Source organism: Benincasa hispida, chromosome 5 (assembly GCF_027475165.1).
Source record: "Benincasa hispida cultivar pf3 chromosome 5, pf3_genome.v1.1, whole genome shotgun sequence".
NCBI classification, from domain to species: Eukaryota; Viridiplantae; Streptophyta; class Magnoliopsida; order Cucurbitales; family Cucurbitaceae; genus Benincasa; species Benincasa hispida.
Genome location: NC_143482.1, coordinates 17642209 through 17714297, shown reverse-complemented (window position 1 = coordinate 17714297; position 72089 = coordinate 17642209). Strand labels below are relative to the sequence as shown.

Sequence of the window (72089 nt, the reverse complement as noted above, 5' to 3'; positions counted from 1 at the left end):
AATTTTGTGTTGTCGCCCGCATTGTGTATTGACACATCCATCTTTACGGTGACCTATCTTCTTTGGATTGCGGTGATGGAGTAAGATAAGTGCTCCTTCATGTAACATCTCCGCAATCCTGTGCCTCAATCGTTGTAAACAAACAAAGAAAGGGTCAAATGATTTAAAACAAAACAACAATTTTTTTTAGAAGGAAATATGAGTAAGATGCAGATAACTAATTGATAATAAAAGTGACGAAGGAATAAGAGTTCAAGAATCAAACAAGGGGTATTCCAGGGTTTTTAGCTTCACAGAGGCCTTTTCTGGTTGGAAATCACCTCCGCAATATGCCTTAACTCACTGTCCATTAACCTTAAATGTCTAGTTGCCGTCCTCAGTAATCAGCTCCACCGCACCATGTGGAAATATTTCTTTAATGATAAAGGGTCCAAACCAGCGTGATTTTAATTTTCCCGGGAAGAGCCGCAATCGTGAGTTGAAGAGTAAGACCTTTTGCCCGACTTGGAGGTTTTTACTACATATGCGTTTGTCATGCCAGCGCTTGGTGCGCTCCTTATAAATCTTCGCATTTTCATATGCGTTAATCCTCCATTCTTCTAGCCCAACCAATTACATTTTTCGCGCTTCTCCTGCTTTCTTCAAATCAACGTTCAGCATCTTTACCGCCCACAGTGCCTTATATTCCAGCTCCAAAGGCAAATGACATGCCTTACCAAATACCAACGCATATGGGGACATACCTATGGGTGTTTTAAATGCAGTCTGGTATGCCCATAACGCATCATCAAGCTTTGTTGCCCAATTTGTTTGGGAAGGCCTCACTACCTTCTCAAGTACCAGCTTAATTTCTCGGTTGGACACCTCGGCTTGACCATTCGTCTGTGGATGGTATGCGGTGGCCACTTTGTGGAGAATGTTGTATTTGCGCAGCAACTCCTTGATATTATGGTTGACAAAGTGGGATCCTTCATCACTTATGATGGTAAACGAGTGAAAATATGTTTCTTCAGGAACTGGGAGACTACTGCCGCATCACTTGCTGCACATGCTACTGCCTCTACACACTTGGAGACATAATCGATGGCTAATAAAATGCAATGTTTATCATTTGAAGGAGGGAATGATCCCATGAAATCAATCCCCCATACGTCGAACAATTCAAGCTGTAAGATAGTGTTCATTGGCATTGCATTTTTCCATGAAATGTTATCTGTGCGTTGGCACTGATCACATTTCATTGCATAGTCAGTCGCATCCTTGAACAATGTAGGCCAAAAGAATCCACGCTACAAAACTTTGGCTGCGGTGCGCTGCCCTCCAAAATGGCCACCATATGATGAGTCGGGACATTGCAATAGTATGCGTTGTTGAGCAGCATTTGGTATGCATAATCGAAAAATCTAGTTTACACCTCTTTTATACAGATTCAGCTCATCCCAATAATAATGTTTGCATTCATGCTTGAGATTCTTTTGTTGGTGATAGGCCAGATAATTGACTATGTCTGCATACCAGGGAAATTCTTCTATATGGAACAGCTGCTCATCCGGGAATACGACACTCACCTTAGACTCATTACGGTCAACCTCGGGATTTTCCAGTCTAGACAAGTGACCCGCAACTTGATTCTCTGTCCCCTTCCGGTCAATTATTTTTATATCAAATTCTTGAAGGAGGAAAACCCATCTGATCAACCTCGGCTTTGTATCCTTCTTTGTCATTAAGTATTTGATCGTCAAGTGATCGATGTGGATGAATACCTTTGTTCCCAACAGATATGCTCGAAATTTTTCCAACACAAAAATTACCACTAGGAGCTCTTTCTCTGTGGTGGTATAATTTGTCTGAGCAGGATTTAATGTTTTACTTACGTATGCGATGGGGTGCAAGATTATTTTTCTCTTTTGCGCTAAAGCTGCCCCTATTGCATACTTGCTTGCGTTACACATTATTTCAAATGGAAGTGTCTAGTCTAGCGCAATTAATACGGGTGCGGTAGTCAGCGCATTCTTTAAAACTCGAAATGCGTTGAGGAAATTGTTGTCAAACTCAAATTTTTTTGTCAGCCTCTAACAACGCACTTAGTGGTCGTTCTATTTTAGAAAACTTTGACAAATCGTCTGTAGAATCCAGCGTGCCCCAAGAAGCTTCGTACAGCCTTCACGTTAGTTGAAGGTGGATGTTTTTCAATTGCTTCGATCTTTTCTTTGTCCACCTCCAACCCATCCCGGGAGATCTTATGTCCCAACACTATGCCCTCCTTCACCATGAAATGGCATTTTTCCCAATTGAGCACCAGATTCGTCTCTTCGCATCTCTTCAGTATCTTCTCTAGATTGGCTAGACAGACTTCAATGTGTTCCCATAAATAGAGAAGTCGTCCATAAAGATTTCCACGGAGTCCTCGAGATAATCTGGGAAGATAGCCATCATGCACCTTTGGAACATGCTTGGCGCATTGCAGAGGCCAAACGGCATGCAGCGGAAAGCAAATGTCCCATATGGGCAGGTGAATGTGGTCTTGTCTTGATCTTCTAGAGCTATCATGATTTGGTTGTATCCGACATAACCATCCAGGAAGTAGTAAAAATCATTTCCAGCTAGACAGTCTAGCATTTGGTCGATGAATGGCAGAGGGAAATGATCTTTCTTTGTGGCCACATTCAGCTTGCGATAGTCCATGCATATGCGCCATCCAGTGATGGTCCTTTGCAGTATTAATTCATTGTTCTCATTTGGGACTACCGTCATTCCTCCCTTCTTCGGCACACATTGAACGGGGTTGACCCACATGCTATCTGCTATAGGATAGATAATGCCCGCATCTACCCATTTGATGATCTCCTTCTTGACGACCTCTTTCATCACAGGGTTGAGTCTGCATTGATGTTCAATTGTTGCTTTGTGGTCATCTTCAAGACAAATGCGGTGCATGTAGTACACAGGGCTAATTCCTATAATTTTAGCGTGCGTCCAGCCAATTGCTCGCACATGCTTCCTTAGAATGCTCATCAACGTATTCTCCTAGTCTTCGTTTAGCGCAGAGGAAATGATAACTGGCAGCTTCTCATTCTACCCCAAAAATGCATACTTTAAATGGGTTAGTAGGGTTTTTAATTCAAGTGTTGGTGGTTCTACTAAGGAAGGTTGCGTTGTTTTTCTTTCCTCTTTTTCTGTTGGCTCCACTTCTTACTTTGCGGTCATTTCTTCTTCCTTGTTTGTTTTTGTTATGATCGCATTACAGGCAGAAACGGATGCGCTGTCATCCTCTTCTTCAATCTCTTCATCAAACTTTTCTTCTTCAATTGAATTCTGGTCATCATCAGAGTCATGTAGGTCTTCTTCATCTGGAAACTTCATGGCACGAATTATATTAAATTTGAGCTTCTATCCATTGATACTCAAAGTGATTTCCCCTTTATGCACATCAATTTGGGCCCAACCCGTTGATAGAAAAGGTCACCCAAGAATGATGGGCACATCTTTGTCGGCCTTATAGTCCAAAATGTTGAAGTCGGCTGGTAGAATAAATTTGTCGACGGAGATCAGCACATCCTTCACCTTTCCCTCTAGATGAACCAGAGATTTATCGGCCAGTTGGAGAGTCACTGTTGTGGGCATAAGTTGCCCCACGTTCAGCTGTTTAAAGATTGACAGAGACATCAAATTTATGTTGGCTCCCAGGTCACATAGGGCTTGCCCGATGTATAGTTCTCCTATGGAGCATGGTATAGTTAAGCTCCCAGGATCGCTCATCTTCGGTGGAATTATTGATTTTGAACTTTGCGTTAATGCCACCGTGGCAAATTTTTCAGCTCCCTTCTTCTTAGTTACCATATCCTTCAGAAACTTTGCATAAGCAGGCATTTTCTCAATCGCTTCACTGAAAAGAATGTTAACATGTAATTGCTTTAACATAGATAAGAAGCATTGGTACTATACCTCTTCGTTCTTTTTCTTCCTTAGTCTCTGTGGGAAAAGGGGTAACTGAACTTTCACGGTTCCCATTTCAGTTGGCTTTGAGATCGATGCAACCTCCGATTCTACTACTTCTTTTTCTTTTTCTTCTTCTTGCGTCACCGCAATCTCAGGTTCAGCAACCGTGGAAGTTGTTCGACTAAGCTCTTTCTTTTCTCCCTCCACAGTCTCCCCACTTCGCAATGTCACAACCTGACATTACTCTTTACTTGATCCCCCCGAGTTGCGTGGAAGTTCAGTTGAACTAGGTAAAGCCCCTTGCGGTCTACTCTTCAGCTCACTCACAATCTAGCCCATCTGTAATTTGAGATTGTGGATAGACGTAGCCTGGCTTTGAAGCACGGTTTCGTTTTTCTCTATGTATTGCTTCAACAGGCTCTCCAAAGAAGAGGATTGCGGTGGTTGTAAGCTACTTTCTTGGTTGCTCGGTTGACCGTTGTTGTGTGGGAAGAATCCTGGTGGCCCTTCTTTTTGTGCCACAAGTTGGAAATTCTGTTGCTAATTCTTCCAAAAAAAATTGGGGTGGTTTCTCCATCCGGGGTTGTAGGTATTCGAAAAAGGGTTGTTCTTTACAAAATAGACAAATTGTGGATTTTGCGGGCAATCTTCCATCGCATGCCCATCACCGTAAGTCGCACACCTTGCGGTGTTTTGACTGATTGTGTTGATTTGCCCAGTTTGCGGTGTTGGACTGCTGATCGTAATTCCTTAGATTAAATTCATCATTGCGGTCATCTGGTTTTGTAGTGAAGCAATAGCACCATTATTTGCGTTAGTGTCTTTGAGTCTCAATCACTGGTCACTCTCTCTCCAATCTTCATGGTTCTTAGAGATGCAATCCAAGATATTCTTCGCCTCGTCATATGTTTTATCAAGCAAACCACCAGCGGCTGCCGCATTGGCAACGGTCTACGAAGCGGGATTCAAACCATGATAGAAAATATCCATTTGAAGGCAGTTTGGCTACCCATTGTGTGGATAGTCCCAGACCAACCTCTTAAATCTCGCCCAAGCATTGCTAAGCGATTTGTCCATGTCTTGTTCAAAATTTGTGATAAGTTTCCTTCGTCTAGCGTTCTCAGTCGGTGGAAAATACTTCTTCATAAACTTTTCCACGACCTGTTCCCAAGAAGTGATCTCTTCCGGTTCAAGAGAATACGCCCATTTCCTAGCCTGATCACAGAGAGAAAATGGGAACAACGTTAGTTGAACTTCTTTGATAAAGATGTTCGGGAGCACAAAAGTATTGCAGATTTCAATAAAGCTTCGGAGGTGGGCGTGCGGGTCCTCGCCACGCCTTCCTTCGAATTTTTCTGTAGTTTGGATCATCTGCACCATCACCAGCTTCATTTTGAATCGGCTTCCATCGAGGGCAGGCCTCATGATTCCTGGGGAGAAATCATAGAGATTTTGCGATGCATAGTCCCTAATGGGTCTATTGCGATCGTTTGCCAACAGAATTGGATTCGCCATGACATTGTTATCATTTGGTGTTCCATTTCTAGGTTGCTCCGCCATCTCTTCTTTATCTGATTGTGGTTACTGTTGGCGGTCTCTCAATCTTAGTCTAAACGTTCTCTCAATCTCTGGGTCGTAATTCACCAGAGATTGAGAGTCTGTAAAGAAATCAGAAAAATTACCATTAGTAAACTATTTTGCAGAAGCCCCCGACAACGACGCCAAAAACTTGATACTTGATTTTATGAAGTGGAAATGTGGATGCTATGCGTTGAGAAATTGCGTTGTGCACTCAAGTTTCCCCAGCGGAATTCAAGTGTAAATTCCTCTAAGTTTCTTGGTAAGTCGAGGGTCGAACACAGGTACTTGTGAAAACAGATTGCGTTGGTAATTTCTATGAAAACTTTGCGGTAACAGAGTAAATAATTTTTTGGTTTGTTGTTGATTGCGTTCATGAGAAAATAAACGAATGCGGCGGATTTGAGAAAAGTCAGTTATGTGAGAGATGCAATGAACGGGTTGAAAATATCTTTAGCTAGCGTTACTTGGGAATGCGTGAGACTATGCGATCATGTTACAACCATGCACAACAAGTCATTTTCCAATGCAAATGTGATGCTCCTAAGTCTAGGACGCATGTGTCGAATGCAAAAGTGTCTATATAGCTTATCCCTAAGTCTCTACTCTTGTCCTATGCGATGATGCAAAATGCATAAAAGCAAGGTGACCGCATACAATCATATCCTATGCATGTGATGCGTTAATAACAAATAGTGCTCATTCCTAAGCTCCTATCTCTTGATTATGAGTTCTAACGTGCCTCTTCCGAGCCTAGATTCTAACCTGACCTTCCCAAGTCTAGATCCTGCCCTTAGACTACCCTTCCGAGTATCTCTAATGGACGAATGAAGCATATATAATACAAGATAATAGCAAAGAATGAAGATTCCCTAGTTGTGCTAGCTAAATGCTTCTCAACCCATTCAACTAGTTTAGCTACTCATGCGTAAATAACAGAGAGTGAATAGATATAGAGAAGAAAATTTCATTTTTATAAATGAGTTTGAGTGCAAAATAACAATGGAAGTTAAAGGTAGAGAGCCTGGTAGCAATTCCTTGTTGATTGAGGCTTTTACACTGAAATCTCTATTCAGTTCTAAAGATGTTCTCGCTTTCGCAGGTGTCGGCCCTCTCTCTGTCCTTGAAGCTTTCGGCGCTCTCCCAAGCTTACCGGAACGATCTGTTGGCACAACTTCCTCCCTTGCGTCCGCCTTAAAATACAAGAAAACTATGAACAAAGGCGTGCATATGAACTTCGAGCTAAAGAATGGTGAACTGATCAACAACTTTTCTGAAGGCTGCCCTTGGTATTTATAGACGTCCAAGGTGAACGGTGGCTTCTCTCTCATGATTGTATAGATGGGACGGCTTTAATTCCTGATTGATGTGTCGAATATTTGTCACCGAAAAACTGAATGTACTTGTGATCATTATTGGCTGTTAACTTAATTCGGATTCGACTGTCATCAGCTTTCTATCTCATCGCGATTAATTAGCCTTTCACCTAGATGTGCCCACCATGTTGTGCTGACCAAGTTGCGGCGATCCTTCTCGGTCGAATGTTTGCGAACACAATCATCGCAAAGCCTTGCAGTGAAGTTTCGCTAGACCAAAGATTTCCTATGATCGCAATTCTTGCATTGCATCAATGCATATTCTACACAAAAATACAAAAATCAACTGTTCTAATGCGATGAACGCATGCAACCGCAATATTATAAAATTGATGCTTAATGAACGAAAATTAACATATTTCATCAATGCAATCCATCATTGTTTAAAAACTTAGCATTATGATAACGTGCATTTCTACTCGTTATCAGAGAACAGTCTTTTGATTTTCATGGGTGAGAGTGTCCAGAATCGTCGACTCAATATGTCTACCATTTTAGGATTCATCTAATTGAGGAGTTGGAAACATAGGTGCACAAGAAGAAATTCACTTCTTTCCGTTGTTAGGGTAAGTAAATAAATTGCTCCTTTAAGGGCTGATTCCGGATCTTGAACAATGTGATGCCACACTCTCTCTTAGCCTGAGAGGGGTTCACTTATAGTTGAACTATTACTAATTGTTCATTAGAGGAATCAGTGGTACTTAAGAAATTAGATGTAACTATAGGGGTAAAATGGTAATTTTGACTAGCTGGACTTACGAGCAATTTGTGAAAGGTCAACAGGTTGTTGATTCGTTATATCCAATGAACACAAAAATATATCTATAGTGTGAAGAGTACAACTATCGGTCTTTAATGGAATGATCGACATTTAATGAAAGTTGATTAATTTAATTAAAGAGTTTAATTAATTAATCTCCTATTATTGAAGCTTCAATTTGTAGGTCCATAAGATTCTCTTGTTAGTTTTATAAGGGATTAAAATTTATAGAGAAAAAAGGGGCTTGCCTTCGAAGACCGTTCTTCAAATTCTTCTCCAGATCTTGAACATAAACTTTCCCTTTCACGTTTTGCGCTTTTTCTTCTGGTTTTCTCAATTATCAGTGGCTATCAATGATAGTTGCAATGCCATTCTTTTATCAAAGGCTATCAAGATATACCTTTGGTTTTTGAATGCCATTCTTTGACGTCGTAATCATGTTATGTACTTATGTACATTGTAATCATGTCAATAAGTACATTAGTTCAATTCCATCTTTTTCTTGTCATAACATAGTTTATTGGAATATCATTATTATGTTTAGGTATTTCACTTTTGTCACTAGTCATGTCGATGATTTCTTCATAGGTATTTACATCATCAACTAAGCCTTTTTTACTATTAATTATTTTTCGTTTTTGAGGATTTTTATCTTTGGAATCCACTGGTCTACCACGCTTCTGGCATGTTCCAGACTCATTAGTGACAACTTGTTATGTTGAGATATCAAATTTTGATCGAACATTTGCAGCTGGTATATGTGACTTAGTTACCTTCTTTGCATCTATAAATGCATTTGGTAATTTATTTGCTAAATTTTACAAATGAATTATTTTCTGAACTTCAAGTTCACATTGATCTGTACGGAGATCTAAATGAGATAATAACAATGCATTCCATGTAATTTCTTTTTTCAATTTCTTAATTCCTCCCCCTAATGTTGGAAACTTTGTCTCATTAAAATGACTATCAACAAATCAGTAAATATATCACCCGTCAGTGGTTCAAGATATTTAATAATTGATGGGATATCATATCCAACATATATTTCTAACCTCCTTTGAGGACCCATCTTAGTGCATTGTGGTGGAGCAATTAGAACATATACTGCATATCCAAAAATTCTCAAATGGGAATTATTTAGCTCATGACCATAAGCTAATTGTAATGACGAGTATTTATGATAAGTTATTGGCCTAGTGCGTATAAATGACACTACATGCAAAATAGCATGTCCCCATACAAATGAAGGAAGCTTAGCTCTCATAAGTAATGGTCTTGCAATTAATTGCAAACGTTTTATAAATGATTATGCAAACCATTTTATGTATGAACATGAGCTACAGGATGTTCAACACTTATCCCAATTGACATACAATAATTATCAAAAGTTTGGGATGTAAATTCACTAACAATATCAAGATGAATGGTCTTAATTGTATAATAAAAAATTTGTGCTCTTAACTTAATTATTTAAGCAAGTAATCTTGCCAAGATTTTGACTTGATAATAAGCACACGTGTGACCATCTATTGGATGCATCTATTAATACCATAAAATATCTAAATGGTCTATTTGGTTGGTTAATAGGTCAACATATATCAACATGAATTAGTTCTAAAAATACAAGTGATTCAATTCCCACTTTAGCTAGTGATGGTCTAATTATTAATTTTCCTTGAGAGCAAGTATCACATGATAATTCATTAGATTGAAGAATCTTTTAGCTCTTCAATGGGTGTCCACTTGAACCCTCAATAATTCTTCTCATCATTATAGACCCTAGATGACCCAATCTATCATGCCTAATAGCAAATATATATGGATTCATGAACTTTAGGTTTATTGTTGTATATGTTTCAATTACTCGTATATGAATATAATACAATCCAGCAAATAAAGCAGACAACTTTTCCAACATAAGTTTTTCATTTGAGACAGTAGAGATAATATATAGATATTCCACATTATTTTTACTATCAGTCTCAATATGGTAACCATTGCAACGTATACCTTTAAAAATTAGAAGATTTCTCTTTGATTGACTAGAGAACAATGCAATGTAATTGTAAATTTTGTTCCTCTAGGCAAAATATTACTTGCTTTTTAAAAACTTTCGATCAAGTTTGCAAAATCTGATATTGTATTTACTTTTGTTTTTCAGCATTGTCAATTTGGAAAAGTATTTTTTTTTTTTTTTGTAAGTAGTGTGTATGTAGTTGCACTGTTTGCTAGACATAAATATTTTTGCTTATTTTTTAATCACCCAACATATGAAAATGATTAAAAGAAAATAATTGCAATAAGAAAAACAACACTTAAAATATACAAAAGTTACTAAAAAGAACATGAAGATAAAAGAAAAACAACAACATTAAGTCTAGAAATTCTCAAAGTCAAAAGAAATACTTTATGTTCCATCAAGTGTCCCAATCTTCTCTTCGTGCGATTGGAAGAAATCTGTCACATCCAAATTTGTCATACAGGATGAGTTAAATATGTCATTATCATAATATGCAAAATTTGCTTCTACATTTTTCTCTTTTTCCTTCAGGGAGGCGTGATGTGTTATGGTGTGAGTTTGCGGTGATGTGTATTATGCGATGATCATGCAATTTTTCCTAACAAGGCCCAAGTATAAGCCTTCTTAGGTTTCCTAGTAAGTCTAGGGTTGAACACAGGGACTACTAAGTAGATATGTGACAAACTCTTCGATTCTATTGCAGTGGTAAATAAATGAAGTGGATAGTGTTTTGAGTGAGATTTTTCCTATGCGGCGAAGTTGAACACAGAGTGATGAGAGCGTAGAGTTACAATAGGTATGCAATGAAGGGGTTGAGAAGGGGTTTAGCTAACATTTCCTAAGATTGTGCACAAGTTATGCGATCATGCTACACACAAATAACAACACTTCATTTCTCAATGCAGAATGTCATAATTCCTATTTCTAAGACCATGTGATGTGTATGAGAAACAATTGATAGGATTTATTTCTAAGCCTCTACTCTTGCCTATGCGATGATGAATGATGCACACATAAAACAAGGTGACTGCATACAATCATTCCTATTTCTAGGGCGCATGCGATGTGTAAATAGCAATAGAACTTATGTCTAAGTTTCTATTTCTTGCTTATGCGATTCTAATCCGAATCTCTCAAACCTAGATTCTAATCTGGCTCTCTCAAGCCTAGATTCTATCTTTAGACTACTCTCTCAAGTATGTCCAAATGATGAATAATGCATACATAAGACAAGATGATCGCATAAAATATAAATCCTAAGTCATGCTAGCTAAGTTCCTCTCAATCCATTCAGAAATTTAGCTACTCATGCGTGGTATGGAGAGATTGAACATAGACTGAAATGAGATTTCTATTTTCTGCAATTAAAATGCTAAGTACAAAATAACAAATGGATTTGAGAGATAACAAGCTCGACAAGTAATGTCTTGCTTCTCGTGGCCTTTTACACTACTCTTTTATCACTTCAACTCTGTTCTCAATGTGATTCTTGCTCTCGCAAGGGTTGACCCTCTCTCCTATGTGTTGCTTTCCGGAAGTCTCTCGATCTGCCCGGAGTGATTTCTCCTGGCTTTGCTCGTCTCCTTGCTCTCTCCGTCCTCTATGTATATATATGAGTATGTGCATGAATAGACTAACTGACTAATTTACTAACTCCCTAACTCTCTGGTGGCCTTGGGTATTTATAGATTTCAAGGTGAAGCAGCCTTTCTTGCTAATGATTGCAATGATGGGCGGCATTAATTCCCCTACTATGTTGCGCCGTTTAATGGTCACCGAAAGTTGAGTATATTTGCTACAGTGTGGTTTTTAACGGCTTGTCAACTAAATTCGGATTCGACTGTTATCAGCTTTCCGTCCCATCATGATTTATTATGTTGTCGCCTTGATCAAAGGTTTTTATGCGGCCATCTTTTTAAGAAACTTCTCACGATCGTATGACTTGCGATCGCAATCTTCAAGCGCGCTGACGCATTGTGCCTTTGGATCGCAATTTCATATGCGCCATCGCATTGTGCCTGCACAAAATAGGTAAATTAACTGCTTTTATACGATGAGCGCTTGCGATCGCAATTCCTTTTAGTTTAGCGCTTTCAGACATGATATTGCCTATTTTACCATCGCATACTCTCATTGTTTTACTTATTTGAGCTGTAATAACTTGTATTTCTACAAGTTGTCAAAGGTCAACTAAGTGTTTTGACGTATGACTGGTACATGTCCAATGGCTAGTCATTCTGCATCGGAAGCCTTTATTTTCATCACACTTTTAACTCTTATCTTGTGGAGCTTTTCCTTTATGATAATCATTTTATGTGGTTCTTTTGAAATTTGAATGATTAGAACAACCACCACGAAAATAATAATTATTTCTTCCTCTGCCACGATCATGACCGACCATGACCACGATTATTAACATTCACAACATTTACTTCAGGGAATGGTGTTGTTCCAGTTGGTCGATATTTGTGGTTTCATTAATAACTCGTTATTTTGTTCGGCCACGAGAAGATATGAAATTAGTTCAGCATATTGTTTAAAACCTTTATCTCGATATTGCTGCTGCAAGAGCATATTCGAGACATGAAATGTAGAAAATGTTTTCTCTAACATATCAGCATAAGTAATTTTCTCTCGCATAATAACAATTTTGAATTGATTTTAAATAATGCGGAATTATAATCACTTACTGATTTAAAATTTTGTAGCCTTAAATGCATCCACTCATAACAAGCTTTAGGAAGAATAACTGTTTTCTTTATGATAATACCTTTCTTTCAATTTTTTCCACAAGATACAGGGATCTTTTATTGTAAGATACCCCATTTTTAATCCCTCGTGGAGATGATGACGAAGGAAAATCATAGTTTTTTCTTTGTCCTAAGATGTCGTATTTCCTTCTTTAATTGTTTATCCCAAGTTCATCGCATCCAGGTGAATTTCGGCATCTAGCACTCATGACAAATAATTATTGTCATTAATGTCAAGGGTTGCAAATTCTAATTTTGTAAGGTTTGTCATGGAAACACTATCACAAAATATTATATTTATATTAGAAATTTACTATGTACTAAATATGCAAAATAACATTTAATTTTGTAATTATAATAAAGAGGAAAAAACTAACCTACCTTTAGGACCTACTTTCAGCAATGGAAGCAACAGGAGCTCGTGCTGATAACGTATTGTGAAATTGAGAAGCACAACGGAGCACAACATATATGGAGAAAATATAATATAATAATATATATTTAAATATAATAAATAAATAAATATAATATGATATAATAATAAACTGAAATTATAAAAAAAAAAAAAAAAAAATGGGCAATATGGAAATTTAAGTAAAATTTTGAAGTGGATTAACCAACCAATGTATATGATTTTAAGATTACCAAATGTCACTATTTATAGACAAAGTGACAAGTTCCTATATGGACACAGACACTAAGCATAATAACTATAATGCATGTGGAAAACATGAAGATTGACACTAAGCAATAAACATCTATTTATTATTATAATATTTATAATAGGTTAAATTTTTTCTAAAATATTTATCCGTGTGAGCTTATGTGCCTTTTATTTGACGAAAATTCAAATTATTAATCTTTTGTGCACCATAATAAATCAACTTCAAACCGTAAGGCTTGATTTTAGGATCGATTTTAAGATATGTGTTGGTCGTATAAATTAAATCTGGGTATTTTGAAAGTATATAGATTAAAATATTCAAATAATATGTATTTTTATCCAAACTTTTCTCTAAAAATTAACCATCAAATAGTTGTCAATAGGCCGTACATTTGATACCCCTGATTTCATAGTAAGAAAAAAAAAATAGTAGTTAGTAAACTTAGGAATTTTTGTTAAATAATATTATTTAATTTGCAAGCTTGTTCAACAAGTTTCTCGAGGCTATGAAAATTGTGTGACTATTAGATTTTACACTTTGTTCAATATTAATTTGTTGTCATGAAATTCATTCATATTGTACAAGGTCAATTTGTAACCACTAGATCGTTCATTTTGTTCAACGTCAAATTGCAGCCATTGGATTTGTTTGATGATCAATTCTATTTGGACTCCATATTACACACAAACCAAGTGATAAAAATATGAGGTAATAGAAAGAGTTAACTATAAAGCTTGTTTTTCCTCTATTAGAAAGAAAGTTTGTAACTTCTATTTTATGCAGTGGAATTCTTCTATTTCCCATGATTTTCACCTTAATTTGTTTAAGAGTTTTTCATGTAAATTTACTGTCTACTACTTTTTCCTCTTCTCAATCTATTGTAACAATGATCTTACTCTATTCGGTAGAGGTGGAAACGGTTTGGTTTGATTCGATTTGGTGGTCAAACTGAATTTTCTAATATGTGAAACGGAATCGAACCGAACCACATATATGCAGTTCGATTCGGTTTCAAATTTGGTTTTAGTATTTTTGAAAAATCTATGTTATATATATTTTTAATTAAAAACGGTTCGGTTTAGTCTAGTTTTCAATTCGATTTTTTCTTTACATTAAAAACGGTTTAGTTTTAAATTAGGTTTCACTCTTTTTATATATATATATAAATATATAGATAAATAAATAAATAAATATATATATATATTAGTTAAAAATGATTCACTTCGATTTCAAATTGGTTTTCGAAATTGAAATAGAACGGAACCGAATTAATTCGGTTTCAAAAAATTTTCAAACCGATCCCAACCGTATTTTTCGGTTTCATAAATTTTGGGTTCGATTTTTGCGATCTGAATGGTCATTCCTACTATTCGGTCACAATCATTCTCACTCATTTTCACATAGAATAAGGCATAATTAGAGAGGAAAAACAACCCTATCCACTTCTCCCATTACATTTTAAACAAAACTAATAATAGTAAAAGAAGGGTGTAAACCAAGGCAATATCTTAAAACAACCGTTGTGTATTAATAAATAAATGTAAGGCGTCATAGAAAGCTTGGTCTATACTCTATGCATACTTCTATAAGTTTCATTATCTAATAAAATCTACTTTGGCTAAATCTACCTCTCAAATCAAAATCTAGACCACTACGTTGACTCCACAAACTTCTAGGCAACTACTCATTCATATCTTTTCTGCATTCACTTTATAATTCTATACCAAAGTTGTGATGAAAGCAAAAATAAAAAGAGACATGACTTTCCTTTTTACCATTTCTCTCAAATTCATAATATAGATGTTGGATTGGATAATGATTTCATTTTTAGTTTGATGTATTTTTAATTTTTGTTTATTTACTTTTATATTTTAATTATGATTTTTAATGTTCTTAATGAAACACCTAAATTCTTAATAAAAATTTAAAAACAAGTACAACTTTTTTTTTAATTCTCAAAACTTAATTTAGTTTTTGAAGTATTAATAAAATGTGATAAAAGGGTATAACCAAAAACTCAATACTCAAAAATGGACCTTAAATACGTATTCTCTCCAACTGTAAAAATTATAATAGAAGTAGTTACAATTTACAACTCAATTTTTATTATTTTTACAAGGGTGGAGATATTTAAACCTTCCATCTTCAAAGATGTAACTGATTTTAATTAGTTAGTTGAGTTTAGGTTCATGTCTATATTACAATTAAAACTTTCAACTATGATTAATATGAGAAAAAAATACCAAATTTTGACTCTTAATGTATCGATTTTCATCTTAAAATTTCATCTCAATTTTAATACCTTAATAAGTTCCTATTCCAAATATCATTAAACAAAATTATTGTATGCATTCAAATATTCATGAGACATATGAACGATATGACATTGATAAAACTTGTGTATTTTAAAATTCAAACTCAATTTTTTGTTGCTATTATTGAATTTTGACAAGGTTACTCAAAGGTTAATTTGAACATTTAAATAAACTTATTTTTGTACTTTCATCTCAAATTAACAAGTTTACAAATTTTATAATATTTTATTTTATAAAAATTAATAAGTGAATAAACAAAAATTAAATCGAAGGTAAAATTTGCAACACTTAAAAAATTTATCGATAAAATTAAAAGTTTAAAAATCTAAATTGATATATTCTCACTCCATCATTTTCACAACTCAACTTATTAACATATGTACACACTTAAAAAAGAGTTGGACGTTGTAATTGCATTTATTTTATTATAACAATTATAATTCAAAGCTTTTTTTTTCTGCCATGTATCATTTTTTTAGATAAGAAGTAAAAAGTTTGAGGAGCTTACGTGGTTGAATAATTGCTTGGAGTGGGGACTTTAAATGGGAGAATGAAGAAGAACGGAATCTCTACGAGAAAACCAGCTGGAACCTATATTCAATGTCCAACACAACACCATCCATTAATATATATATATTTGTAGTGGAAATGGCACATGACCCCACGTGTTTCGTCTCATTTACAGATATATTTTTCCTTAACAAACCAATAATGCCACCTCTTAATTAATGAGGATATTATTGTAGATATGATATTATTTACTTTATTTTTCATTTCATCTAAAAGTTCTCATATTAAAAAAAATAGTTATTCTCACTTTTATATCCATAATCATCTTCCTATCTAATCAATGTGATATACGTTCGATTTCTTTGACTTTTGTCATATTCTAAAATCCATTTTTACTAATTATACAACTTTTTTATTTTATTTTATTTTGTGGACAAGAAATTATGCACCGTTATCATTCTACAAATAGTCTCAATACCATAATGTTCGGTCGTTCATTGATTCAAAATCAAATGGTCTCTTTTTTTTTTTTTTTATGAAAATTTTCTTTAATTTACCGAAAATATTCTTTTGCCTTTTGACTGTTGACTATTGAGCCAACCTCAACTTTATCTCCTCAATTAACTCCAGTCACTAGGGTTTGTTTACGGGGGAAAAGAAAAACTCCCATCGTTTTAATTCAAAGTAATATATGCATAGTTTCGAGGGAAAAAAAAGAAGTAATATATGTTTAAAAGCTTTTCCCCCTTTTTTTTTTTTTCTTTTTTGAGAAAAAATAGTTGTTCTTCTCCAAATCTTGAGTGTTGTAAAATGGTCATGTTGATTATTTTATTTTATTTTATTTGTTATTTTTTTTAATTGGTCATGTCGATTATTAATTTCAAGTGATGGTTTCTTTTTTTAACATTAATCTCTATCTACGTTTTATTAAAGCCAAATGCTTCATATACATTAATTACACATAATGGTAATCTACGGAAAAAAAATCAACTATATCATTTTGAAAGTTATTTTTTCTAACTTAACTTTTAATTATAGTAATCGCAATAAAGTTGTGAATCAGGAAGGTACCTTTCAATGGTTTTTCGATGCGAGTGTTCTGGCTTTCATGGAAATAAGAAACTAATATTATTGGATATAGGGGTTTGTTGCTTGATAATAAAGAAGGATTTTGAAAGCCACGTATGGGTTTCAAAAGTTCTGTTACTCCCCTATTTATGCAGAAGCATATGCAGTTTTGGAAGGTCTAAATTTTGCAGTGCTTGCTGGGACTGATCGGCCTTACAAATCTTTTCTGATTGTAAGATGCTTATTGATAGATCTACTTATTATTATTATCTAAAAGGAAAAAAAAAATTCCCTAATTTCAAATCTAAAAAAAAAAAAAGAAAAAAATTGCTCAAATTTTAATTTGAGATAAACAAAAAATGACGGATTCAAAACAAAATTCAAAATAAAGTTTTAAAAAAGAAAAATAATCAATTAGATCCGAAACCAAAGATCGAACCAACATGGAACCAATCCAATCTAAATCTAAATCATTAGTTTTGTCTTTTATTAGGCATCGGCTTGGTTCCCTATTTTACAAAACCAATATATATGTTTGAATTTTGATTGATCCCAAAATCAAAAAAAACGAATCGATTATCACCCCTAAATGCTATTTTTTCTTATAAAAAATAAATTATAGTGTGTGAATTTGAAATTGATTGTAACTTGTACAACAAAAATAGAACAGAATTTAAAGAATCAAATGTAACATGATAAGCTTTGAAGAATTACGATTATATAACCTTTATATTAAACTATGTACCCAAATATCCTCTTAAACTAAATAAATAAATAAAATATCTTCCCAATTCTGAGTGGAAAAAAAAAATGAAAGCATACTTTATTCTTCTCTATCCAAATCCCTTTAGTGATATAAATATAATATTCATAATGTAACCTTTATGTCATGAGTAATTAAATACAAAATAGTTTTCAAAAAATTCAAACAGACACTTAAGTGTAAAATTTCAAAATCACTAATGTGCGACCAATTAAATTATATTCATAAATACAAATATTAGCAATAATAAGCAATAAAATCAAATGTCATTTTTAGAATTAATTTCTAATTGAAAATTTCAGTATAATGGCCGAATTTGAAATCTACTACTACCCGAACAATTAAAATAGAAGATTTTTAATTTTAAGAATCAATTATAAAATGCCAACCTTGAGAATTAAAACTTTATGACTTTTACATAAAACTACCACAAAATAATAATAATAATAATAATAATAAATAATAAAAAACGAAGAGAAAAAATTATACAAAATATCCCTAAACTTTGTACTTTGTGTCAAAAGTACCCTTGAACCTTCAACATTTTAAAAAAATACCTTAAAACTTCAAAACAAGAGTTAAAAAATATTATTACCATTAGTTTTGTATGAAAACTATCAAATTTAGTGTAAAAATATCCTTAAACTTTTGAAAGTTTAAAAAATACTCTTACATTAAAAAAAAAAAAAGAAGAAATACTCTAAATATTAGCATATGAACAAAAACCGTTAATATTTTGCAACAAATAATTATTAGTTTCTCTTTTTTTTATTATTATTTTTTTTAGTACTATAATAGTAGGAGGAGAGATCGAACCTTTAACTTCTAAGAAGGAAAGTCATGACAATTACCGTTAAACTAAGCTCATTTTGGCAATGAGGTATTAATGGTTTTTGTTCATATATTAACCCTAAGAGTATTTTTTATTTTTTTACTTTTTAAATTTTAAGGATATTTTTAATATTTTAGACAATTTAAAAGTATTTTTAAAACAAAAATTTTAACAAATTCAAAACTAATGAAATGAGTATTTTTTATTTTTTTTTCTATATTTAAAGATATTTTAAAAACTTTTAAAAGTCGATGAGAAATTGAAAGTTGAGAAACATTTTTTATAATTTATATAAGAGTGGTTTGAAGGAACCGATGGAACATACGCATCAACGATAATATAAGTTAAAACAAAGTAATGTATTAATGTTAATAATAGTGGAGATCCACATCAAATAATCTTAAACAAATAAATAAACAAAGAAGTAGAATAAAAGGCACCTACATTATAGACTCCGAAAATAAAAGGAAAAACAAAAGAGTGAAAATCTTAACCTAAAAGAATCAAAAATAGAAAACAGAAAAGACACTTGTATGTCACACTGAATCCAAATAATTATAGAGAAAAAAGACAAGAGGTTATTAACTTATTAATCACTTAGCAAATAAATTTTCACAATAGGGCTATTCAAAGCAGGTTCTTTACGGTAATTTTTTTTTTCTTTTTCAAATGAGATGAAATTAAGAATTAGATTTTAAATAGCCGATTGAATGATAACTTAATTTAATTGGTTGAGACATAAATGCTATAGATCTGAATCAGTAATCAATAGTTGAATAGCATGTCATTTGAAATCGTACCTTGACATAAAAATATGGTTGTTACTACACTTCAACAGTGAAGGACCACTGTGCCTGTAAAAGCGAACTCTAAACTGCCATTGAAAATTATATAAAATTAATATGAAACAAGCTGAAGTCAACAAGGCACCAAAATTGCAACTTAATGAAGACAATAAGCCTACATAAGCGTTAACAAGAATATAAATAAGGCTACATAAGTGTTGATATAAATAAGGCTAAATTACAAATGTATCCTTAGACTTTGCTTTTATTTCATAAATACCCTAATCTTTCAAAAGTTACGCCATTATCTTGACCTGTCATATATGCTTCAAAACTAGAAATATATTAGAATTTTGGAAGAACATTAAAAACTAGAAAAATAGAAGACTCTACAACAAGAATGGATATTCCAACCCATTCCACCTATTTCAAATCTGAATTTCTATATAAATTCTAATATATTATTAAATTAAGAGTGTTTATGGAAAACTAAAGGTAATATTAGAAAATTTTTAAAAAATAAGAATAATGGGGGCACTTAAATTGTGAAAGAATAAAATTTACCAACCTTGGAATAACGTGGATGGGCAAAAGATGATGACCCTCATTGTTCCCAACGTTGAAATAAAGTTTTCTTTTAGTTGATGGAGAGGTATCATTAAAGTAGAGGGTCATATTTGTCATTTTGAAAAAAGCACTGTAGCATTGCACCACTGCCTTTTGCAGCCAAAAGTAAATCATAATGCACTTGTGCGTTGTTCCTTCCAATACTGCATTACTGTTTGTCTGATTGCCATGGGAGAGAAACTTCAGAGTTGTCCTTCCCATCCCACCATAACTATTTCCTTACTTGTTTCTCCTCATTCTTTCAAGTTTCAACCTCCATCAAAGCTGATGTAACTTTGGCCACAAAATTTAATTTTTACAGGTCCCCAGCTTTTATTTCTGCTTCCTGGATTTTCCTATATTGCAGCGACCAGGGAGGAAAGAATTAATGCCGATTCTAACCAGAATAAGTCATCAAACCGACTTTAAGTTCTAAACAACATTGTATATTCGATAAAAGTCGGTGGGTTTTCATCTCAAGAACTAGATTCTTTTTCTGGAGATCTGAAGCAGAACTGGGAGAATGTTCAAATCATGGAGCAAGAAGCAGAAGATCAAAGCTGTATTCAAATTGCAGTTCCAGGCAACACAGGTAATGATTTTTCAAGCCAGAGAAATTTGCTACATTTTTTTGTACTCTCCAAAAAATGTCGGAAATTTTTACTGATTTTTTTGTTTATTTATTTTAATTTTCATGTTAATTAATTATAAAATTTCAGTAATTTGGAGTTTGAACTTTTCTATCTCAATTTTGTAAGGAACAAGGTCTTACTCTGTATTGTTGATCTTCATTCAGGTGCCGAAGTTGAAGAAACCGGTTTTGATGATATCTTTGGTGCCAGATGATGTGGGAAAGCCGACAGTGAAGCTGGAGAAAGCTGCTATTCAAGATGGAACTTGTTACTGGGAGAATCCTGTTTATGAAACAGTCAAGCTTGTTAGGGAGATAAAAACAGGAAAAATCAATGAGAAAATTTACCATTTTGTTGTTGCAACTGTAAGGCATAGCAACAGAGACTTCCAAAATTTCTCCACTTTGTAACTTAGGCATCTGGTGGAGCAACTTGTAAAATTCTCATTGTATGTGTGCGTCTATGCAGGGCTCATCAAAATCTGGCTTTGTTGGCGAAGCTTCAATCGATTTTGCAGATTTTGAGGCCGAAACTGAACCCATGACAGTTTCCCTTCCTCTTAAGTTTGCAAACTCCGGCGCCATATTACATGTTGGTTCTCTATATTTCTCATCCACTTTGAGCTCTACTTAGCAATTTGACGTCTAATTTGAAGTTTATATATGTGAATGTTCCTGAAATTCATGGCTATTGGTTTAACAGGTGACTATTCACAAGATGGAGGGGGATAATGACCAAAGGTGGTAATAAGAATCTGAGATTCATTTTAATTGACAGTGTGACTTGTTTTCCTTTTTTTGTCTTCCACCTGCCGTCACCTTATGAAATTTTAGTTTCCAATTGACAGAGATTATGAAGAGAATGGAGTTGCAACACTTCAACATGAGAACAGCTTTAATAGCCAGCTTAGCTTTTCTAGTACAGAAGGAAACCATTATCCCACAGAAGTAAGGTGTCATTCCAATTTTCCAATTCATTTAGAATTTTGCAAGACACATTTTAATGAAGAATACTTTTCCTTGAAACCAATTTGATTGAAGATAGATTTTTCTTTCTTTTCCAATAAACAACTTCATAATTACTAAGGATAGCTTAACCCATGCGCTTGATCCAAATTATATTGGTTGGATTGCAGAATGGTAATATACATACATTACATGAGGATGCAGAACAAAATGGCAACTCTAGAGTGTCCCTTGGCTCCAATTCTGCTAAATTTGCATCATACTGGGATGGTAATAACGTTGAAAGAAATACTCAACGGGATTCCAGATCAATGAAGAATGCTATCCAAAGTCCTACCCTCTTATCACCCCTTAGACAGAACTCCATGCCTAAGAAGGCAACGGTGGACAGTGCTAGAGTGAAAAGCCAAGCACATAAACGATCAAATACAGAATGGTCGTTGGGTTCAGTTTCAGACGGAAGTTTTGGTGACTCAGGAAATAGTATTGAAGAAAACACTTCAAGAGAAAAGATGCACCACGTGCCAAATAATTCGATTGAAACAGTAAAAAATGAGAATGTTATGCTCATCAGAAAGTTAGAAGTAACAGAACTGGAGTTGCAGTCTCTTCGTAAACAGGTCACAAAGGAGACTATACAAGGGCAAAATCTATCACGACAAATCATTTGCCTTACTGAGGAAAGAGATGCACTCAAAACAGAGTGTAAACAACTCAAGTTCTTGAAGAAATGTAATGATGAGGTAGAAGACTCAAAAACTTTAAAGTCTGAGATAAAGGAAGCAAGGATTCAGCTGGCAGCAATAGGGGAAGAGCTTAAGCAGGAAAAGGAGTTACGTACTGATCTTCAGCTACAACTGCAGAAAACACAAGAGTCCAACTCTGATTTAGTTCTTGCTGTGAGAGATCTTGAAGAAATGGTTGAGCTAAAAAACCAGGTAATATCTGATCTTTCAAGAAGTTTAGAATCCTCGGAGAGTGATAGAGAACCGAAAATTGTTTATGATTGTAAAGAGAATAATGATGAAAACCCAAAACGTAAAGAATCGATTCAAGAGTATGACAATGTCAAGGAAGTGGACATGTTGAAACGGGAGATCAAAGATTTGAATGGAGAAATAGAAATGCACTTGAAGAACATAGAAGAGTTAGAGATGCATTTAGAACAACTCATGTTAGACAATGAAATTCTTAAGCACGAAAACAAAGACATCTCTGCAAAGTTCGAGAGAAACAAAACAGAATATCTCCGAAAACAGAATGAATACTCAGGTTCTCTGGCTGTTATAAAAGAACTGGAATCTGAAATAGAAAGACTAGAAGAAAAACTCCAAATACAAACTGAGGAGTTTTCAGAATCGTTGATTTCAATCAATGAGCTTGAAGGTCAGATCAAGCGTTTGGAGAGAGAATTGGAAAAGCAGACACACGAATATCATGACGAACTCAATGCCATCAAGCATGCCAATGTTCAGTTGGAAAAAATGGCTATAGAAGCAAAGGAAGTATTGAGTAAGACAAGATGGAAAAATGCCATAAAAGCCGTCTGTCTTCAGAAGAGAAGTAAAAGGTTTTCAATGGAAATGGCTTCCAAGTTAAATGATAATGAAAAGAGAATCACTAAAGCTGTCAAAGAAATCAATGAATTGCGTTTGCAGAAAATAGTACTGAAAGAAATGCTCCAGAAATCTAATGAAGAGTCAAGGCGAAATAGAGAAAAGTGCGAAGAAAAAATGCATGACCTTTCTTTCCAGCTAGAGTTAAAAACAAATGAAATGCATAACATGTCAATGGAGCTAGATAATAAGTCCAGACAACTTGAAGATGCGAAAAAGCATGAAAACTATCAACAGGAGGAAATCCAAATGCTGAAATCAAATATAGAAACAGTAAATGCAGAAAGGCACATTGCAAAGCAGACAGAGAGTGAACAACTTCAATGTTCGATTTCTGAAATGCAAGCATTGGAAGAAAGAAGGAAAGAGAGGGAAATTTTAGAAAGAGAGATGGCTTTTTCGAAGAGAGAAGCAGAAAAGGCACAGGAAGAGCTTACTAGAATGAAAGCTTCCAAGCACGAGCAAGATACATTAATTGACAATCTGCTAGCTGAAATGGAAAACCTTAGAGCACAAATTAATGAGTTGAAGAAGGAATCACAGACAGAAAGATCTGAGAAAGAAAACCTAAGAAAACAGGTATTCGATCTAAAGAGTGAACTACAAAATAAGGAGAGAGCTTCCAGCATGTCAAACATGAAGTTGGAAACTCGAGAAATTTCAGCTTTAAATCTAAACTCAGAATCAATTCATAATGTATCTCAAATGCTTCCTCATACCATACAGGAGCTTTCAACTTCAGAAGAGAGGATGCAGTTGCTTCAGGTACTTCTCGAGCCCTTTAACTAAATATCCAGATACAAAATTAGACACAACTCCGAAAAATTTGATGTTTTCAAATTACTCCCCACCATTGATATTAGTTCGAAAGTGCCAAAAATTAGAAAGATAGTTTCTTTTATTTATTTATTTATTTAATATCTGTGAGGGTCCGAGTCAGCTTGTGCAAACCTCTACTAATCTCACAGTACAACACCTGTTGTATGAAGAGGTAGAAGAAAGAAAGATAATATCTACTTTCATTGTATGAAATGACAGGTAAGAAGCTGATAATAACTATAGTAAACTCAAAAATATCTTTATTCTAGAGAAAATTCTCAACACTACAATATGAGAACAAGTTTATGTTCAGAATTAGTCTAAATGGTCAAAGCTCTTCGGCAAGTACAAAACTATATTAACTTAGCAACCTAATGTATTGTTTTTCTACTGTGAAGTATTATCAGTAATTATAGACATTCAGGATACTTCATCAAGGTGACTCCAGTCTCCATCTACATAAATTCCAGATCATGAATGAAGCATATGAAAAGAATTTCAAGCACTTAGTTTAGATATCATAGTTTTCTGAAAAAATTAAGAAGATATCAATAATAGAAAATGAATTAAATTTTCCCCTTACTAGACTAATATTTTGTGATATAACCCGAAAATATTGAAATATGAATATAACCAAACTACAAGATGAACTAAGTGTTCAAAATGCTTGAACCCTCCCAATATTGAGATTCACCTTCAAAACCTAATTCATTCTCCAATATTTCTTGTCTTTCTCCTTCTCCACTCCCCCTGTTTATAATAAACTACCATAACAACTTCTCTAACTAATTACTAGCGATGGTCTTAATACCCTAATTATTTCCTAGTAGCATTCCTATCGTAATGATACTTTGGTATGCAACCATTTAAGTTGAAATTTGTTTATTCATTGGCCTTGTACAAAACTTCTATAATTGTTATATTTTATTTTGTGTTTCATTTATATCACTTTATCCATGTTCTACTCTGTGCTAACACAGTAGATGTCTTTGAAATATAGGACATCAACCGTTCTGGTAACACCATGCCAAGTAATAAAGAAGCGAAAGTGGACCAGAACAATGTTCATGAAGCACTTCACGGAAGGTACAAGCAGTCAATCGATTAATTTTCAACACTATCTTTTTTGTCAGAATAATAAACATCTCCATGCATTAAAATGTTATCAAATCCAAGCAACCGTGGGTAATTGGGAATATATACTCCCAGAAAAGTCAACAATCAGAAGCATGTACATTTCGTTTTTTTACTTAATACTTTTTGGTTCTTATAATAGCTCTTTTATTATATATATAATTGTTAATTCTGATTTGCAGGAAAGTGGACTCTAAGTCATCATATAAGGAACTCAAATCGTCAACTTCTGGTAAAAATAATGAGGACCGTTATATTGACCTCCTTACTGAAATGTCTTCTCTAAAGGAGAGGAATCAAACTATGGAAAGAGAGCTGAAAGAAATGGAGGAGAGATATTCAGAAATAAGTCTCAAATTTGCAGAAGTAGAAGGTGAAAGACAACAACTTGTAATGACTGTGCGAAACCTTAAAAATAGTAAAAGAATTTAGTATTTTATCAGGTCCTTGATCAAGTCATTTGAGAATATTCATGGCTCTAGCAGGAAAATATTGATTGATTATACAGAAAACTTGGTACAACCAATTCATTGAAAATTACAAAAGTATAGATATGTGCTGTCAGAAAATTATTCCCTCTGTTTTTATTTCTGTTGGGGAACAGGCCCTTTTTTCTCCTTAACCCTCAAGCTTCAGCACCAAACTGGGACTCGGGGGGGCTTATATTCCAGAATTTTTTTTGAGTTTGCTCCCAACTAGCTTGCAATACGCAGGGTTCAAAAATTTATTGGTAACAATTTGATGAAGGGTATAATCATAGTTGACACATTTGTCCTTAAGCCATCCATTCTAGATAAGGGCTTTATTAAGTTGATCAAAATCATGATTCGAATACAGTTCTATGAAGAGAAAAACTGTCACTTTTAAGTCAGCAATTCATATTGACACATGGGAAAAAAATTCAATGAAGTGCATTTGACTGGAATTTTGAATGATGAGCTCTCAAACATGGGACACAATCTTTCTTCCATGGTTAAATTATGTAAAATGGCATTTGAGTATGAAAATAAATTCTACGCTTGTCGCCATAAGATGTTTAAACACAACTGAGAATGTTACAGTGCTTTGGTTCTCTGCCATGGTCACGACTCACGAGTCATGAAATCACAGAGTGCTGCTCCTTGCAAGTTACAGGTTTTGAAATAACAAAACATAAATCACCAAATCACCACTTTCAAAATTTTTATAAAAGCAATTCCTAGAAATTAACACTGCGTTCTAGTTACAGTCGGCTTTGGGAACTTTATAGATTGGTATCGCTTGAAGAAATTGCTTCGTTTAATTTTTCTGGAGAAAGGTTTTTAAAGTAAAAGTGTACATCTTTACGCAAATTAGAAATAAGAGTTTCATCAGCAGGCTGGTATTGATTATGACACTAATCATGTGTAGTTGATAGGATAATGTCAATATGAGAATTCTATGCTTCTAAGTTATTACTAAAGGAAGATGTAGCTGTAGCTTCAATAAACCTTACTAGTGAAATATCAAGGATATCACTTTTGCGAGTAAGTTGTAGTATCAATCATTTGAGTTGTACTAGAATAGTCCACTGTTGAAAATCTGCGTATTAAGCATAATTACTGGTATTTATAACTTCAAAGATATGATATTAAAGAAGAAAGACTTCAAGAATGACCTGTTAGTTTGCCAGTATATCCAGTGTTCTATTGCATCATTTATTACCAAGTTTCTGTGAGCTTTTTCCTGAACCATAATTGTCATTGCTCCAGACCAGCTTAGTTTGGCTCCCATTGCCATCAGTTGCAAAAGATAAAGTCTGAAATTGATTTCAGAGAAAAATTTGAAAAAGAATGTAGAATACTGTCTAACATATGATATCAGAAATAAGCACATACAAACCTGTCTTGATCTTTTATCAATAGGCGTCCATGAAGAAAATTTATTATTTGAAGCTAATACATTCTTGGACGAGTTTGATGATTGCAATGATTTCTTCTGCCTCTTTTGATCCGGTTTCTTCAGAGTGCTGCCCCCTTGGTACTTGAAAAATTCAAGAATGGAGGGACTTCTTCTTTTGACAGTTTTTTTAACATTACTCAAATTCTCAGGAAAAGGTGAAGATGAGCCACGTGGAGCAGAATTCCGACGGTTTTTGCTTTTTTCCCTAATTCGGTTAAGAAATTCAATAGTCCAAGGTGAACTTTCTTGAAGATGTTTCGAACGGAGGGCAAAGGACAACGGGGTTACATCTGAATGTGATGTGTCCTTTTGTGAGAGTGAAAATAATAGTTTTGAATCTCTTACAGGATTTTGTACTAAACCCTCATCTGAGTGATCATCCTTGTACCGAAGAGGCATAATACTGGGTTCGAAACTAGGATCGGGAAACTGATTGTCCAATCCTCGCAAATTCTGCCCATGCAAATTGATAGAACTCCAAAAATCTGAATTTGAGTTGTTCCCAATATCAACTGCACAGAAAGGGTGATCGCTTTGTCCACAAGACAATCGTCTTTGAATTTTGGACTTTCTTGATGAATCTTTTTCATTATCAAGCATCGAAGGCAAGAAAGTCATAGGAGCCATAGGTGCAAAGTGATCTTTTAATACGGTGTTATCAATCAGGTTAACTACTTCACCTATAAGCTCCTCATGCTGATTCTCAGACTTATTCATATTATGAAAGTTTTGTACTTTCTTTTTATTTCGGTCTGATCCTTGATTTTGAACAAATGATGAGCAACGCCCTCTAATCTCATCGGATATTTCAGGAGCTGTGGAGATCCAAGAATCACGTGGCTTACAGACCCCGGTAGGATCCATCGATATAGATGCATCAAAAGACTCTAGATTATGGTTTTGATTAAACAAATTATTTACAGATGAAGAAAACCCTTTGAGATCACAAAAGATTTCGGGATCTTCAAACATTTGAGAACCAAATGACTTGGATGCTGCTAAAGTTTCTGCAGTGTCAGTAGTGAACGGTTTCAGCGTATAGGAATTCAAAAACTCCATATTTTTATCAATGCATTGTGTAACACCGTTGAAGTTTCTTTTCTTTCTCTCAGAATTACCACTAAAGTGACACATTTCTGAATCAGGACCAGAGGATACAGAAGATGAGCAGTCTGTCATCACGGATTTTGAATCCTCCCGCTCACCATATTTGCACAGAGCACTAAATAGAGAGACACTTTCATCAGGAATACGATATTTTCTAATTGCTTGGAGCCTGTGCTCATGTGGCCACTCTAGAAAGTCAGCAAGAATGCTTTCTGAAGAAAGTATCCCGTGAGCTGCCAAAGGATTAATTGAAGGGAAACTCGTAAGAAATGATTCTGCAAGAGTTTCTGATTCAGACATCTTGGGGTATAGGCACCTAGCCGTGAACTTAGAAAAGTTCTCAATGCAGCCCAGGATAATTTCATCCGTCAATTCAGATGAATAGGAGCAGAAGAGCTGAAAATCAATCTCTAAACTTGCTGCTGCTGCATAAAGTCCATCTGATGATTCCATTACGATGGAAAGGGAACCGATTTCTCCCTCAAAGACCTGAAGAGAGATCTACTATTTGTATCAATAGATAAAATAACCAATATCAGGGATTATGCACCCATTGCTGGTTAGAATATACCGACAATAACAATCAATTTTCAGTCTACCAATTAATTCCTGCACAATGATGGAAGAATTTCCATGTCCATCTAGCAAATGTAGGAATTGTAGAACAGCTAATAATGAATGTAAGATCCTAGAGACAATGACATTTATCATGCATACATTGTAATCACTTTACTAAAATCACGTTAAATTTTCACAAATTTTTATGCACAAATTTGTTCGTCACTTTTCATAATTGCAATATCAGAAATAAGTTAATAGAACCAAGTTTTGAATGCTTAAAGAAAATGAAGAACAGTATTATGCAAGCCTGTTTGCAAACTCCAGGAAATTAAGGACTCTTTCCACGAACGAACCATGAACCAGGGGATGTGTTTTTGGGGGAAGGGACAAGTTCACAGAAGCAGATTTTTATATCTAAAATATTGCTCCAGTCAAATTTCTTGGGTTTTGATTAAATGCTTCTACCTAAGACTTGAAAACAAGCTGTTGAGTTGACTGGTTTGGTTCTACCTCCTGTGGTATTTATTAGCAAACCACCTTTTTTTGGCACCTCCTAAAATTGGATAAATCTAGCATCCTCAGGAAGAACACAACGGTATGCTCAAGCAGTTCGGTTATAAAATTGTGACAATGATGTCAAATGCATAGGAAGAGAGTCAAGAAGGAAAGAAAAGAAGGTAATGGAAGGTAGTCTCTTATAAATAATAAGAATAAATAGGAAGCCTTCACAGGGTAGAAAAGTTACCAGAACGCAACCCCGAAAAGCTAGACTTAGAGATGTCAAAACATCCGTTGCAATATTGTCTATGCATGAATTCAAGCATGAAGAAGCTTCATTTGAAGTACCGGCTTTCCTGAGAATATTTGTGCAGTCATACCATATTAAGCAAATTCCAGAAGTAATTATTAGATCCACAGGCAAACTCATATCTCGTTCCACAACCTGCACACCTTCTTTCTCCAATGTAAGAATCCTTTGATACGAACTTCTTCTACATACAATCATTTCCTTTTCGAATTTCTGAGTGTTAACAATAATAATTGCTTCAGGAAATGACACGAGGTCAATATGTTGAGGTTTATCTAAGACTGGTACTGCTGGCATTCGTAGAGGCATGCTGCGATCCCCTGCTTCAATTGTTTCCTCTGAAGATGCCAATGTACACTTTTCCTCAACAGGTAAAATGTTCAACAATTTTATTAACAACCTGGTCTGATTCTCCACCAAAGACTTCTCTTCCTAAGAACATATAGAATTAATCAAATGTAAAGTTATGGATACATATGTTAAAATATTTTTGTCAACTCAATAGAAGCATCTAATCCCATAATAATCATTGGCATTACGTAATATCAATAGATTTTATTATCAGCAAACTTGCATGAGAAACAAACTTACGATTGTCAATTCATTATGTTGAGGCAGATCAACACCTTCACAAAATGCTTCGCAATTTCCACCCTTATCCAGCCCCAATATTACAAAGTGTATATGAGGCATGTCGATTAATTTTGAAAAATAAGTGGCGATCTGAGAAGAACCATTCGGACCTCCATATTCCAAGATAATGCTAAATCTGTTGAATGGAAAACTCCCGGATACGTACCTTGAAAGAAGAACAACTAGTTTTAGTTCTTCAAAGCACATTATTGAATTAGAATGTGCCATACTAATAATTGAGAATTCAACGCAATATCAAAAGGCCAAAAATTAGATGAAACTGAAAATTTGGAAGTTTCCATACCAGGAGAATTGCATTTTAATTCCATACGTTTCAATTTTAATATTGTTTTTACTGATACAAGAAGCATGGAACACCATGTCACAGTTCACAATTGTTAAAATAGTAAATTTACCTCAACACTTGAATTTCAATTTCCAGAGCATCGGCCAGTTGCTTTTGAGTACTAAAAGGAAAACTACGAACATAATATTCAAAAAAAAAAAAAAAAAAAAAAAATCCTAAGACAGCTAGGACACTAAGTTTAAGGAGAAAATATAAAAATAAAAGTACTGCAATAAGCATCTACAAGTCAAATTGGTTAGATGAAGATCAACGAGGAAGGTATTCTTTTCATAAATTAAAAACCAAGGTATAAAATTAGATAAACATTGAATAACAAATTAAATTATAGGTTTAGAGAAAATAAATCTATTATGCACTAAAAAAACCAGAATTGCAGAAATAAAGTTAAAATCTCATGAAACTCATAAAATGAATTCATCTGTTGCTGCATATTACCTGCAGTGAAAGCCAACCAACTGATAACGAAGAAGTGAATGTTTAATTATCCATGCCAACATCCCTCATTGTTCATTACATGTTAAGTTACCAGTTTTGTTAAACATATAAAATATATACCTGCAATTAGCTTGTGAAATGTTTACATAGTAAAGCTAGAACTTACTCTTGGGATACCAATAAACAATTGGAAACAAGGCCATCCACCATAATGGTTGCATTAGACACTTGATCATCCGTAGGACTCCCATAATTTAGCTCTTCAAAAGATAAGCCCAAGGACCCGAGTAGTTTTTTCAATGACCACCAAAAGATTCGGTTTGCTACAACCAGAACTTTGAGAGTACTAGTAGAAGTCTTTGAGCATAATATATCCTGGATAGTAGTAAGTGCCGGATGTGATAAGGTAATTTCTCTGTCAACCTTTTTTCCTGCCTCCTCAATCAAGGACACCAAGAAACCCAACCTCGATTTTAAACAATCCATGCTCTGACATAACTTCTTTAGATATAGATGAGCTGGGTAGATACCATAGTAACACAAATACCAAGCTATCTGTTTAGTGGCATATAACGTGGCTAATGTCATTATTTTTTCTTCCCAGTAGGTACTGGTTCCTTGCAAGCATATTTTTTCAACACAGTCTATCAACTTCTGTTTCTGAAGGCTGAGCATTAAAGAATAATCATCAGCTACATACGGAAGATATGTCTTCCTCAGCTCTGTCTCATTCTGCAAAATAGCTAGATATGTTTTCTCAGAGTTGTTGATGAGATGTAGAATGTTATCAGACAGAAAAACTTGATGTAATACAACATTCAGTTGTTTCAGTCTACCATCAGCAGTGGACAATTGTTTCAGACTACAATCAACACTGGACACAGAAGGCTCATTACTCAATTTTCCATCACATGGAACCTTGGGGAACATAATATTGGTGTTAATTGCACTAAATACAGATTCATTTTTTCCCACACCAGCAGGTTTCTGAGAATTCAAGAACAAGTTGGGATCGTTGGACTCTGATTTTGATTTCCATGACGATAAAGCCTTCTTGGTATTTCCATCAGCTGCAAGATCTTGCCTTCCTTTTTGATGACATCTATCATTCAACAATTTTCTTGAAGCAACAAAAACGGTTTCACTAGGAGGCATAGAAATACCATCAGGAAAAGACTCCTTTAATTCATCCTTGTCTCCTGTTGTTTCTCTGACTAAAGCTTCATCTGAGAAAACATATGTATAGAATGTACTATCATTTCCACAAGGTTCCTGATCAAATTCTATGGGTTTCAAATTAATTTCTTCCAAAATATTCTGATACGACGAATAAATTCCAGAGCTGCAGCTATTTTCCTCCAATAGATACCAATCCAAATATATGTCATCAGAAGCAGATAATGATTGTGCATTTAGGTTTGCTAATACATCCTCTATGAAGGCAAGCAGTGGTCTTTCAGATCCCTGACTAGATAGGATAGGTACAGGTAATGACTTGAACGTGTCATCTACAAGAGCAAGTTCATGACAAACAATCAATTCATTGAAACTCTTGAAATTCGTGCTTTCCATGGATATACAGTCGCCAATTTCTGACAAGGCTGATAATTCCAAATCAAAGAAGATTCCAAAAGGTTGATCCAAGTATATGTCCAACAGCTGGAATTCTTCAAAACTAGCAGGTCCTAAAGGAAAATCAAAACTTGATTTTGTGTGAACTGCAGAGCTTGCTGGAATCTCCAAAGTTTCTATCAAGCTCATTAACTCTGATCCTCCCAAAATGTCAAGAGATACCATCTCAGAAACTGCACATGGCCTTAAAATATGATCCGAAAGAAACTCTTCAATGTCACACTTCATGGAGCACAAATATTCTTCATTGCTGACAAGTAAATTATCATCTTGTATCCTGTGAGGTTCAGTATTATCAAGAATATAAAAAAGTTCATCCTGCAAGGATAAGAATGCCAAAGTTTCAAGAACCATCTCGTCTACTTCTAAGAAGGGAAAAGTCAATTGATTCGATAGGCTCCGGTCCTGAGAAAAATCGTCTTCAAACGAGAAAGATCTTTGGTCCAAGAGATATTCTGAGGTAATGCCTTCAACAGCATAAACTGATTCCTTCACCTCCGAAGAGTACTTAAGAAGGCCTTGATTCAGTGTCTTCTGCAAGAACTACTCAGATTATCATCATTTTATCCATAACTAGAAACCTTGAAAAAAAAAACACAATAAAAATAAAATAAAATAAAGTTCTACAAGAAGAAACGGAAGTTGGAAAAATATAAAATTCATGCATGTGAAAGAAATAGCAGTGAGATCTTGAATAGAAAGAGTTGGTTACAAGAAAACCTAACGACAGTTAGGTTTAAAGTATCATCACTAGCATTAGTAAACATATATACAATTTTGGAAGGATTTACAGGATATTTGAAGAAAATGACTTCAGAAAAATGAGTGCAGAATATAAAAAGCTGACTAGAGGACATAATACATTATTCAAATTTAAGGAAAAACCATAATTTTATTATTCTGTTGCAAACGTATATTTTCTCCATAACCCACAAATATTTAATCCATTATGCAGATTGAGTTATAGGAAACTGAAAATAAAGTGAGTAACTCATACTCTTAGTGTGATTTTCAATGTACCTCCAATAATGTTAGTAACAGATAGCTAAATGAATTAATCATTATTTCTAAGTTTTAAGTTTTCAATCCTCTAAAATCTCAGAGAGAGAGAGAGAAATCATTATCTTCTTCCAAGCAAAATCCTCACTTCAGATAAGGTGCAAAGACTTGCAGAAAATTTTGCACCTGTCTAATTATAATAATTTTATTGTCTTCTTTATTCTAAGATAATGTCTTCCAAACTAGATTTCCTTACTTCTGATTCCATTATCTATATTACAATCACTTTATCATCTTCCTTGTTCTAAAATAAGCCGCCTAAACCAGCATCTGTAACTGCTTACTCCACAATTATAGTAACTTGATCATTTTCCTTGTACTTAAACAATTTCTTCTAAACCAGATTTCATCATTGCATATTCCATTGTCCATCAGAATCGTAAGATATGGCAAAATGTCGGAAGTGAGGATTTTCATATTAAGATGAAACATTGCTTATTCCTGTTATGTTTATGCATATTAAGATGAAAGAAACTCTGGCTCTTCCCATCAATTATGGAAATTGTTTACAAGGATATTCCACTTACAAGATCAAATTCGACCTCTGACAATACCGTAAGAATTTGTACCTCCTCCTTCTCAAACAAGAAAGCATTTTCCTGCAGATATCAGAAAAACAATAAATAAGAATCAGTCAAGTAGAATAAACAAGAATTCCTTTAAAATCTTCACTTCCAATAGGCATACACCCTACCACGGATGCATCAAGCTGAGGCGTTTCAAATTGGATCATATCATATGCAAGGTTTCTATTCCTTGTATCAGTCCCAATATCCTTCTGCCATAAATATTTTAACATTCAAATCGTCATCATACCATAACAAATGCAACAAAGTAACTTAGCTCAAGATAGCCAGAACTGCACTTTTACAAATTCAATCTCCGAAGTTTCAGAACCAAAATTCTTCCAGCCCCCCTCCATGTTTTCTTCGTATTTACCCTTGGCTTCTTCCTGCAATCCATAGAGATGAATTACTCAAAGGAAAGAGGAAATCCTGAAAAAGTGATGGAAGTTCAACCTAGAATGTACTAAAGAAAGTATCTAAAAGTTCAAGAAGAATTGAAAAGCATAATCACGATTCTTTTATTTGGGGAAACACACAAACGAAGACTTGCCCAAAGAAGGTAAAAAAAGAAATGGTTTAAAATAATATGTCATGATTCATTCTAGCTAGTTCTCCTATTGCAGGTTGCAAAATAAATCATTAAGGTTAGTTCCTTAGTTAGAATGACAGGTGTTCTGCGACATTACTCTATCTAGCTTAATCTAATCTATACCCGACTATTAAATCATTAACTGCATTTTCCTTCGATGGAGAAACATTTGTATGACCAAACAAAGCATAAATTACGAGAACTTCCAAGATATACCTTTGAGAATCAAAAGAATACACTGAAGAGTTCCCATAATCTGAATACCCATTATAGGTAAATCAATATGAGAACCTCAAGAGCTGTTATTTCTAAACCAATGTTGTACTAATTTTAAAGATTGTCTTAAGGGCTTGTTAATTACAATTCTAATCAAACTTAATTATATATTTTTAAAAAATTGTATTAGGATAGTAGCGGTGTTTTCAGATGTAAGATTGTAATTTTAAAGGTTTTCCAAAGATGAGGCATTTGAATAGCATTGCTGAGAAATCTATAATAAATATAAATTGTATTATTATTATTATTGAAGAAGAAGAAAAGAAAATGTTAATAATCATGATAAAGATTAATATATTTTCATCTTTGTATATTATTATTTTCATATTTGTTAAATAAAGAAACAATAGAATCAAAATGTACTTTAAGAATCAACTATTACTATAAGAGTTATTTGGTCCCAGTTCAACTAGTCACAATATTGATAGGTTAGGTTCGTTAAATATAGAGAAGCTGCAGACAACAGAAATTTTAATTATTACTTCCTAGTCAGCATGCGTGCTATTTTGCATTCGAATCAACTTCAAATAACTATGGGAGGAAGGAAGAAGTCATTCTCCTAGACACCAAGCTTTGTGATTCCCTATGAGAAATCTTCTCTAGCAGTTATTTTGTACTTTATAGATTATATTTCACTTTGAAGATGCATTTCCATGAAAAAGTTAGACTGGAAGACAGAAATATATATATATATATATATCAAAAACGGTTCATCCAAAAAACTCTCGAATTGGATATACATGAAAAACATGAATAAAAGTGTTTATAGGAAATCGTTTCATGTTCTTAATTAAAAAACCTCCAGATTACAAATTTTCCCTAACAATGATGTGATTCTTGAGTTCGATCACCGCTCTGGCTTCACGTAAAAATAATTATATAATTAATTAAGGCAGAAATTAGGACCTCTGAAGAATATTATCTTTGATAACCTTAAAAATCGCAGAAATTGAGCTAAAGAGTACTCCTCGACTTAATCAAGCTTAGTTTGCAGTGTTATTAAACACAAACTTCATACAAACTCCTATGAACAGAAAAAAATTAACAGCCGCAAACAGTAAACTGCATTAACTCGAGATCTGAAATGAAATCGAATAACATTGATTGAGCAAAAAATTTTACCTCCAGAAATCGAGTTTCAACACTTCCCGAAGAGAAAATCCTGTCCCTGGAACCATGGAGTCTCGAAGACCAATCACAAGCATCGCGATAATCATTATCATCGTCGATTCTCCGAGGAATAACGTCGTCAAAGAACTTGGTGAGAGCAGAGTCGATTGTTAACCTATCGATTCCAAGAGAGACTTGAGGGACAAAATCGAAGTGTAGGAGGTCGCCGACGGTGGAAAGTGGCTTCGAAGCAACGTGAGGGACAGGGAAACGGTGGAAGGAATCGTTTTCTGGAGCGAAGTAATCAATGTCGAGAAACCGAGTTCGCATTTTCAGCGACTGAGAACGAGAGATGATAGAAAGAGAGACAACGGTCACAGTGACGATAAACTGAATTTGGCGCTTCAAATGGTGGTGTTATATATTCCCAATTTTAAATTGGGTCATAGCAAAAATAAAGTGTTGGTTTCAAATATAAAAAACTAAATCAAAATATTTATAAATATAGTAAAATTTTATTGTCCGTTTGCGATAAAGTACGATAGATTATTATGATAGACATAGTTAGGTAGATAAAGGATGATATTTTTCCATTATTTATAAATATTTTCAATAGTTTTGTCATTTAAAATAATTTTTCAAAAATTTAAACTCCTTAAAAAAAGCAAAAATAAAAACATTATTTAGTGATAGGTTTTTCAACATACATACACACACATATACACAGACATACATATATATTATAACTTTATTTTTTTTGTATTTTTCCAATTTTACCCTCTTTTGTGTATCTATATGTATTTTAATAATATATCTAAAATACTTTAGGTTTGGTGAATCAATTGATATATTTTATACTATATATCAGACCACTTATGTATTTTATATTTGATAGATTGGTTAGTTATACATAACGTTCGAAATATCGAAGTCTTGATTTTATGGAAATATTGATAGTAATGATAAATTTCAGAAAACTTTATAGAAATGAATGAAAATGGATGAAAAATGTATAATTAGTCAATAAAACTTCATTGTGGCTTAATTAGACTCTAAATGACCATTTTTAATCATCATTTCTATAAAATAAGATAACATTTGGATGTATATTGTAAATGTTTGTATAAATGTCAATGCAACAGAAATTTAAAAAATAAATGGAAAAATAATTATAAAATAATATCAAATATTTATAATTACAAAATTAATTTGCATCGTAGAATATTTGAATACAAAATGGGATTTTTTTTCAAATATAATAAAATGAGTCAATTTATTTATAAATATAGCAGTATGTCAATGCTTATTACTGTCTATTACTGATAGACAGATACATTTGTTATATTTAAAAATATTTTAAGTTGTTTTGTCATTTAAAATAATTACCCAAAATAATTATAAATTATTCTTCATAATGTGCACCTGCCAAATTACAAAAAGACAATAACCTTCAATTCTAACTTACATTAGAAGCGAGGATTGAAATTAAGGTGCGAAGAAAGAGAAAATGGAAACTTGATTTTACCAAGAGCCTTGGTAAATACATCAACAAATTTGCTCCTTTGGATGTATCTTCTCCAATTGGATGTTTTGCGTCAAGACTTTTTCTCGAATAAAGTGAAAATGTGTTTCAATGTACTTTGTATGAGCATGAAATAATAGATTTCCTGCAAGCTTGATTACAATTTCATCATCACAAAAAAAAAAAAAAAAAGAAAAAGGAAACCATGTAGTTTAAACTAGAAAGATTTCTCCCATAAGCCTTTTCAGCCAAATATACTCCTTGGTAGCCATAGTAGCTGCTACATATTCTGCTTCACAACTTGAAAGAGCAACAAAAGATTGTTTCTTATAGCACCATGAAATAGCTCCTGAACCTATATTGAAATAGTACCTTGTTATGGAACGTTTTTCATTTACATTACCAGCCCAATCTGTATCAACAAAACCACTTAAAACAAAAGATGTAATTTATTTATACAACAATTCAAAACATAGGGTGCACTACACATATTGTAGAATCTTCTTTGCTGCAATTAAATTAGCTTCACATGGTTTATCCATAAACTGAGTAACAATACCAAAATAGTAAGAAATGACAGGTCTTGATAGTTAAATAAATTAAACTGCCAACAAGTTGTCGAAATAGTGTTGCATCAGCTAATTGTTTTCCTTATTCCTTAATTAACTTCAAGGATGGCTCCTTAGGAGTAGTCATTGGTTTTGACTGACTCATGTCAAAACAATCTAATAAACTCACTGCATACCAAAGTATCCATCTAAACTTTTAGCCTCCAAGCCAGGAAAACATCTTGCTTCACCCAAACTTTTCATTTCAAAACGAATAGACAAAACATCTCAAAGACAATTAATTTCAACTTTATCATCACTGTTATGATCTTGTCATCAACATAGAGTAGTAGCATTGTACATCATGAAGTTGTCTTTTTAATAAATAGACTTGAATCAACCCACAAAATTCAAGATACTGAGCAATCTTACCATACCAAGTACGAGGAGCTAGCTTAAGACATACAAAGCCTTCTTGAGTCGACACACAAAATTAGAAAACTCCTTAGAAATAAAACTATGAGGTTGTTCCATGAAAATGTCTCGATCCAACTCTCCATATAGGAAAGCATTCTTTCACATCGAACTGACATAGTTTCCAATATATGCAAAAAACTAATGAAATAATTGTCCTGATAGTTACCATTTTAGCAATAGACTATGAATGTCTTTTCATAGTCTAAACCATATTGCTGTGACAAACCACGAGTTACAAGATGAGCTTTATACTTGTCAATAGTACCACCGAGCTTTTTCTTTAACTTGTAAACCCATTTACATGTAACTAACTGGACATTCTTTGGCTTTGGAACAAGTTCCCATGTGTCATTCTTGTTTAGAGCCAAGATTTCCTCCTTCGTTGCTTCTTCCCATTCAATAACGCCTTTAACTTCGTTATAAGACTGGGGTTCATCTTAAAAAATACGACTAATTAAAAGACAAGATACAAATGAACAGTTATTTAGCTGTACCTCATAATCAGATGAATAACTAGGTCGTGTTCTCGGTCTAGAAAACCTACGAGCTGTTGGGATTAATGCCCTAAAGCCTCGTAGTTAATTTTTTTATATATATAATAGTTGATTATTTTAAATATGCAACAATGAGTTATCCATATGGGAAAAATCCATGGTTATTTCATGAGAAATTGAACAGTATGTAGTGAACATATAGGTGGATCATGTTCAAGTAATAACTTAAAGGGTCTATAGTATATGGATAAGGTTGGGTTCTTATCCTTGTAACAATATGGACACGACCCATTTTGTAAGTATTTACAAATGTTATAAGTGTTACAAACGATATGATTCAAATCATTCATGTGGAGACATGCGAGTTGAGGTATCCTATATAATGAGATTGTATAAAACCAGACCACGAAATACTTAATCTCTCTTTGTAACACCATTGACTGAAGGAATTAATATTTTATAGGATAACCATGTAACTCGATCTCAATCCTGAGTGAGTTATGGACTCCTGTGTATGAGGGTTGTTCTTTGATTTGTATGGTGAAAGTGGTCTGGGCCACTGACTTAATAAATCTACCATTTTGGGAACATATCGAAGTAAGGAGCTGGGAACATAGTTACACAAGATAGAATTCACTTTTTCCCGCCTTTAGTGTAAGTATATGAGTTGTTCCCTTAAGTGTTGATTACGGGTCTTGAAGAAAGGGTACCTGCCATCTCAATGGCCCGTGAGGGACTTGGTTAATGGTAGGATCATAAATAGATTGTTCATTAGAAGATCAATGGTACTTAAGAAGTAAAAGATAATTACAAGGGTAACACGATAATTTGACCCCTATTGTAATAACAAACAACTCGTGAAGGATCGATATAATTGTAATGTTTAAATCCATGGGCACAAAATGTTCTACAAAGCGAAGAGTGCAGTTATGGGTCTTTAGTGAAATTACCCATAGTTAATGAATGTTGATTATCATAATTAAAGAGTTTAATTAGCTAATTTTGAATTATTGGAGCTTCTAATCTGTAGGTCTATATGGTCCCCCTGCTAGCTCACAATAGATAAACAGGGACTAATAGTTTTAGAAGAATTTGAATTGTTCAAATTATTAAAGGGAATAATATCAATTGTATATGATACAATTAATATAATGTATATAGGTACATTATAATATAAAGTTAAGTTTGAAAAGATTCAAAATTAAACCTTATAATAAAGAGAGATTTAATATATTTGAATATGATTCAAATATTAAAATAATATGAATTAGATTCATATTAAAACTATAGGTTAAAATTTAATATGAATGAGATTCATATTAAAACTATATGTTATGAGAGAGATGTGCATTTGAATGTGATTCAAATGTACATTTAATTAAATATGAGATCATTAATTAAAATATTGGTTAATTTAGGTTAATGAATTGTATTTCATTTTAGTTTAAATTAAATAATAGGAAGTGAGAGTTACGTTTTAATCTCGCTTCATATTTTAAATAAAGGGAGAATGGAAAAGCTTTTTTTCTTAGAGATTTGGTTATTGTAGAAGATCTCTAAAATTCAATTCCCTTTTATCTCTTTCAAAAAAGTCGGTTCCCACAAACTGATCCTTGCTAAGAGAATAGCAGGGAAGACCCAATGGTGGCATCGTGATTTTGTTTGTGGAAGATTGGTTCATTAATATGCAAATTTTTTTTTGAAGAAAAGGTTCTTCAAAGGTGAGTTCTTTCTTCTTCTCTGTAAAAATTAACTTTTTATTTCATGCTTAACCTTTACTGCATTATGAATGCATGTTGTGTTTTCTATGCTATATTGAAAATTCTAAATAAAATTGAAAGCAAAACGATCACTCGCTTTTGCTGCAGTATTCAACCCTTTCATGAAAAACAATTCCAGTATCTTCATCTACCTCAAGATTTTCTCCAGGATTAACGTTAATCCCCTTTTCATTCGATATATCATTAGTAAAGAAAAGTGATACATCAACAATGTCTTCTTTCTTTGAATTTGCATCCATTTAGTATGACAAAACTTCTTCAAACACTACATCTCGAGAAACAAAAAACTTCTCTTGTCTTTAGATTCATACATTTCCATCTTTTCTTGTGAGTATCATATCCAACAAAAAGACAACGTTTATCATTTGTATCTAATAGTACATTTACTCTTTGAAATATGAACATAAAAAATTGACCCAAAAACTCGAAGATAACTCACATTGGATTTATGATGATATAGTACCTTAAAAGGAGATAGATTCAACTCTACCTATGGAGGTAAGCGATTTATGACATGACAAGCTGACTAAATAGTTTATGATCATAGTTCCCTTGGAAGATTATTTAGCAACTCCATTCTGTTGTGGAGTGACAGGACACGTTATTTGGCACTAAATCTCATGCCCTTTGTAGTAATTCTAAAACTGATCAGACATATATATTCTCCCCCATTATTTGTGTAAAGACACTTTATTGGCAACGTAACTTCCTTCTCCACTTGCTCCTTGAACTAGATAAACTTGGAGAAAGTCTCACTTTTAGCTTCTAAAAAATACATCCAAGTGAATGAGAAAAATCGTCCACAATGACCATAACATAACGATAACCAAAATAGCTAGGTGTTTTAGTTGGTCCAATCAAATCTAAATGAACTAACTGCAATGTACCAGTAGATCTGTTATTTGAATTTAGGAAAGGAAAATGACGAGATTCTCAAATTGACAATCATGACAAACCACATCATGGTGTATTTCTTTAAAGAGGGGAATACCATAAAAAAGCTTCTTCGTAAAAATTCTTTCCAATAACTGGTAACCAACATGACCTAGCTGAGCATGCCAAAGTGTTACACATTCATTCTGATCTGTCTTTTAGACATACACATCACTTGTAGACAAAACATAGAGAGAATCTTTCCTCTTTCTAATGAACAAAACATCACCTTCAAATTTCTTAATATCAGAAATAATTTTTACATTAATTAGACCAAAAGGAACATACCTCCCTGAGTCAGCAATTTAAGAGATTGAAATCAAATTCTTTTTTAAACCTGGAATATGATAAACATCTATAAGAGAAACACTACCATTTTCAACATTAACGTGCCTTTCTTCAATAAAAAGATGTAAATAATTGTCAGCTGTCACAGTTACTCTTCCACCTTGGTGAGCACATACATCAAAGAGAAGAGAAACATTTCTAGTTGCACGATGAGAAAAACCGAAATCAATAATCCAATATGTATTGAGATTTGTAAAACATTAGCATTCAAATTAATGGGTTGATCAGTAGCTTCAATTGAAGCAATGTTCTGATTTAATCTGCTAAAATTTGTTACTTTGAACCTTTAAACATTTACTTTTTGCGTATTTGAGATCCATATAAGAATTAGGTCAAATATGATCTAATTTTTTACAACGATGACACACCACTTTCACCCATAATCAAGCTTGATGTGTCCCGACTTGTCGCACCTAAAACATCCTTTCATTTTGTCCTTGGACTGTCCTTCAATCTTGGAATCATTGCTCTCATTTTGAATAATGATTTGAAGAATAATTTACTCTTCCCTTGTTTTTTGCATCAAGAACACCTTCCACATTGAGATAAGATTGCTTGTTGATTCCAAACATTTGTTTCATCAATGCTTTGAGATTAAATTTTCCAACTCAACGATAGAAGGTTGATTTACTCAATCTTGTATCAAAGAAATAAATGGCATAAACTCCTTCCATAGCCCAAGAATAAGATAACAATGTAAACAAGCATTGCTAATAATATTCTCTTTGTCTAATTCTGAAATTTCAGAACACAAAATCTTAATTTTGCAGAAAATATTCTGAAACCAAAAAATTATCTTGAGTAATTCCATCTAGTTCATTCTCCAAACACTGTAATCTCGTTATGTTCTTCTGAGTGAAAAACCTCTCAAGTGTGTTCCACACTTTCTTTGGAGAATTCACATCACAAACATGGCTTTATATTCTCCTTGCCAATAGAAGTTCACAAAGAAAATAAAGCTTTGGCGAGATTTCTTCCTGACTTAAATATTGATGTGACTTAATGTGTTGAATTTCAAGTGTATGAGGATATGAAGGTTAGCTCGTGCACCTGGTAGTGAAAGAAGCAACTTTAGAGGCACAAATCAAGGTACACTTCTAAAAATTTTTCTAATTCAACTTTTGGAGACAGAGTAACAAACCTGTAGAATCTAAATTTAAAGCCAAGGTAGAATGTGTTAAACCTAAAGATAAGGTGGAGTTCTCATCAAAAGAAAACCTAAAGGTCAAGGCACTTACAAGTAGAAATAGAGACCTTAAATGTTGAAAATGTCAAGGAGTAGGACACATAAGTCGAGAATGCCTTAATAGAAGGACAATGATCATTAGAGAAGGAGAGACAAATATTGATGTGAGTGAGATTATCCAAAAACTGAAAGGCTAATTAGTGACCAAGAGGAGGAGGAAGAAGTGGAAGATACTGCACAGTTATCATAGTCACTAGGAGGGCCTTAAGTGCACATATGAAGGAGGATGATTTGGAACATCAGAGAGATAATATTTTTCATACATGTTGCTTTGTACAAACTATAATATGTAATGTAGTGATCGATAATGGGAGTTATACGAATGTTGTCAATTCTAGTTTGATCTCACGATTAAGCTTGGATACACCCTATCCATGACCATACAAACTATAATGACTTAATGATTGTGGGAAACTCATGGTCAATAAGCAGGTGAAGATTCCTTTTGCCATAGGGAGATACGCGGATGAAGTACTGTGTGATGCAGTGACCATGTATGTAGGCGACATACTCCTTGGTAGGCTTGAATAGTTTCATAGGAAGGTTATCTATGATGGTTTTATTAACCATTACACTTATTTTTATTAATTGAGAACAATTATCTAGATTTTAGAACATGTTCTCGTTCTCTGTTTTTGTAGATTATTCTTAAAGTTGTTTGTTCTTGATATGGTTTGGTAATTAGTGCATTAGGGGCTCCATTTGTGAAGGTTCTTGTTAGGATTTTGCTAAAGTACACTAATGGGAAAAACATATTAAATTTGATTGTTCATTCCCTATAGTTGTTTAATGCTCTATCTAGTTTTAAAACATATGTAGAAGTAAATGACATATATTTGTGTACAATTTTTTTTTTAATTCCCAATGGAGGTGATGGATACGTTTAAAAAGTTTGAGATTGGAGAGTCTAGAGGTGTTTTTGGGCATTTTTTCCCACACCACTTTTGTAGGTAAGGCTTATGAAAGAAACGTTCCTCAATTGTGGCGTTCATGAATTTGCATCACCAATGAGGACAAGCATTTGGGAAGATTTGTAAATATTGAAAGGAAAATATGATATCTACCTTAGGGTAAAGTCCTGCTCATTGTCAACGTTGCTTCCAAGTGGCACATTCATTTTCTTTCACATTGATGTTTGCACCCATAGGATCTTTAATTTACAACAATTCTTTTGTTCTTTTATTGAGCTTTAGGAATGACATATTTGAGAGAGATTCTAAAATACTTAAAATCACTTAAGAATTGTTCTTAAACATGCTTTTAATCATTCAAAGCTAATTTTGATGATACGAAAATTGTATTTAAAAGTGTAAAATTAAATATTAACACGTTTTTTTGGACATGAGTGCAATTGTGTAGCTTTTGGACTTAAACATGTTTTTTGTTTGGAGTTTTTTGGATTTTATTGAAGGGGTGGTTCAAATTGAGTTTGGGTTTTTGAAATGATGTGTAATAAACATGGAATTGAAAGGTACAAAATGAGTTGCAATAAAAGAAATAAGTACTGTCAAAGTTGGTTGCTGGAAAGTTTAGCCACACAGTTTCTTGCATTTTTTGATAGGTTTGATGGATTTCAATCTTTCAAATTGCACATACATATGCAGTGAAATATCATTCTGGTTTAGATAAAATTTGTGGCTTTCATTTTTGTCCACTAGAAAGAAGATTTATGTCAGTAAGTGATCTAATCATCCCTTGATTGGTAATTTGTATATTTGGAAAACAATTAGTTGTAAGATGATTTGTACTAATTCTTGTGATAAGATTACATGATGAATGGTTTTTTTTTTTTTTTTTTTTTTTTTTTCTTCTTCATGTTGTTGGTTAAAAGTTTTGTTAGTGACTCTTCCTAGAAACATGTCTTTTATGTAGATATTTCTCTTTAGGTTTGGATACAAAATTTTTCCATTCACTAGTGTTATGCTCTTTGTTGTAGTATATATGCTTTATTTTTTGGTCTTGAAGGGCACTAAGGCACCATTAGTGTAGTTGAATACTAGGATTATATTGTCAAATAATTTAGATAGGTGAATATTGTTCATTTTATTATATGTTATGAGCTATGAGACGGATTTTTTTTCATAAATCTATCAAACCAACGATTGCCTATTTGTTTATTTTTGTACAAACATATTTGATTAATGAGTTTGAGAACCTGGTCGCAGAACCTGGTCTGCCCCCTTTTATACAAATTCAGCTCATCCCAAAAATATGATCTGCATTCGTACTTGAGCCTCCTCTTCTGGTGGTCAGTATAATTTTTTGGGAATTGCTTGCAAACCAGATAATTGACTATGTCAGCATACCAAGGCAATTCTTCAATTTGAAACAGCTGCTAGTTTGGGAATACCGCACTCACTTCTGACTCGTTGAGGTCAACCTCGCAGATTTTCTAATCTGGACAAGTAATCCGCAACTTGGTTCTCTGTCCCCTTGCAATCAATTATTTCTCATCCCAAATTCTTATGATCTGAGGAGAACCGTATTTGAGCCTCCTCTTCTGGTGGTCAGTATAATTTTCTGGGAATTGCTTGCAAACCAGATAATTGACTATGTCAGCATACCAAGGAAATTCTTCAATTTGAAATAGCTGCTAGTTTGGGAATACCGCACTCACTTCTGACTCGTTGCGGTCAACCTCAGGATTTTCTAATCTGGACAAGTGATCCGCAACTTGGTTCTCTGTCCCCTTGCAATCAATTATTTCTATGTCAAATTCTTGGAGGAGGAGAACCAATCTGATCAACCTCAGTTTCGCATCTTTCTTTGTCATTAAATACTTTATTGCCGAATGATCAATATGGATGAGTACTTTTGTTCCTAGAAAATATGCTCTAAATTTTTCCAACACAAAAATTACCGCAATAAGCTCTTTTTCTGTGGTGGTGTAGTTAGTCTGAGCAGGATTCAACGTCTTACTCGCATATGCGATGGGATGCAATATTGTTTTTCTCTTCTATGCCAGAGTCGCTCCCATCGCATACTCGCTTGCATCGCACATTAATTCAACAGGAAGTGTCCAATTAGGTGCGATTAACACAGGTGTGGTAGTTAGTGCATCCTTCAAAATCCTGAATGCGTGAGGCAATTGTCGTCAATATCAAATTTTCTGTCAGCCTCCATCAACGCATTCAGTGGTCATGCTATTTTCGAAAAGTCTTTGACAAAGTGTATGTAGAATCTAGCATGCCCCAAGAAACTCCGTACAACCTTTACACTTGTTGGAGGTTGGAGTTTTTCGATTGCTTCTATTTTTTCTTTATCCATCTCCAACCTATCCCACGATACCTTGTGCCCCAACACAATGCCCTCCTTCACCATAAAATGACATTTTTCCCAGTTAAGAACGAGATTCGTCTCCTCGCATTTTTTACAGTATCTTCTCCAGGTTGGCCAGACAGACTTCATAGGTATGCCCATAGACAGAAAAGTTGTCCATGAAGATTTCAACAGAGTCCTCAAGATATTCTGAGATGATGGCCATCATGCACCGTTGGAATGTGCTCGATGCATTGCAGAGGCTGAATGGCAAGCGCGAAAAGCAAAAGTCCCATATGGGCAAGTGAATGTGGTCTTGTCCTGATCTTCTGGAGCAATCATAATTTGATTATAGCCGGCATACCCATCCAGAAAGTAGTAAAAGTCATTTCCGGCTAGACGATCTAGCCTTTGGTCGATGAACGATAGAGAGAAATGATCTTTCTTCGTTGCCGCATTCAGCTTGTGTTAGTCCATGCAAATACGCCACCCCGTGACGGTCCTTTGGGGTATCAACTCATTATTTTTATTGGGGACTACCGTCATGTTGCCCTTTTTTGGCACGCACTACACGGGGCCGACCCACGTGCTATCTGCTATCGGATAAATAATGCCCGCATCTAACCACTTAATGATCTCCTTTTTAACGACCTCTTTCATCGCAGGGTTGAGCCTGCACTAATGTTCGATCATTGCCTTGTGGTTTTCTTCGAGACGAATTCGGTGCATGCAGTATGCTGGGCTAATTCCTCGAATGTCTACGAGCGTCCAGCCAATTGCTCGCACATGTTTCCTCAGAATGCTCATCAGTGCATTCTCCTGGTCTTCATTAAGTTCAGAGGAAATAATGACTGACAACTTCTCATTCTGCCCTAAAAATGCGTACTTTAGGTGATTCGACAGGGTCTTCAATTCCCTTATTGGTGGTTCTACTAAGGATGGCTGGCTCTGATTTGCAGAAAAATCCTTTTAAAGAAAGGGGGGATGATGTGAATTCAACCATTGAACCATTGTATGTACCTAAAGGATCAATTACAAGAAGCAAGGCAAAGAAGATTCAAGAGGCATTCACACTACATCTTAAAAAACTAGCAAATTCACAAGAACCGACAAATAATTTTGAGACCAAAGTTTTATATAATGTTAGTTCAATGAGTCAAGAAGAGAATGGTATGAAGATGGCACAGGAAAAGTCCTATAGTTTGGAAGATGACACGGTGACCAAAAAAAAGTGTGCAGATTTTGTGAAGAAAATGCTGTCAAGTGTGCACTGCATGGGAAAATGTAATGTCAAACCTTGTCAAACATGCATATCTACTTTACCGCCTTCTAGAGGAGATATTTAAGGTAATTTGAAGACTTTCAACTTTCCTAGTTTTGAATTTTGACTTATAATTTAGTATACAATTAAGTTTTAAGTTTTTAGGTGTTATTTTCTACAATTTGCAATTAACTGTATTTGAATGACTTTTGAGTTTCTTAGTCTATCCACGACCATTTGTCCTATAAAATGGCTTTTAATTTTCTTCAAAACTCAGATTATTGATGTAATAAGCTTGTGCTTATTCAACCCTTTGGTGTTGTCTTTTTCTTTCAAATCTTGCTTTAGATTTGATATTTAAATCAATTCATTAGATTAGTCTTAATCAAGCTAATTCTGGAGTGAATTTGTCTTAGGATCTAAAAATGACCATCATAGATTCTAAGTTCATCTAAGTAGCTTTCTTCATGAGTGTTTGCAAGGATCCTAGAAGGACCTCTAGCTTTGCATCCAACAAGCATCACGGGCGCTTATCAATTTAAACATAGTTTTAATATTGAACTTGATAAAGAATATAGAATGAAATGTGTGTTGTGAGAGAAAGATGTTGCAATGATTGCTGGAAATGTGGTTTTGCACCACAGGATGTGGTGATTGAGGGTAATGGTTTATAAATGACCCTATTGTCGTTGAATTTGATAAAATAATGAGAAATGTGTGAAATGTTTTCTTGATTTGTACAAGTTTGTGGAAAAAGGTTAAAAACCCTAGACCTGGATAGTAAGGGATCTTCATGAGCTAGTGTGGCTAGAAAGGAATCTAAGCTTGAGGTGATGAGTTGTGTATGAATGTTTCCTATGCATTTCACTGACTTACTAGAATTAAGAACATCTTTATTTGATTGATGAAACTCCAAGGTTGAAAGGTGACTTATCTTGGAGAGAGGTCTAACTTTGAGGCTGAAAGATGGCTTAACTCGAAGTTAGACATATCTTCTGATCCGAGCCTGAAAGATGGCTTAACTCGGAGAGGGAGAGGGAATGATAGGGCTCTGGGGCTGAAATATGGCTTAACTCGGAGTCGGATGTCTATTACATTTTGAGGTTGAAATATGGATTAACCCAGAAGACACAACCTTTCTCTAGAGCTGAAATACGGCTTAACCAAGAGGTCGTAATGTTGCTCCGAGGCTGAAAGATGGCTTAACTTGGAGTCAGTTTGATATGTTGGGTTCTAGGGCTAAAATATGGCTTAATCTACAAATCGTGAGAAACTCTATGTGCACGTATGACTTAATAGAGGATAAAATATATAAGGATAGATTGGATGTGACTATTAGTAAGTGGCATGTGTTGGTTGACTAGTTATTATGTTGAGATGTATAGATTGTACCACTATAAAAGTTTATATGTTTCAAGGGTCAATGATGATTAAAATGTTGTTTACTGTGTTATGTGTTGATGATGGGTTCATGAATGAGTTCTATGTTTATGACATTACTGAATGACTGTTGACATGAAAACCTATTAATGTTTTAAATTTTTTTATTGATTTTCATTGATGATTTTCTAAAGAGAAAGAATATGTTCATATTAAATTACCACTCACTAGGCTTTAGTTTACGTTTTCCATATTTTATGTTTCCCCCCAGGTAGCGAGTAAGTTCTGGATCCAAGCTGAGTTGTCTACTACCACATGACGAGGGTCTCCTACTACATGGTAGGTTTACATTTTTTAAAGTCCTGTAAATAGATTGCATAATGAACCATATGTATTTGAGTTTTAGGAGTGTGGGACAAAGGTAGTTGTTTGATTGTATAGTCATAAAAAGTGTTATGTTGTACATATACTTGTTGATGTTTGTATATAATAGGAGGTGGAAAGCCATGCAATGTGGTTGTACATGTCATGTTATGGATTATGTCAAATGAAGATTAAATGTAATGATCATTGTGTAACTGTTCAGGTTCAAGTACAGGTTGAGTTGGTTAGTTGGATGCTAAATGTCATCGGAGAAGGTGATGTTTAGCATCTTCACACCTCTTTCTGGGTTAGGTGGTAATATGATGTTTGTATGACTAATTTAATTGTATGTATGTTGTTTGTAGATAAAAAGGGCTTAAGAGTTTTGAAGAAAAATTACTCTAAGTATGGGAAAGAGTGATCTCGGGTAGGAAGAGTGAATAACATACTTAGTGAGATTTTGGGAGAAGAAGCAAGAAGGAACCTATGCATGAACTAGATTTAAGTGTGAGGTAAATTTCTTAAGTATAGGAATTTAGGCTCTCGAGTGAAGAATGTATGATTGGTACTTAAAAGGAATAAAAGAACTTTGGAATAGTCTTTCTATGCCATGCGACCAAGGTTTCAAAAAGGAAAAATGGCTAAATGTGAGGCTTGCATTGAGGGCTGTAAAGAGGTTAGCTAAGCCTACTAAGGGATTGGCTGTCAAGGATATGTTGGCCTCACCAGAGGTTAGTAAAGGCCAAGGCAAGTGGCGTGTGTACAACCAAACTTGCCTAGATGAGCGCATGAGAGGCGTTGAGGTAAAGGCTAGGCGGGCCACAGGGCACAAGGTATGCACTGAATGAGGACATGGAGGTCAGGTTGATGAAGATGACCAAAGGAATAGGCATTGGCTTGAGGGGCAGTGAAGTGTGCCATAGAGGTTATTGGAGGCATTGACGAGTGGCAAGTCTCAATGCAAGTGCCCAAGGCACGACACAGGAGACGATGGTTGGTAAGGCAATGGCCGAGAGAGTGGGGTCTATGCAATGAGTACCAACCTATGCATTGGTATTTAACCTATGCGTTAGTGTGAGGTAGAAGTGCTCAGCTTAATTATTAGGTTAGTGGCCCATGTAGCAATAATTAATGGCCTAGGTGTCACCCTAATAAGCCATCTAATCATGCATACACTAGTATAAAGGAAGTTTAAGAAGAAGCACTTGGTTTGCCATTTTCACTCATGCTAATTAGGAGGAGCTGTTGCAAAAATTAAGGTTGATCAGTGCTAAGGACGATCTTAGGCTGCCAAGAAGAAATTCCCATGAATTTTGAGTTGGAAATTGAAGATTTTCCTAAGTGTTACAAGCTCTCAGGTTGCTCGGGCAGATTACAAAGATTGAAAAATATGAGCTTGTTAAGTGGAATTAGAGGCTTAAATTTTAAGGTAAAAGAGTTAAGATGATTAGAAGCAAGTTATTAGAAGGAAATATTATGAGATAATGCCTAGAATTTAAGTTATTTAGGCTGGAAGTTGAATCTTGAAATTTGATGAATGAATAAGTAGGCAGCTGTATCCAAGAGACAAGCAAGCACGGTTGAGGCTGTGCGTGGACGAATGCGCAAGGACATGTGTGGATAAGCGCAAGTGCTGGCTGTGATGTACGCATGAGGTGAGTCCAAGGTTGTAGGGAGAAAGAGGCCATTGGTTGAGGCGCGCTAAGGGAAGCGTAGGCAAGTGCTCGACGCATAGATATGATGGGTGTGTCTTAGGCCTAATTGAGCATTGTGAACGTGCTGTCACTTACCAGTTGAGTGTAAGATAAAATTTTGACTAAGTGCGATGATGCGTTGAGATAGGCTATGCGATGATGAGTTGTGAAGGATGTTTAAGTTTGATGTTAAACTTAAATGTTAAAGTTAAGCTCAAAAGGGAGCTAGTTTATAAATGTTTATTGATGTCACAGGACAAACGCAAATAACCTACCATCCTTTGAGGAAGTAGCCTAAGACAGTGAATGACAAAGTTTATAAATGTTTTCTTTTAAGTGGTTTCACAACATGATTTACAAGTGAATTCATAATTTTAATGATGCTTTCTTAACAATGTTCCACGCATGAGCTATTAGCCTTGCGATGAGTTTTCCATTGTGAAGCATGATTTCTGTAAGTATTACTCCAACGCATGCTTTAGTTTGAGGGTTGATGTGTGGATGCATAGTCCAATATTTTCCAAAGCATTGAGATTTACGAAGCATACTTGAGTTTTGATGATTGCAAGCATGCGTTAGCTAGCATTCCTTAAGTTATGCTATTTTCTCATGATGAATATGCTTATGACTTATTTTTACTAGAATGCTTAATGTTTCAGAGTTGAGTTTCTTATCCAAATGAAGTTTTATGATGATGTAATGAGGAAACCCGATACTGAAGTTATGAAGGTATCTAGGTCCTCTGATACCAAAGGTATGACGGTACCCAAGGCATTACCACGTGCACGTAGGTATTATACTATTGATCCTGATTGTATCGAGATTACTCTACATCAGCCAAGAATTCCATGTTGAGGGATCCAACAAAAGCAGCTCTCTCTCAACTAAGGCTAGATGATGATGATTTTCAAGGAAAATGTTGATGTTTGAGTTTTCAGAGTTTGAAATATTTTACATGTTTTACATACTTATGATTTCAATTGTTTCTAAACCCTGAATTTTAGAGATGCATGTATTTATGAAGTTGATGTTCTATTTAATGCTTAATAAGAATGTTTTAAAGGTAAGTCACTCACTAGGTTAGTAGCTCACTCTTTTCAATATTTCCTTTTCCCCCAGGTAGTGGTCAACTCCCCAAAGGATAGTTGTTCTGCTAGTCTGCCACTCAAAGTGCGAGTTTCAAGTGAAAGCAAGAGGAAGAGAAAATTAGGTTGTTAAGTTTGTCTTGCTTAAAAGTTGTTCATCATGTACATATTAGGGACTAAAGGTAGTTTAGAGATGGGACCTACTGTTTTATATCTGTGTAAATATCTTGTTATGTATGTATAAGCTTATGCACCTATTTTATTTATTTTGGTTGTGTAATGTCTGAGAAAATGAATGTTTATAATTTATCATCAGGTGCTTAAGGCTATAAAGAACAGGTTATGAGAGTTAAGATAGGCCGTAGATGTCATAAGAGGGTTTACATCTGCTATCTTCATATCTTCTCCTAGGATAGAAATGGATTCTTGGAAGGAGTGTGACAATACATATATATAATATTATATAAGTATATAGATTTAACCAAAACATTTGAAAATAAACCACTAACAGTTTACCCGTAAGGGTTTTCCAGGTTCCTTGGTTTTTTGTTTCCTCCTGAACCCCGAGCCTGTATTAATCTAGTAATCAATTTAGAATCCCATGTTTACAGTTAAAAATAATCTTAGAATATCTCCTTAACCCTAAACCTTTCTTACCAACCATAAAAAATCTAAACTAAACCTTTAGATTAGCAAAAATAGTTATGGATGCATAGCAGCTTCTTCTCAATGTATAGATAGCCTAAACTTAATGCATGGTACACCGGCTCAATGCATAGACAGCCTCAGCTCAAGCATAGATAGCCTCAGCTCAATGCATGGTACACTAGCTTAACGCATGGTTTTTTATAGCATGATTTGAACACTTAGTCAAATTTCTTCATTCTTTACTATGTTGTGAGTTCATAGCATAGTTTATGATAGCTTGTAGAAATACAACCTATTGTAGTCTTTTACTTAGAATTATGAGGGTTGATGAGCAAAGTATGCGTTAATATTACTAAGGATTCATGTGGAATAATGAGATTGCATCGATCAGTACTGAAAATTCCTGCTAACCCTATATCATGCGTTATTTTACGTCATATGTCTATTTTTGTAGTTATCACAGGAATCGAGAGCATGCACTGATCTTCATGAAGATAAGTTCGTTGCATGACATTCCGCAATTACAGAGTGATAATCATGATAGAAGTATGATCTCAAATAGTGGGTAGAATGCATTGATCCTTCATGAGAAACGAATATGAACGCGTGCCTCGAGATTTCTGAAATCTTACAGTAGATATTCTGATGTGCTTCCTAATTGTTGACCATGATGCAATGCTGACATTCTCACCTACCACATCAGTGATGGTAGCTGATCAGAGCGGGACTACCAATGCTATCGGCGTTTGAGCTCTATAAATAGAGCTTTGAAGTCCAAATTCAAGGCATCCGAGTCTCTGCCTTGGGCAGATTCTTGTGATCACAGATGAGAGCATAGCAGACAGTCTTTGAGAGTTCTTCATTTTCACAACCCTTTTTGAGTGATGATCAGAGCTTCGTCGGAGATAGAACTCAAGAGAGACTACTCCACCACCCATCCATGGCATCACCGACATCCTTGACACACATCTGATGGAAGCAAGAGATTGCCTACATCTATCTTTCCACCTCTCTTCTCAACTCTATATTGTATTACATTTTGGTTTAAGACATTAATACATTTTGTAATCAATACATCTCATTAGCTCTTTCAACACCATTTTCATCATCTTCTTCTTCTTTATCATCTTTCGTTTTCATCGCTATTAGTTAAGTGTTGATTGCAAAAGTTATCGCATACTCGATCATGCAGTATAGAGATATGACGCATGTAGCAAACCACCAAGAGATGTGTGTTATGCGAGTATAGTGAACCAATCTTCTTTGCTTAGTGCGAGACTATTGCAATGCTTGTCTATGAGCTAAGTGGCTATAACCAACTACCCGAGAGGGTAAGTAGTGGAATTCACTAAGCAAAGTAAGCAGTGTTCCTAGAGATAGGAATAATCTTATGCTCAACGCATCCATGCGTTATAGAGATATAAGCATGTGGCTGACCATTAAGAGGTGTGCATTGTGTTAGTGTGGCGAGCTGGGATTACCCTTGCAACCAAACTTAATAACTTGGTTAAATTTATCCTCTCCACGATTCTATTTCTCCATGCATCTTATTACGTGTTAACAGTTTCCGCATCTCTACCAATTCTCATTGTCGAACTCCAGTGCTCAATTTGTTTAGTTAGGAGTAGGAGTAGCGCATAGTAATCAACTTCTTTCTTTTTATTTTTTTTTCACCGCCTCAAACACATGACTTCACAAATATCATTTAGTTATATCCCTGTGTTCGAGATCATCCTGAGAAACTTGCGATCTCGTTATACTTGATGAGAGAATAAGAAAACTTGCAGGATGCAAGCATAAGTGCATAGTGCATATTCTTCATATGAATGCATGACCATCAACACATGACAATTAAAAAAACAATTCATTACCCAACAATTTACATACTTAGTCAAAATTTTAGCTTCAACCTACTATGCTCCCAACTTTTCCTTCACTATTTGTACACAACACTTTGTCCCGCTAATCTCAACCACATGATCTCGACACTTAGGATTTTTTTCCTCGAGTTTCCATATTTCTTGAATGGAAGAGTTCGAGGGTTTACAAATTACTACCCCCTTAAAGAATTTCATCCTCAAAATTCCATCTATAACCAAAACTTTTACAACTCAAGCGAATCGATTTTATTGATAAAAATACAAATTTCTTAGCATTATTTGATACACATGCTTAAGTAATACATTTCTATGGTTATACTCATTTCCTGGTTCTTCCCCCAGTTGAGTCATGGCATACAGTCTCCCTAGATGTCGAGCTTATTCTACTACCCTCTTTTGTTTTAACCCGCTTCGTCGTCCTCCACCTATAGCTGATGGTCCTATTCCATGACTAATTTTTTGGGAAGTGGTTCTTCCATCTCTAGATGTTAATTATGGGCATTCTCTTTTAAAATCTCCAACTTTTTCACCATTATAATAGGTATTTACCTTCTCAGAATATTTGTTACCCCAATGATACCCGTTACAGCTTGGGCACCAGGGTCTACTATTATAGCTAGCAACCGATTCTCTTGGATATTCTGAGTAGCGTTTCCCATGAGATCTTTTTGGTTGACCTACTCCCCTAGCTTTTGAGGTACTCTTATACTTAAATGATCCTTTATTTACTTTAGGAACAAACCTTCCACTTCCTTCTTTACTCTTTTGTTCTGTTGATGGACTACGTTCCTTCCTTTGTCCTTTAGTTATCAGACTCATTTCTACTCCCATAACTGCTTCTACCAATTTCAAAAATTCCTCCCACTCACGCAGCACTAGTTGTCACGGGGATTCGGATCTCTTGCCTTAATCCAACCTTAAACCTCCTGTAGCGCTTGATCTTGTCCTCAATAATGTTTAGGGTGTATCTTGAAAGTTTGGTATATTTTTGTTCATATTCTGCTACCGTCATGTTCCCTTGTACGAGTTGCAGGAATACATTCCGTTTTGAATCACGAAATGATCGTGGATAGAATTTCTCATAAAAAGTTTCTCAAAATTATTTCCACGTTAATTCATTTCCTTCCATTCTCTTACTTTCTACTACTCTTCACCAATCCTTTGCCTTTCTTTGCAACATGAAAGTCTCAAGAATTACCTTCTAGTCTTTCGGACATCTAATTATTTTAAAGCATTTTTCGATTTGGTTGATCCAAGTTTCAACATCGGCTAGATTTGTAGTTCCTTTAAAAGTAATTGCTTCTAATGACTTGAGTCGTTCGATTCCAAATTTCTTCTAAAGGTTTAACTGTTGTTTCTAGACTCTCGGTTAGCCGCTGGAAAAATCTGTCTAAGTATTGTCTTCCATCATAATCTATTCTTGAGGATAATTTAGTTCATCATCACTTCCTTCACCTGACCTGTATATGCTGGACTGATTCCTTCATCTACCACTTTTGAACATGATTCTACAAGTAATCACGATACATGTCAAGCACTATAAATTTCATCATTCAACAAACAACCTTTTACAAATCTTTGTTATTTATTTATAAGGCAAGTTTCTCGAGTAATTTACGTTAGAGATTATTCTTAGTTTTTTTTTTTTGTTTACAAATTCACATTTCTTGTCATCTTCCAATCCTTTTCTTTTTCTTTTACGATTAGTTAGATTCTTTCTCTGATTTCCAAGGACACTCTTCTAGGTAATTCCTTGCTATAGACAAAAGAAACAAAATTTTTTCGAAAGTTTTAGTATCTTCTTCGTGTGAAATTTTCCTATTATCTTCGGTATTTATTTTATAAAGAGCATCAACATTTAACAGTTTAACGGTATCCTTCGAACGACTAGAGCTTTATGATGTATGCATCCTTTCCATACTTCCACTAGGCATTTCCTCAATCTAGAACTTGTCGTAACTGCTACTCAAAGATGTATCCTTTTGTAACTGACGGGTTCTAGATACCTATTTAGCTTTAGCTTTTCGTTCGAAATAACCACAATTTTTCATAAGGTGGCCTTCTTGACCACATTCGTAATAGGTTCCTGATTTCATTAAGTAAGGACCTCTATGATCTTCAACACATTCTGGACACTCAGGCTACAAGACTAAACGTCTGAACTAATCCCTTAAATTATGATCTATATAGAAACAGTTGATTCCCGTGTTTTCTTTGGTTTCTCTAGCTGTCATGGCAAAGGTAGCATTACTTGTTCCAGTTTAAGGTTGCCACCCTAGTCTGCCACTGAGATACATGTTTCCTATAATAAAATCAGCTTGAGATTATGACAATCACTTATCTTAGTTCCAAGGAACCCAGAATTCGTACTACTTTCCACATTCATGTTTCAACAACCCCTTTGAGTCTAACCTTACTAAATTCTTTCAGGTTTCCACAAATCCTTAACTCAATCATTCCTATCCTTTTCTGATTTTATGTAAACCTTTGCTCTTTCAGACTTCTTAGGATTTTTCCTAACTCTATAGACTTGACTTTTTATCGTACAACCCTCAAGTTTTCCTGAATCCAAATCTTTAAGCTTCCTGAGCCTATTAATTTTCCTAACATACTTTCTAGGGTTTTTAGAACCTTTGCTCTTACACAAACTTGTCACACCCCCTCCCGAGCTTTTCCTCATTCACCCAGAAAGATAGCGTGAAGACAACAAATATCACTCTTTTGTGATGCCTACTGCCCGTTCAACATTTCATATTGAGCAATTTTATATAGATATAACAATTAACTGGAAAATAATTATTTTTAATATTGTTTAACAAAATTCCGTTTATGCTCCTCTGGGTTTATTACAATTACAACTTGAAACTATCTACAAGAAGAGACTTAAAGCTAATGCTACTGATGTGATAGACCTTGATGATAGATGGTGTTCCTGGAACGATTTTTTCTGCTACCTGGGGGAGCAAAACATTTGGAAAACATGAGCTGGGAATTCCAATGAGTGAGATCTTTTATAAAACATACTTTTGGTTTTTGAAATTCATTTTGAAAGCATTTAGTAGCAATCAATCATTCAAACATAATACAATATAACTTTCAAAATAACAAAAATTTTACATAGGCAATTCAAATCCTTCTTAATCAGATATAGGTCCAAGGAAACAATCCTAGTATCCAAAATAACCTATCTAATGTGCACATGTCGACAATTCCTACTAGATATACTCAGGTACGTTGACAATTCCAGCCAAATCATATTGACAATCTCAGTCAAATGTCCTCGAGATCTGCTAACATTTTCATGTTACAATTCTAGTTTCTAGAAAAATCAAATAATACATGCTTCTAAGAAAATCTATGGTCAAAACAGTCATTCAATTAAAACAATAGAAAACCAGTAATTAATTTCCAAGAGATCACATTTTCTGATCATGCCAAAATTTCCAAACCATACATATATATATACTATCATATCTGTATGTAAATTTAACCAAAACATTTGAAAACAAACCACTAACAGTTCACCGTGTTGGGGTTGATGCCCTAAACTCTCTTTACGTCCTGTAGTTTGTAAACACTTGTATTGAACAAACGTTTGTGATGTAATAATATGAGATATTTTATTCGCTGTTCTTTATGAAATATGAGATGTTTTATTTGCATTTACCACAAACCAATAAACTAAGATCCCTGGTTGTCGTTGTAACTTAAGCATATATGTGGAGACATAAAAGTGGATCATGCCTTAAGTGATAACCAAAATGATTTGTAGTATATGGATATAGGAGGGAAACCTTATCCGGGTGACACTACGAATGTGGCTCGCTTTGTAGATAGTTACAAGTGTTGTGACGTGCTACAGATGGTTTGATCCTGATCATTCATGTGGAGAAATGCGAGCGGGGGTGTCCTATACAAAGAAGTTTGTATAAGATCAAACCACGAAGGGTATAGTTTTGTTATATAACGTTGTTCATGAAGATACTTCATTTCACTAGGATGACCATAGGTAACATGACCTTAATCTTGAGTGAGTTGGGAACTCTTGCCTTTGAGGGCGGTTCTTTGATTTACATGGGTGCAAGTTGCCAGATTGCCGACTCAAACCTACCACTTTGAGGATTCGTTTTATTGGGGAGTTGGGAACTCAACTACACAAGATGGAATTCACTCCTTCCCCGAAGCATGGGTGTAAGTAGATAGATTGCTCCCTTAAGGGTTGATTCTGGGGCTTGAACGATGTGGCACCATACATCTTCTCATGGCCCGAGAGATGTCCACTCATAGTAGGACTATGATATATTGTTCATTAGAGGGATCAATGGTATTTAAAGAGTTAGATGTAACTACAGGGGGAAAATGGTAAATTGGCCCAACTGTACTTATGAGATTTGTGAAGGGTTATCGTACTATTGACTGATTATATCCAATGGACATAGAAATATATATATGGTGAGAAGAGTGCAGTTGTCGGTCTTTAGTAGAATGCCCAGTAGTTAACGGATGGTGGATCTCTTGACTAAAGAGTTTAGTCAACTATTCACGTACAGTTGGAGCTTCAAGCTACAGGTCCATAAGGTCCCCTTGGTAGCTCAATGTATTCAAGTTGAGAATCAGTTTTTGGGTCAGTTTGAAATGTTTAAATTGACAAGAGGGAGTTTGATTATATATGATATGATTAAACTGGTTCAATTATATATGATATAGTTGACATGATGTATGAGATACATTAATTGGAGAAAAATGATATAAATATGATTTATATTAAGTAAAAGAGAAAAGGACTATGGTTTAAATGTTACATATGATGTGATATTAAAACTATAGGTTATAAATATAATATGATAAGTTAGTTATTATATTTATTTATATTTAAAACAATTATGAGATAATTGTGGGTGGTTTTTCCTTTAACCGTGTGTGAAAGTGGGAGGTTTTATTTCAGTTTTCATAATTGAAAGATAAAATGAAAAATGTTTTCAATTTGGAAGGGTATCGTTGAATCGCTTCATTAAGTATACTACCAATTGTTTAGCTCATGAGAGACTAGACGATAGCTTCAAGTATTTGTCTAAACGATCGTGTACATGTGCCATTATCTAAACGATCATGTACACATGCCAAGATCGTGTAGCATTTTACAAACGATCGCGTGGCTAGCGAGTTTCTTTAAATGATCGTGTAAACGATCAAACCTGTTTTACTAAACAATCATGTACCTTTACTAAACGATCAAGCACTACAGTCTATATGATAGACAACATCCTTCTCCCACTTGCTTGGTCATATAATGTGATCGTTGTTTCCTCCTTCCCTCTACAAAATCCAACAGAGCCCACACCTCCTAGATTCTCACTCTGAGAATACCAAGGTTACTAAGTGGTGGTGTCCGAAAGGTTACTTGTTCGTGGAGAAATTTATTCGTGACTACCGGACGACTGGGTAGACGATCAAGGTGAGAGCGAGATTTTGCTGTCCAAAGTCTTCATGAGAGCGAGAGGTCGGTGGAAGAAAAGTTCTTCAAAGGTATGTCTCTCGTGTCTTTTGTTTTTAATTTCTAAAGCATGTCATAATTTGTTAAAATATGCATAACTATTTTGTATGTTTGTGAATGCTTGTAATTCTGTCACAATGAATTTGGAATGATCTTGCTTCTGCTCATGGGTTCTCTTTGATAAGAGATCCTTCACACCGGTAAGGGTTTTTCAAGTTCCCTGGTTTCTTTTTTCCTCATGAATCCCAAGCCTATATTAATCCAATAATCAATTTAAAATCCCATGTTTAAGATTAAAAATAATCATAGAATATCTCCTTAACCCTAAACCTAGCTTACCAACCCTAAAAGACTGAAATTAAACCTTTGGATTAGCAAAAACAGTTGTGGACGTAGGGCAACTTCTTCCCAACACATAGACAGCGTCAACTTAATACATAGACAACCTCAACTCAATGCATGGTACATCAGTTCAACGCATAGACAACCCTCACTCAACGCATAGACAGCCTCAGCTCAATGCATGGTACATTCACTCAACACATGGTTTCTCATAGAAATGTTTGAACACTTAGTCAAAATTCTTCATTCTTTACTATGCTATGAGTTAGCATAGTTTACATACTTAGTCAAAATTTTAGCTTCAACCTACTATGCTCCCAACTTTCCTTCACTATTTGTACACAACACTTTGTGTTTAATCTCAATGACATGATCTCGACACTTAGGAATTTTTTTTCTTGAGTTTCAATATTTCTTAAATGGAAGAGTTCAAGGGCTTACAGAAGGGGAAAAAGTACGTCATTTTTTTTTTTTTATATGTTTTGAGTTTTTAGAGTTTTTCTTAAATGAAAATTCTCTGGTAAATGACAAAGTCTCGTCATCATCCTTTTGCAATTCTTGAGACAGGGTTGCATGCCATGAAAATTCAAGTAAATCTGATCATCTTTCTTGTGGAGTGTTCAAACTTGGAGTAGGGAACTAGTTCTTCTTATCTCTTGCTTCTCGATCAAAAGGTAATCCAATTCAAATTATTTCCTTTGAATTTACATCAATCGACTTGGGAACTTAAGGGGAATATAAGTTCATCAAGTGGAGTCGTCTTCATTTGAAAGGCGGAAAGATAAAATTTCTCAGTGAGAGGGAGTCTCACGCTTTAATTAGGGAGAATTTAAGATTCATTGAGAGGGAGTCTCACATTTAGGGGGAGCATAAGTGATCATACACTAAGTTAGGCTATTCATGTATCACTATAATTGTCGTTCATTTACAGATAAATACAATATTATAATCAATTAACTTTGTATTGCATCAAACTAGGTTACAAAACTTTGTGTTTTGTTTTTGCTGTATTATTCTGTGTTTATCTTTGATGTTCTTGAAATTAATGTAGCATCGTGTGTAACAAGTTTCGTTGTGTGTTAGATAACCTTTATTTCTACAACAACTATATGCAAAGTTCAAAATATCAATGCCCATGGAAATATTGAGGTCCCGTTTTTATGGCAATATATTGATATCAATAGAAATTTTGGGATTTATGGAAATTGTTATAATTAATCAATGAAACTTTGATTGCTGTTTAACTAGCTGTACGTGATCATTTTTAATCTTCATTTCTAAAAAATAAAACAAGAGTAAGATATATATTGTAAATATCTGTGTAAATATCAATACGAGAGAAAAAAATTTGAAAAAGAGAAATGGAAAAATCATTGATGTGACATAGTGTGAAAATGAAAGTTTTGGATGGTAAAAGAAAAAACTCACATAAATTCAATTTTGAGGTGAAATTATATAAAAATTTAATAGAAAAAGTTCGAATGAGCTTAAAAATAAATATAATCACTTTTTGTGATTTTTTAAAATTCAATTTCTTTGAAAATAAAAGTTTCAAATTGTAAATAAAGTTGAAAAATGAGAAAAGTTGGAAATTAAAAAAAGTAGCACATTGAAAAAGCTTCGTCCTTCGACAAGTGAAACTATACAATTGTGTGTATAATCATAACTATAAAGCTGAAAAAATTGAACTGAGCTAACTTAGCTAATTTAAAAAAATCGAAAATTTTCTTGAAATTTCGTTGAAATGAGAAAACAAAATAAAAAAATTTCTCAAAATTTCGTTGAAATGGGAGGAGGGGGGAACAAAAAATTTTACCCATCAGAGTTTTGAGGCCGATTTCGAGATTTGGATAAAAATTTTCCTAGTTTTACTAGTTTTATTTAAAGGTCGTTAGCTGGGTTCTAACTCTACGTATAAGAATCAATTGTGCTCGAGCGAGCCTTTTAAATACTTTTACCTTTTTGAGTACTTATGATTTGATTGCATGGTAAATTTGAGTTATTTAATTGGTCAATTGGTATTTCATTGCATTAAAATTTTTAAAATATTTGTGGAACATTCAACTCAAATTGTCGGGTTTTTGGGTAGTTTTTAGCAGGCATTTGGAAGGTCAAATGATGTCCGAATTAAATTTGTGACCTATAAATTTTGATGCCCCGAATGTGTACTTTCTGATGTTTTCTATGAAAAGTTATGACAGTTTAAGTAATAAAGGGTCAAGAATTACTGTAACTTTTGAAATTCTGTCTTAATTATTGTAATCTCTTTCATTTGCTTTTATTAGTGATTTATTGAAGAAATTTAGGGAGACACATTATATATAGTGGTATTGTAATCTTTGCCAATACAATGTTGAAAAAGAAATCAATAGAAGATTGAGTATTAGTGTCCATATTTTATTCTTTCTCTCTTCAATAAAAAGCTCCATCACTTAAATAATTTTGTTTTTTTTTTCTTTCAATATTCTCCAATTATTGCCTCCCCTTAACAATAGTAGAATTAATTAAATTAATGGTTCAATCTGGTAGACAATAACTCGAATTCAATCACTATATCATAACTTAACATTTCACTTGCAAATCTTCCTGGTGTAAAAATGACGCAAGAATTACCTATGAAAGTATAGTAAACTTAATTGATCCAATTATAAAATCCCACAAATGTATTTTGAGATGGAACATATAATAAAGGATATAAATTGATAACCTAAAAGTATAAATTGATGTTGTTTATTAAAGTTTTATGGCATCATTAGATATCTTAGTACTTTTTACGATCAGTTCAATGATAGGTTTCCTGGATCAATTAAAAAATGATTTTTATATTCAAAATTCATTACAAAAAAGGGTGAGAAAAAAAAAAAAAAAAAAAAGTACTTTAAATACTGAAATGGAGAATATTGTCACCAAAATAAAAGAAGGTATTTGGGTTGGTAAAAATCCTGAAATGCCACGTTGTATTATACGTGTGCATTATCCTTAAGTAGTTATTTTCGTGTATTCTTCTTGAAGGGCCACATATCCATGCAAAGCTGCCCAATAACCCTCTTCGTTTCCTATAATTATCATTCAATCCTAAACTCTTCTTTTTGTCTCATACTTATCTTATAACATTCCAAGTCTCTCTCTCTCTCTCACCAATTTCGTCCATTTTCCTTTCATCATGGACTCACAAATCGCCCCTCATCACCATCTGCATCACCCCCTTGCCCTTCATCAAAGTATGTCTCTTTTTTTACTCCATTTTATTTTTATTTATGTACTCCTAAATTTAAATTTTAGTATAACTTTAGAGAAATTTAGCATTTAGTCTGATTATAGTTTATTATTCATTTTAGATATAGTTTATAATTAGAATTTAATCTTGATATTTGTAATTCAAATTTAGTCTTAATAGTTTTGGTTATTTTTATTAATTAGGATATGATTATCGAACATCATGAAAGGATATGTGTCCCAAGACAAAAACCATCAAATCTTATCAACTCTTTACCGAGGGTTCAGCTCTTCAGATTTTTACCTTTTTACCTTTTTTTTTCCTAAATAATTAACAATTTAGACTATCTTTCATAACCCTTTCGTATCTTATTTCGATTTTTAAAATTAGATCTATTTTCTTCTCAAAAACAAAAATAAATTTTGGAAAACTAATTTAATTTTGCTGTGTAATATATGTTTTTTAAAAATTATATGAAAAAGGTAATGGATAACTTTTTTTAAATTATTCAAAACATTATAGTATATATATATATATATATACATTTTTCCCTACAAGTCTTTTGAGTATGGTTGGTGTAGGCTTGCCTCACCTTTTATTTACTTTATTTATTAGATTAAGAAAAATTATGTACGAAACTTCAAAGATTTTGTTTGTGTGCACAAGAAAATAAGGGACTTAGCTTTGTAGGTGTTGAAGGAAAAGAAGAAGAAGATGGGCAGCTTCATGAGAAGAAATCAGTGCTGAAGAAAGTGAAGGCAAAAGCTAAGAAGATTAAAGACACTATTACAAAGCATGGCCATGGCCATGATCATGATCATCATGACAATGAAGATGAGGATGATGAAGATGAGGATGATGAAGTCATAGAAGACCCTGAAATCCAGGGAGCTCCATGTATATACTCCCTATTTCATAATTATAAAACAAAAATCGCTTAAATTAGAAGATTCTTCCTAGATAATATCTAGGACTGTTTTATTCTGAAATAATTCATTTTTTAAATTGAACACTTGTATTTAAATACAAATACATCCTCAGTTTGTTTCCAAACTAAAATTTAGTTCATATGGACTAAATTCATTCAATTCGAGACTGAATTCTTACTTTTCTAATCAAATATGTAACACCCATCTGAAAAATGTAAATACATCTGTTTGAATACATGAAAAATTAGAAAAAAAAAAAAAAAAAGTTGATACAAATGAAATGGCAGTATATGAAGGTGCTGCAATGAGGAGCGCGGTAGCTGGACAAGGGCAGCATCAAGATGTCGGAATTGGAATGACGACAGGGATGCACAATGAGCCTTCCCGAGGTCCAAGAGAAACGACATGTCGTCCCTCTGCTTTTGACACTGGCTTTACATCCGTTGATAATCCAACAAAAAATAAAGGAGCGGATAAAGTAGAGGACTCCGCTGTTGCCCCAAACACGACCATGTCTCTGTCTCCATGGAAATTGGAGGAGGATCCTCATGGCCCTCACACTCCTCATAATTCCCAGGTCAAAGTTCACGACCCTGCTAACACAGGTAATTTAATTCATAGATTAAATCTTCCTTCACATTATTATTTTAAACTTTTAACACACAACTACTTAATTAAAAATTGTCATGTGTAATAATTTTCAACTTTTTAACCCAAAAAAAAAAAAAGAGAGAACATGAAATTATGTGTAGATTATATAGACATTTTTCTAATGTTTTAAAGCCTTCTCAAAGCAAGTGTCTTTCAATTTCCAATGAAACCTATCTTTTACAGCTTATCAAATAAACATCAGTTGCGAATTTTGACCTATTTTTAATTTCCATTAAATTTACTACTAATCTTAGAAATAATACATATAACCTTACAAAATATATCAGTTTAAAAATAAATATAAATAATTTTCTAAAAACATAATAAAATTTGAAGATCGAGGTTGGTATAAAATTAGATGAATGTATCCTTAAAAAAGAAAAGATGAATGTATAGGACAAATTAATTTGACTTTTATGATTAACTTAAACATTCATCTTTAACCTAAAAATACCTAAAATTCGAGTCACGTTTATTTATGTCATTATATTTTGAAGTTTATTTAATTTTAATATCTATTCTTTCGATAAATAATATTAATTTAAAATTTATTAAAAGTACAAAAGGTAAAAACAGGCAACTTTTATTAGAGAAAGATTTAATTTAAGATTTATTAAATTAATAAATTTTTTTTAGCAATTTATACTATCAACTCAAATTGATAATTATTAATTTAAACTTTGGACACTTGATTTAACTTAAATAACAAATTGATAATTATTAATTTAAATTTTTTTTAATCAATATCAATTTATACCATCAATTCAAATTGATAATTATTAATTTAAACTTTCGACGCTTAAATAATTATTAATTTAAACTTTGAACATTTAATTTAAATCTTGAAGTTTCATAATCGTATCAATTATTAATTTAAACCTTCGACATTTAATTAACTTAAATAAAAAATTGATAATTATTAATTTAAATTTTGAACATTTAATTTGAACATTTAATTTAAATCTTGGTTAAATCTTGAAGTTCCATAATCGTATCAATTTAAATCTTATATTATGTTTTATTTAGATACATTTGGATTTAGGATATTATGTTTTATTTAGATACATTTGGATTTAGGATTTAGGATTTAAATAGATATATTTATGAAACAATCCAACTAAGGGTAAGGGTATAAATGAATATTTGTCTATTTTTTCAATATTAAAAAAGAAGGTAAAAGTTGAGGCACATTACGAAATATTGTAATGTTTTGAGCGTTTTTTCTCATTATTCCGCCTGCAACAGGGAGTGAAGAAGCAGGGAAGTCTCAAGTTTTCGATTCATTTGCAAAAATGAAAGTCAACGATGAATACGAACCGAATCGACCCAGTTTAGCTAGTAGAATAGACCGAGGAGGAGAAGATCAAACCAATTATGCGCAGAAAGTCTCAGCCGTTGGTTCGGCAGTGAGTGAAAAAGCAGTGGCAGCGAAGGATTTTGTGGCATCAAAACTTGGGTATGTGGAAACGACAGAAGAAACTATCAACAATTCGTCTTCGCCATTAGAGTACGGAAAGAGGATAGCATTAACAGTGACAGAGAAGTTAAAGCCAGGGGAAGAAGACAAAGCACTGTCAGAAGTAATTTCAGAGGCTTTGAGCAGAAGGAAATACGAGTTAGTCAAAGTTGGAGAAAGTGCTTTTGGACGACATCAGTCCCTGTTGTCCAAAGGGGAGGTGACGGAGTCGGAGGAGCTGACACGACGGCTTGGGAAAGAGGATAAGGAAGCGACGGAGAAATCGTCTGTTGCGGGTGCAACGGCAGCGACAGGGAGGAGTGTGGTGGGTATGGTGAAAGACACGGTGGGGTCGTGGCTGGGAAAAGCTGGAGAGCAATCAGCGCCGTCGCAACAATCCCTTGGTACTTCACAAGGTAAATTGAGTGTCCAATTAAGGGTTATAACTGTTGATTTATGGAGGTTTTGGTTTAATTTGTGTTATTTTATTTGTTGGAATTTGAAAAGGTGTTGAGGGTTTTGTGGATTCTTCATCAGTTGGGGAAGGGAGACGGCGCCAGCAGGAGCATGCTGGGACGGAGCCAGACGTTCGGATACTTCAGGATTCAGCGAATTAAAGCAGTTGCACACAGATTTCAGCATGTTCTTACGACACAGCCACAAAGACAAAAGTTTTTTTTTGTTTTTTACTTTTGTTTTTTTTTTTTTTTAAATGTTAATTCGGTACTTTGTTTTGAAGATGGCTTTTTCGTGGTAACTTTTGGTACGTCTTTGGTTTTTGTAATAAAAAGGTAAAAGGAAGAAGTAAAAAAGTCTATCAAATAGTAAATTATAATTAGATAATCAGGTGCTAAATTGTCGTAGTTGAATAATTTAGCCGATATGAGTCGTTAACTTGGTTCAAAGTCATCATTTTTAGAGCATTCTAGATCATTCTAAGATTAATTTGACTCCTAACTCATGAGTTAGGAAACACTTTAACATGCTCTGCCTCAGCCAAACTGGTTAGTTTTGGCATCATTTGGCTCAAACTCCTCTTCTTAGGATGCATACCCCATTCATTGGAATGGGAGGTCAAGTGGGATGCATAACAATTTCGCTACGAAAACAGCTATTAAAAAAAAGGAGGAAAAAGGTAGAAGATCAAAATTCATTAAAAAGGAAAAAGGTGCAAGACGCGAGCTTCAAATTTAATTTTAGAAAGTGTCATTAGGGTTTAAAATATAATTTTTTTTTTTTTCATTTCTCTACTATTCTGGTTTTTCTCCCAAATGTACATATTTATTAATCTTCTTTGATTCTGAAGCACTTCACGGTCCAAGCTTTCTGCCTCTGTTGTCTCGGCTCCATTTCTCTTGCTCAGACTCTCCTCAATCGAGTTCTCTTCGTTCAGTTATCGAGTTCTCCTTGCTCCTTCATTGAGTTCTCCGTGCTTAGATATCGGGTTCTCTTCGATTGAGTTCTTCTCATTCAGACATCGAGTTCTTCTCTTCTTAATCGACATTGAGTTCTCCTCGCTTAGACTATCCTTGATCAACCTCCATCGAGTTCTCGTTTAGAGTTCCTCGTTCAGACTCTTCTTGATCGATTTTTCGACTTTTTGCACTCGACTTCGACTTCTTGACTTATCTTATTCTAATATCACATATTTTTTTTTTGATAAGAGTATTAATAAAAATAGTCAAATTAAGTACAAGTTATTAGATTGGTATGACTCAGGAGAGATTATTGCAGAAGGACGATGGTTTTCTAATGATCTAGCTGCTCTTGTTCCTCACATTCCTATTGGTCCACATGCAGTTAGAGTATGAGTTGATGTATCAAAGAAACTCGATCCATATTTATGGAGGCCTTCATTTGAGATGACATGTATTGAAGAAGCTTTGGGCAGTACAGTTGCATGGTCATCTGATAAAGTGATTATTGGTATGTTATTTTCTAAGCTTATTTATCTACATTTATTAAAAGATTTTTTATATTGATTTAATATTCACTATTGTTGGTGTATACAAAATCGTACATTGATATAGATTTTATAAATTTACGTAGGTGAATGAAATGATGCCTTACCAGAGGAAAAGAGAACCAACAATGATAGCTCAACTACATATTTTGAACACTTGGTGAATTTTGAACACTTTGCATTTTGAGAGCTAACTTATTTTGAGAGCTAACTTATGTTGTTTGTGTGGTTACTAAATACTTTATCTAGCTTGTATCATTTAGACACGACTTTATTCTAGAAAATTATCGAATATTTTATTTTGTAATGTTAAGAGATTATGAATGGAAGTTATTAGTATTTATTATGTTAAGAAGTATATTATGTGCGTAAATTTTAACTAAAATTGAGTACTTGAGCTAAAATTAATCAAAATCTAATTAATTAAAAAATTATTTTTGAAAAAAACAAATTACCTCTTTTATAGCCATGAGTTAAAGCTATAGAAAGATTTATATTAAAAAAATGAAATGCTATTAAAAGGTTATTATAATAATTATAATAATTGGAAAGGATTAAATAACATTACTATAGCATACAATTACAGCTATAAATACTATACTATAGCATTGGAAAAAGGCTATTATTTGTTAAAGATAGCACATTATTTTAGCTATATAAACATATTATAGCTTTAATAAAAAGTGCTATCATATATTTTTATAGCATCGTATATAAGCTGTATCTTCATATTTTATAATAACATCCATTATAGCTTTAGAAAAACGCTATAAAAAGTCTCAGACTTTTAATAACACGGACTGTCAGGACTTTCGAAAAAGGCTATAAAAAGTCTATTATAGCTTTTTTCGTTAGCTATCGTATATGTTATTTCTTGTAGTGATGGAATTTTGTCCTAATTTCGATTAATTGTTTCTATAGTTCGAACCTGTTGAATGTCTCTATTAAACACAGTCCGTGGTAACTGGGAATTGAGATTAATTGTAAGTAAATTTAAAGGCATAAAAGGAAGAGAGTGATTGGAAAGTTGTGATAATCAATGAAAAAGATCTAGCTTAGGTTATTCTGGAATTTTTCTATTAAGTTTATTCGTTCAACGACTTTTTCCCACTGTATTTGTTTGCACTTAATAGTTGATAAAAAGCATGTGAATTTAAATCGTCTAAATCACATTAAGATCTAAGACAATGTTAAGTTGAGTATTCAATTTGCAAGTGTTTAGTTAAATATTCGTTAAATTTAATCAGCAATGTTTATCGTTATTTACAGGTTAATCTAATCTATTGTGTCTTGCAAATTGACATATAATTACATGTGGTAATCATACAATTGACAATCATGATAATTATGTTAAATCAGAATTGAAATCAACAAATATAAATAACTACTTTTATTGACATTCATGGAGACTAGTGAGGTAAGGTATAGATATTGTTAATACAGAAAGATGAAAAGAACTTCAAAGTTGTTATAAATCTGTTACATTAAAGCTACTTTTATATACACTTCGTAACTAATTGTAAGAATAAGAGAGAAATATTGTACAGAGTGTGCAAGAAAGCTTGAGACTTATCTTGTAGTGATCTTGTAATATTCCCTGATAAAAACTCCCGTCAGCTTTTCCGTGGAGGTAGGCTATCCTTGGCCGAACCACGTAAACCATCGTGTTCATCTTCTTCTCCGATCATCTTGTTCTATTGTGTACCTTTGAGCCATTGATCGTGTAGCATTTAGCCAACGATCGTGTAGTTTTTAGCCATCGATCATTTACTTCGACACTCCTATCGTGTAGACTGTTGTCGTCTTGAACCCCATCGTCTAGACGATCTTCAGTAAAGCCTTCATCGTCTAGACGACTCTTCCCTTATCGTCTAGACGACTTCTTGCTTTACCTTCAATCGGCTAGAAGATTGCAGCCTCATTGTCTAGGCGATTTCCTACAGCATTTCCCTCTGGTTCTCTCTTTTCTTTTTTCTCTATTTTCTCTGCAAAAAAGAAAAGAAAAGAATAGACATTAGAGTTCTACAATCAACAGCAGTGCTCTTCTCTAATCTCAGCCATCAAGATGTAGGGTGGAGATTTCTCATCACACGGATTGTGCTTTTAGCACATTGTTTTGTGTTTGTGTGATTATCAAAGGTGGTATCCGGTATTCAGAATAGGGTCTGAGTTTTATTATGTCAAAAAACGATAAAGTGTAGTGTGTATATTCAACCCATTTTTCCTTCTCAAGCCCAACAAGTGGAATCAGAGCTTGCAAAAAAGCTTCAAGATTAGTCAAAATTCTAAAGAAGCAAAATCTTGGAGCTTTTTAGTTAAAATTTGAAACAGATATGGCAATTGCAAGGTATGACATTGAAAAATTTTATGGGAGAGGCGATTTTGGTTTGTGGAAAGCCAAAATCAAGGCTATCTTGGGACAACAAAGGGCACATAAGGCCCTAGAGGATCTAGCCAAGTTGCCAAGCACTGCAACAAAAGAAGAAAAAGAAAACATGGAGCTAATTGCTCATGGAACACTGGTTTTAAACTTGTCTGATAGTGTCCTAAGACAAGTGATCGATTAAGAGAACTTTTAAGATGTGGAGCAAATTGAATGAGCTATATAAGACTAAAAATCTGCCCAACAAATTTTTCCTAAGGGAAAGGTTCTTTACCTTCAAGATGAGTGCTTCTAAATCCTTAACAGAGAATCTAGATGATTTCAAGAGGATAACAATTGAATTCAAGACTCAAGGAGAAGAGACTAGGGTAGATAATGAAGCTTTTGTGCTTCTCAACTCATTGTCGGATTCCTATAAAGATGTGAAGACTGCCCTAAAATATGGGAGAAATTCCCTAACTACTAACATCATTATTTCTGCTCTCAAAATCAGAGAAATTGAGCTTATAACTAGCAAGGAAGACAAACCTAGTGTAG

At 34.0% G+C, this 72089-nt stretch overlaps 3 protein-coding genes and 1 long non-coding RNA gene across 5 annotated transcripts; 3 read left to right on the top strand and 1 right to left on the bottom strand.

Moving 5' to 3' along the window:
• The first annotated feature begins 20110 nt into the window (after nt 1-20110).
• LOC120077492 (Myosin heavy chain-related protein) lies at nt 20111-25708 on the top strand. The gene is made up of 8 exons (XM_039031393.2): nt 20111-20562; nt 20767-20967; nt 21071-21193; nt 21305-21342; nt 21450-21549; nt 21738-23948; nt 25003-25088; nt 25319-25708. The coding sequence occupies exons 1-8, from the start codon at nt 20494-20496 to the stop codon at nt 25566-25568; spliced, it is 3078 nt and encodes a 1025-aa protein (XP_038887321.2). The 5' UTR covers nt 20111-20493; the 3' UTR covers nt 25569-25708.
• An 887-nt stretch (nt 25709-26595) lies between these two features.
• SHOC1 (shortage in chiasmata 1) lies at nt 26596-36585 on the bottom strand. Of its 2 annotated transcripts, XM_090314172.1 has the most exons (10): nt 36212-36585; nt 34524-34610; nt 34353-34436; nt 34186-34257; nt 31134-33133; nt 30124-30331; nt 29470-29964; nt 26997-28652; nt 26773-26913; nt 26596-26696 (listed from the first exon to the last, which is right to left on the bottom strand). In XM_090314172.1, the coding sequence occupies exons 1-9, from the start codon at nt 36527-36529 to the stop codon at nt 26809-26811; spliced, it is 5025 nt and encodes a 1674-aa protein (XP_090170298.1). In that variant the 5' UTR covers nt 36530-36585; the 3' UTR covers nt 26596-26696; nt 26773-26808. The 2 variants fall into 2 exon arrangements, with proteins under 2 accessions (XP_090170298.1, XP_038887320.2); XM_039031392.2 differs by having other exon boundaries at nt 26596-26913.
• On the top strand, nt 27583-28890 carry LOC150035937 (uncharacterized). The gene is made up of 3 exons (XR_016529848.1): nt 27583-27722; nt 27869-27909; nt 28202-28890. It is a non-coding gene; the product is annotated as an uncharacterized LOC150035937 (long non-coding RNA).
• Nucleotides 36586-50364: 13779 nt separating the features above from the next.
• Nucleotides 50365-68071, top strand: LOC120078333 (uncharacterized). The gene is made up of 7 exons (XM_090313519.1): nt 50365-50643; nt 51360-51424; nt 52164-52258; nt 64837-65067; nt 65387-65704; nt 66996-67622; nt 67714-68071. The coding sequence occupies exons 1-7, from the start codon at nt 50365-50367 to the stop codon at nt 67821-67823; spliced, it is 1725 nt and encodes a 574-aa protein (XP_090169645.1). The 3' UTR covers nt 67824-68071.
• The last annotated feature ends 4018 nt before the right edge of the window (nt 68072-72089 follow it).

What these genes read in the sequence shown, in the direction of transcription:
- LOC120077492 (XM_039031393.2), top strand. Translation starts at nt 20,494, where the DNA reads ATGTTCAAATCATGGAGCAAGAAGCAGAAGATCAAAGCTGTATTCAAA. An exon ending in TGCAGTTCCAGGCAACACAG is followed by an intron (nt 20,563 to 20,766) that starts GTAATGATTTTT and finishes ATCTTCATTCAG; the next exon opens with GTGCCGAAGTTGAAGAAACC. An exon ending in GAGGGGGATAATGACCAAAG is followed by an intron (nt 21,343 to 21,449) that starts GTGGTAATAAGA and finishes TCCAATTGACAG; the next exon opens with AGATTATGAAGAGAATGGAG.
- LOC120078333 (XM_090313519.1), top strand. Translation starts at nt 50,365, where the DNA reads ATGTATGATTGGTACTTAAAAGGAATAAAAGAACTTTGGAATAGTCTT. An exon ending in GGACGAATGCGCAAGGACAT is followed by an intron (nt 51,425 to 52,163) that starts GTGTGGATAAGC and finishes TTAATGTTTCAG; the next exon opens with AGTTGAGTTTCTTATCCAAA. An exon ending in ATCCCTTGGTACTTCACAAG is followed by an intron (nt 67,623 to 67,713) that starts GTAAATTGAGTG and finishes GAATTTGAAAAG; the next exon opens with GTGTTGAGGGTTTTGTGGAT.
- SHOC1 (XM_039031392.2), bottom strand. Translation starts at nt 36,529, where the DNA reads ATGCGAACTCGGTTTCTCGACATTGATTACTTCGCTCCAGAAAACGAT. An exon ending in TTGAAACTCGATTTCTGGAG is followed by an intron (nt 34,611 to 36,211) that starts GTAAAATTTTTT and finishes TATGGATTGCAG; the next exon opens with GAAGAAGCCAAGGGTAAATA. An exon ending in CTCAGCTTGATGCATCCGTG is followed by an intron (nt 34,258 to 34,352) that starts GTAGGGTGTATG and finishes TGATATCTGCAG; the next exon opens with GAAAATGCTTTCTTGTTTGA.